The sequence below is a fragment of the Neovison vison genome, chromosome 13 (assembly GCF_020171115.1).
Source record: "Neovison vison isolate M4711 chromosome 13, ASM_NN_V1, whole genome shotgun sequence".
NCBI lineage: Eukaryota > Metazoa > Chordata > Mammalia > Carnivora > Mustelidae > Neogale > Neogale vison.
Genome location: NC_058103.1, coordinates 16113511 through 16174458, shown reverse-complemented (window position 1 = coordinate 16174458; position 60948 = coordinate 16113511). Strand labels below are relative to the sequence as shown.

Below are 60948 nucleotides of genomic sequence, written 5' to 3'. Positions count from 1 at the left end.
GGTCTTAGTATTCTTACCCTCCAGGTGTCCACAAACTTATGGTGAGACAGACTAGTGAGGAAGTCATTGTAGGGGGTGCAGTAAATTCTTGGTGAAGGTCAGTGCTGGCTCATGGATTGACAAAGCAGGAAGCTAGAGAGGGCTTCTCAGAGAGATGTTTGAACAGGACCTTGAGGGACAGGTAAGACCTATGGCCAGTGTTGGGGATCCTCTGGTGAGTAAAACAGGCATGGTTCTTTCCTGCCCTGATGGAGCTAATGGTTTAGTTTGGAGGACAATCACCAAGCAAACTCTCACACATGCATAAGTAAAATCGTTACAAGTGCTCTGAGGATTATTGGTAAGAATTTATCTAGGGCAGAGAAGTTAGCTCTTAAGAGTGAAGCCATGCATGGAGCACTGGGTGTGGTGAAAAAATAATGAATAATGTTTTTCTGAAAATAAATAAATTGGAAAAAAAAAGACAAAAAAAAAAAAAAGAGTGAAGCCAGCTCTTAAGAGTGAAAACTAACTAGGTGAAGGGGGGGAAGGGCATTCTAATCAAGCAAACAGTATGTGCAAAGGCCCTGAGGCAGGAAGGAGTTGAACATCAGTGTGGCTAGGGCAGAGTGAGGGTGAGGGCGACCAGAGAGGCAGCAACTAGATGGTGCAAGCATCATGAAGAGATTTTTACTTTGTCCTAAGAGCAAAGGGGAGCCATTGAGAGGTCTCAATCAGATGAAGGGACGTTATCAGAATCGTCTCTTGGAGAGTCCTGGCTGTTCTGGCTGCTTTGGGGAGAACCCAATGAGGTGGGGGGGTGAGCATGGGGGCAGAGGGACCTCTTGGGAGGTCCTTGCTCTCACCCAAGTGAGAAGGGAGTTTGGAAACTGAGAGTGGCGGCAGTGAGGGGGTGGGGGAGGAGCCGCAGGTGGCAGGATTGGATGGGGGAGTGGAGGGCAGAGGGAGGAATCAGGATAATTCTCTCTGGAGGGAGGGTAACAACTTCCCAGGAAAGCTTGTGGAGAGAGAAGCAAAATTGTATCATCACCCCCGCCTCTGGTTCCTCTGTCCTTCTTCCTTTGTTGGCCCCCCCAACCCCTTCCTTTCAGCCCCTGCAAGATCGAAAGGCCAGAGAAGCTGCTTTAAATGCTGAGTATAAATTCCCATGAAAATCCAACAATCAAATTTTATGGAAAGTAGGGAGTCCCGAATTCATCCTCTCGTCTTTCACTCTCTGGCACCACGCCCCCTCGGGACTGCAGGGTAGGACGCTTGGCTCAGGTTCACCTTGATTCTGTGAATAAATAGAAAAATTAGAAAGAAACAAGTCCAAATTGAAACCCACATTTTTATGGATTCTCTTTAAGTTTTCCGAAGTAATAGTCGCATGAAGTCCCTGCAGTGGTGCCGTCAGCTGCCCCGAGCTCTAAGTAGTCTTGAAAGTGTTTTCTTGTATCTCAAATGGGGCAACCGAGCATGCCGACTGGACCCCAATTTTTTCAATAACCTTTTCTTTTTACTGTTGCATTGATTGCTATATTGGTGCCCAATTTGAACTAGCTGAAGCTTAAAAAGCTCATGTTTCGAGAACACTGGGGATGCTCAAAGCCTTTACCTGAGAAAGAGTTGACCACTCAAATGGTAGAAAGGGCAGAGTGTGGCCGAAGCCTGGGGAGCTGCCAGAGCCAATGTGCTCAGGGCTCCTTCCTTCCTGATCTCTGCCTGCGTCTCAGTGCATTTGGGCGGCTGTCACAAAAAGCACCTTGTAAATGACAGAAATTTATTTCTCACAGTTTGAGAGGCTGACAGATCCCAGAGTCCAGGTGCCAACAGATGTGGTGTCTGGTGGGGCCCCTTCCTGGCTCACAGATGACATCTTGCTGACCTCATATGGGGGAAGGGGTGAGAAGCTCTCTGGGGTCTCATTTGGAAGGGCACGGAACCCATTCACGAGGACCCCACCCTTTTGAACTAACCACCTCATAAAGGCCCCACCTCCTAATGCCATCACACTGGGGGTTATGTTTCAAATATGTTTCAATTATGTTTCAAATACGAAACACACTGTTGGGAGGCACAAATAGTCTGTAGCATCCTGAATGTCAGCTTTCTTTTTTCCTCTTCCTGAAGACTAGTTTTTCTCCACACTGGAGTTTCACCTCTTAATAGCCTCAGCTGCCTGAGAGAGGCTGCCCTGATTTTTTGTCCTAAATACAAACCCCCAGATGCCCATTCCTAGACCCACCAACCTTGTCCATAGGGGCAGCTCCCAAGGGGGCTGTATTGGAATGGAGGAGGGACTGTTTCCAGAAAGAGAGCAGCAATTAACCAAACAGACCAAATGATCAGTGCCACACAGCCTACTGAATGGGAGAAGATATATATAAAAGACATAGCCATAGACATAAAACGGTAGTATCCAAAATAGACAAAGAACGTAAATAACAACACCAAAACCACAAATGATCCAATTTTAAAATGGGCAGAAGACATGAACAGACACTTTTTCCAAAGACGATATCTAGATGGCCAACAGACGCACGAAAAGATGCTCACCATCACTCACCGTCAGGGAAATGCAAATCAAAACCACAATGAAGTATCACTTCACACCTGTCAGAATGGCTAACGTCAAAAACACAAGAAACAACAGGTGTTGGCAAGGATGTGGAGATAAGGGAACCCTCGTGCACTGTTGATGAGAATGCAAACTGGTGCAGCCAGTCTGGAAAACAGTATGGAGGCTCCTCAAAAAATAAAAAATAAAATTATCATATGATCCACAAATTCCACTACTGCATATTTACTCAAAGACTATGAAAACACTATTTGGAAAAGATACACGCATGTCTGTGTTTACTGCAGCATTATTTACAATAGCCAAATTACGGGAGCAGCCCAAGTGTCCGTCAGTAGATGAACGAATAAAGAGATGATAGATATGTATGTGATGGAATATTACTCAGCCATGAAAAGGAATGAAGCCTTGCCATTTGCAGCAACATGGATGGACCTAGAGAGTATTAAGCTAAGTGAAATAAGTCGGTCAAAGAAAGGCAAATGCCATATGATTTCACTCACAGGTGGAATTGAAGAAACAAAACCTGACTTAGCTATAAAGAACAAACTGATAGTCACAAGAGGGCAGGTGGGTGGGAGGATGGGTGAAATAGGTGAAGGGGTGAGCACTGAGTAATGCAGAGAATTGTTGAATCACTATATTGTACACCTGAAACTAATATGACAGTAAGTTATACTGGAAAAAAAAAAGTCGGTGCCTTCCATGACCATTGACACAAACGTACTGAGAATCACATACCTTTAGAGGGGAGGTACCTATTCTCTACACCCTTGGTGCTTGGAAGGATCCCCATTTTCTTAATAAGGACCCCATCGTGTTTGCCAGATCAATGACCTGGGACATGATCCTGTTCAAGGACGGGCTGGGCCCACTTAATTTCTCATGCACAGTAGCCTGTGTGATTCCGTAGAGGAGTCTAGAATCCAAACTCAGCTTTGTATCTTTTTTAAAAAATTGTATTTATTTGACAGAGAGAGAGAGAGCACAGCAGGCAGAGAGAGAGAAAGAGGGAAGCAGACTCCCCGCTGAGCAGAGAGCCCAATGTGGAGCTCGATCCCAAGACCCTGAGATCATGACCGAGCCGAAGGCAGAGGCTTAACCCACTGAGCCACCCAGGCGCCCCAACAGCTTTGTATCTTTGAAGCTGGTAGTTCCTGCTGTTACCGATCTCTGTGCGACAAGTTTCCTTTTTGCTCTTCCCCATCTTTCTCGTTCTCCGACATTCTGCTTAGTCCCCTGTGCTTCCAAGAACTCTTTCGTCTGTCCAGCAGGAGAGCACGTTTCTGGCTTTCTGGTCCACAGAGTCCTGGGTACCACTTCTTTAGAATAGGGCTCCGTGTCCCCGTGGATGTGAGAGGATTCCAGACCGCAGGTGAGCCACACAAGGGCCACCACCCAGTAGAGCCAACACTGGTTGGTTTGTGGCGTCCCAGGAGGACAGCCCCACCTACTGGGAAAGGCAACGAGCTCTGCCCTTCCCTTCAAGCCCATTTTGCTCAGTCCCTCTCATCCCTCCTCACACCTTCTCCATCTCAGCTTTCCCCTCCGCACCCCCAGCCCCCCTCCCCTTCACTCTTTCTCGTCTACTCTCCGTGTGCTCCGTGCTGCAGCCCCCGCTTCTCCAAACCACACCCTGCTTTTGCCTCAACCTATGCCCTCTGCAGTCCCCTTCCCATGTGTCCTGCCCTCCAAGCTTTCCCCAACCCTGCACTGCCCCTCAGTGCTCTGCTCTGTTCCCATGACTCTCATCAAACCCCCACCGACAGCACCTCAGAATCCGTCCCCTCACAGCCACTCCAGACTCTCGGTCCCAGGCCACTGCGTCCTTTTTTTCTCTTTCTCTCTTGTCCATGAGACTCCCAGGGCCTGGCAGCCTCTCCTCCTCCTACCTTCTTCTCTCCTCTGCCTACCCCTCAAGACCTGACTGACTCCCACACCCAACCGCCTCCCACCTCTGGGGCAAGAGCCATTGCTTCTGTCGCAGGGCGACAGCTCTCCCTCTAGGGCTGGATCTGCCGGGCTGCTCACACCTTTCCTTTTGGTCTCCCTGATTTGCTAGTTTCCTTTTAAAAATACATATATTCAAGTAACAAGAGTGGGTTGACATAGAAAATGAGGTCATGAGCAGTGCAGATGGTTCCTGGGGGCAGCAGAAATGGTGGTGGTACATGAGTAACTCAAGTCTGAGAAATACTGAGTTAGAGGAACGGGTATAAACTCAGATGGAAAACAGCTACCAGACTCACGCAATGACAACAGCCATGTGTCACCTAATTTTATCTGTTGGCATGGCCTCGCTCTATCTGCAGATCAGGTAACCACAACACAAAACTACAGACACAACCTGTTTCCATTCCCCACAGCCTCTGTGGCACACGGGCCAGGACTCAGTCTCCCCTCTGTGCCTGGACCAGGTACCTTCAAGGAGCTTGTTACCCTCTATATCCCAGGCACTCACTCATTTTGGAAGCTAACCTATCCTTCCCCTGTCCATGGCTATCAAAAGAAGGTTTCTGGCCAGCGTGTTGAGAGTTTGGGACATCAGAAGGAATCTGTGGGGTCTTGACATCGAGAATTCCCTGTTTTCTCTTGCTAAAGCTAGTGAGAGGTTGGGAGGAAGCAGGGATGAAAGGTGGCTTGAGGGGTGGGGGTAGCCATTTGCTCATTTATTCATTCAACAAACGTGGTGGGGCCCTGACCACAAGTCCGGCACTGCCGTAAGCACAAGAGATACAGTGGTGAACACATTACAACTTTCTTTGAAAGTTTATAATCCCAAGGAGAAGATAGCAATGAATGAGCAAGTGACAATATCATGAAAGATAGCAAAATGGAGAGTGAGGTAGGTGGGGTTTAGGGAGGGCCTCTCTAAGGTGACATTTGAGGATCAGTGAGGAAATAAGCCATGTGGATGTCAAGACCCAAAGGGGCTCCAGGCACAGAAGTAGCAAGGAACACCCCTGCTGTGCTCAAGGCAGAACAGCTGCAGTGGGGAGTATGAGAAGAAGAGGCCAGATGGGGAGATGGGGCCCGGATTCAGTGGGGTCTGGTGGGCGCTGGCGAGGGCTTGAGCTCTAAGTGAGGTAAGAAGCTCCAAGAAGGTTTTAAGCAGGGGGTGGTGCGGTTGACTTGAGCTGTAATGGGCTCACTCTGACTGCAAAGTGGGGAGTGGACAGGGGAGTGAGGCTAGAATCAGGGGAACGACGAAGGAGAGGAATAGAAGTGTCTGCCCAGGGTGAGAAGCACGGATATATATATATATATATATATATATATATATATATATTTTTTTTTTTTAAGATTTTACTTATTTGACAGGCAGAGATCACAAGTAGGCAGAGAGGCAGGCAGAGAGAGAGAGAGAGAGGGAAGCAGGCTCCCTGCTGAGCAGAGAGCCCGATGCGGGACTCGATCCCAGGACCCTGAGATCATGACCTGAGCTGAAGGCAGCGGCTTAACCCACTGAGCCACCCAGGCGCCCCAAGAAGCATGGATGTATTAACAGTGGGACTGGACAGGCCAACTTCTTTCCTGTGAAAAATGGGGGGTCCCTCTGTGGAAGTGTCACCCAGCACCAGTACTTCTGGAGGCAGTGGAGTTAAGAGGAGGTTAAGTCATCTCTCCAGTATTTGGACACCTCAAGCCAAGAGATGGCCACTCAGTATCACACTGAGCAGCAATCTTCCTGCTCCCTAGAACACACTTCTTTACCCTCTTCATCTTCTCGACATTATTCACGGCTCAGCATTCAGGTGAAATCTCACTTCCTTCGGCAGACTTCCCAGGTCTCCTCTCCTCCAAGAAAGAGGTCAAGTCCTTGGTGTACACCCTCCTAGTTCTCTGTGCCTCATTTCCGTGGTCCTTCTCACCATTGTCATTCATTCATTAGTAGAGCTAGTTCTTTGGTCTCTATATCCCCCACCAGACAGTAGGCTCTGTGCAGGCAGGGACGGGTCTGCTTTCTTCACCTCTCCATCCTTAGTCCCTCGCTGTCTGCCTGACAGGGGTGCTCGATATATTTTCGTTGAATGAATGGATCAAGAAATGAATGGAGAGTAGAGCAAGAACCAGAAATACACAGGGAGGAGAGCTGGTTCTCAAAGGAGAGATGCAAATAGGAACAGGGCTTGTGTCAACTTAGCAATGAAAAACCCACAAGCACTTAGTGTGAAAAGAATTAGGACTCTCTCCCAGACTTGCAGACGGACCCACGCTTATAGACCTGCCTATGTGGACACACACACAAACACACACACACACCCCAGCAGTAACTCCTGTTAAGAGAGATAAGATAGGTCAATAGCATAAAATCTCTACTCAGGACACTTAGTGAAGCTGGAGCCCAAACCAGGACTAATACTCTGAAGGCCAGATTTGCTTTGGAGGCAAATGACATAACCAACACTATCGACTGAGTTTCAGTTGAAACCAGATCAATACTGATAGAACTCATGACATGATCACTTTGGATTCAATGCTTCTAGCTCCAAGCCTCCTTCCTTACCCCTTCTCCCAATCTCTAGCATTCTTATGCCCCCTCCACCCTTCTATGAGCCAAAGAAGACCTTCGGAGAAAGAATGGGCAAAAATTATGTCTACTGGGGAAATGGCTGATTTGACAAAGTATTCCTCTTACAAAGAGCATTTGCACTTTGGTTATAAGAAAAAGTTTGAGGTCCCAGTGCCCTTGTGATTTTACCCGTTGGATAGCCAGCTGTCTCACATATGTTCTAATCGTTCGTTACTGCCCTTGGAAGGCACTGTACATGGTGGTTTTAGCACAAGAGCATTTTGTCAAAGGGACATTTTTTTTTTAAGATTTTATTTATTTATTTGACAGAGAGAGATCACAAGTAGGCAGAGAGAGAGGAAGGGAAGCAGGCCCCCTGCTGAGCAGAGAGCCCGACACGGGACTCGATCCCAGGACTCTGAGATCATGACCTGAGCCGAAGGTAGCGGCTTAACCCACTGAGCCATCCAGGCGCCCCCAAAGGGACATTTTTTTATATCAAAAAGGTTCCAACTGTAGAAAAATCACCAAGTAACGTACCTAACATACTTCCTCATTCCATCCTCATCCCCGTCCTTCTTTCTTCCCACTGATGACACTTTGCATCAGAGCTGCCCAATCAGAATGGTCTTTGAGTCAAACATTCTGCTTCATGTCAAGTAGGTTTACTTCTTGCAAAGATGAAAACCTTCTGGCTCACTAAATTGTAGTGACTGATGAGAACTCCTGACTTCCCGTTCAGTGCTGTGTGCCATGGACCACACTCTCTCCTGGTGCCGTGATTCTTGAGTTTTGGGTGCATGGTGTGTTGACCGAAGAAAGGTTTTTACCTCGGGGTCTATCAGTGGATTTTAGGAGCCTATGAATCTCTGAAATCATATCACCCAAATTTGATGAGTATGTATATATTTCATAAAGGAAATGGTTTTCCTCAGATCTTCGAAGCAGTGCAATGACCACCAAATGTAAGAAATCATGGGCTTAGATGGGTAATCTAGATATTTCAGGTAAAAACATCTACTTTGGTGTATGTCACTTACTTAGTATCTGCCCTCATTTGATCCATGTGTTAGGGGCAGAGCTGACTGTTCTGTTCTGTTTATTTTGTCACTGGGTGACTGGTTTATGCAGCACGGAATCTCAGGTGGGTTTCTTGACATAAACGATGTACCTTGGAGACAACCTTTGAAGACTAAACAGAGAAGTTTCTGGGTTAACTTTGAGCAGAGTGAAAGACGTGTTTTGTGAGACCAGCCTGCCTTCCAGAAGGTGACCTTTTATTCTCTCTCCATTTGCAACAAGATTCCAAAAGCTGGATCTAAAAGAAAAATGTCTCTTCTGGTTTCTGCTCTGTAGGTGACCTTAGGTTGGGAACGAGACTCAGCAGGAGCTGCAAAGCACAGGGAGTGGGAACTGCTTCTGTTTATCTGTCTTGCTAGTGTGTCCTGTTATGAATTCTTCCTCTACCCTTCAAGGTCTTCCAGCTGGACTAAGAATTCAATTGACATGAGAGAGATGAACAGGACAAGAAAACAAAGCTTTATTATGTGCACCCAGAGATGATGACTTTGAAGAATGAAATTGAGACCCCAAGAAATGACTGAGGCAGCTGGCCTTTATATATTTTAGACAAAGAAATGATACATTTGTGAAGAGTTTACAGAATATGGAAAACGGGTGTTTGGAAACTTTGGTTAGGTAGGAATTCTAAGTGGAATTTGGGCTGAGGGAGTAGATTAGTAAAAAAAAAAAAAAAAAGTAACAAGGTTTATTTCTGCAGCTTTCTGGACTTGAAAGTCCCTATCTCAGGTGATAAGGATGTCTATGTCTTTGTACTTCTTAGTATAGGGAGGATAGTTTTCGTATGGGAGATTTTTTCCTGCTTTCAGGGGGAGAGAGGAAGGTCTGAGTGTCCTTGCATTGGGCTGTTTCCTAGGTAGCTTCGACTCAAAGTCATCGGTGTGCCACTGTGCACAGTGGGGCGGCCTGCCCTGGGCCCCTGCATATGGCTGAGACTAGAATCACTCCCCAGCCACACGTTTCAGATTGAGGTATCTCCTCGCTGCCTTAAAGGTCAGGAAAGCCGCTGTGCTGACACAGGTCCTTCTCCCCTGACAGTGTGCCCCACATTGACCCTTGAGTCATCACATCTGGATGACTAGGCTCACAAAAACAAGTTTTCTTGGGGTGAGTCGAATTGGGGGTGGGGGAGGGGGAGGAGGAGGAAGAACCTGGCCCTTGGAGTCTGAGGGTCTGGGTTCCAGTTCTATGAACTTGGGGATGTTGCTTCGATCCCTTTGGGTATCAGATAAAATTAGATAATGCAAATCAAACTGCTTAACATGATATGAGGGACCTAACGGGTGCTCCGTGAAGGGGACAGGGCAGGACCCATCCTGAGACAGAAGACCTGGCCCTACCCCAGGATGTGGTCAACAGTGATCTCCACAGTAGTGTCCTCTGAGGCTGTGCATGGGGACGAGGTTGATTGCCAGATCTGTCTTCCCACCAATGCACCTTCAGAGCCGTGCTCTGGGATACTGCGCAAGCACATAAAGGTTGACCAAAGTAGAACTCAAACTCCCTGGGTCTCTCTTAACTGGGAATTTGGGACAGAGCCAGGACTGGGGAAGGAAAGAGAGGGTTTGTCTCCACTGTCTTGTCACTAGGTGGCAGCACCAACATAGGGCTGCTGCCCCACAGCCCCCCCGCAGTAACCTGGGACTATAAAAATTCTCCTAAGTGCACCCAAGCTTGGTTTAACAGCTCCAGGTTCCTGGCATCAAGGGCGAGTCTGAGTCCCATTTCCACACTTGGCTGTGTGACCTTGGGAAAATCGTTTAACTTCTTTCTTTTTCTTTAATATTTGATTTTTTTTTTTTTTTTTTTTTAGATTTTATTTATTTATTTGACAGACAGAGACCACAAGTAGAAAGAGCAACAGCCGGGGGTCGTTGGGGGGTGGGGGGAAGCAGGCTTCCTGCTGAGCAGAGAGCTTGATCCCAGGACCCTGGGATCATGACCTGAGGCGAAGGCAGAGGCTTTAACCCACTGAGCCACCCAGGCGCCCCTAAGATACTCTGTACCCCAGGCGGGGCTCAAACTCACAACCGGGAGACCAAGAGTCATGGGCACCATATGCTGAGCCAGCGGCGTTCCCCTCCATTTAACCTCTTCTGAGTCTGTTTCTTTATCTGTTAAGTGGGGATAGTAAAAGTTACCCACAGGACAGAATGAATAGAAAATGAGGTAAATGTTGGGTAAGTGGCAGCTGGTATCACCTCCGCCCGGAAAGGAAGGTAAGTTGCACGGTCCTCTTACTCTTTCATGCATCACCCTTATTTTGTACCTTTTTTCCTCTTTGAAGAGTACCCCGGTGCTTATTTAAAATAAGCATGCCGATAAACATTATGGGGTGGGGGAGTGGGGAGGCAGGAGGAAGGTCCACAGCGTGCTTTTTCTAGAACAGACTCGACGTTTCCTCCTCTAGCTCTTCTCTTCCTCTTCATTTTCTTTCTCCTACCTTGGGATTTTTTACTCTTTAAAGTAAAAAGTAACTAGCTGCTCTGCGTAAAGCCCTGGGCGAGGCAGGGACAAGTTGGGGGCGAAGGTTGAGGACAGCAGAATTAGACACAGAGGAGAGGTCTACTCTCAGTATTTACACGTATAGGCGCTGAACTGATACCCAAGGGGCATGCACCCAGATGCAACTAAAATGAGCAGTAAAATATTACATTCCAGCCCCTGCCCTAGTGTCCCTGGATGTTGCCGGCGGGCCTGCCTTGCCCCTGCTCCACCTCCCCGCCAGCTCCAGCGTCCACGCTGATTGGCTGGCGCCTGGCCTGACTTTGAATACCGCCCAGAGCAGGTTGGCTGGGCTCCATACACCGTGCACCAATGGGGATGGGGAGTGCAGTCTGGAGGTTCAGTTAAAACTCCCAGGGATGGTTTTCAAATTACAGCTCGGGATGCTTGCCAGAAGCAGGAATGGGTCGTATCCAAGTCAGGCTTGCCAGAGGCTGGTGCAGTTCTGGCAGAGAGAAGCTGCAGCTTCTGACAGAGAGCAGGACATTCCAGAGAGCTCTGGGAAAGCAGTGTACCCCTGCTGGGCCCGACATTAAGACCCCTGCATCCTGGGAGACCTCGGTATGATTCTTCATTTTTGTGTTTTGGGTTTCTTAGCAGAAGCTGATTCTATCTGGGCTGGCTTCAGCAGGAAGTGAATTTGCTGGAAGGATATTGTGCGGCTCACAGAAGCCAAAGAAAGGCTGGAGAACAAGGCTCAGAAGAAGGCAAGAACTAGGACATTTTCCAGCACAGGAATTCTCTGGCCAGAGCTTCCCAGTTGGAGTGGAGCCCCCCCCCCCCCCATCTTTTGGGTCTTTTCTTTGCTCTGTTCAAGAGTCAGATTCCCAGGAAAGAGGCTGTTTGTCCTAGCCTGAGTCACATGATTCCACCTGGGTCAGATAAAGCAAGGCACCTGACTCTACACATTGAAACAGAAATTAGGGTACTTTACCAAAGGAGAAGGAGAAATGAGCCCTCTAATCACCTGTATCCTAGTTTCAGGTCACAGTTGAGTGGTAACCTGTCCCCAGCCTCCATGGGTTAGACCAGACAGAACTAAACCCCCATCCTAGTACCCTAACCTTCCTGGAGGCCACCAGGTTCTATGAGGGCAGGGATCAGGGACGTTTGGCTCGTGTTTCAATTCTCAGCCCCATGCACAGTAGCATAGACCCTGCCACACCATGGGAACTCAGTAAATATTTGTTAACTGAATGAAAGACTGGATGGGTGGGTGATGAGATGAATGAAGGACAAAGCCTACCTTCTAGAAATGTAGAGTCCAAGACAATTCTTATTCTGACAATGGAATATGAGTAACAAAGTAAACATTTGCTCCACGTATAAACAGTAAGCATCAATCAGATCTCGTAACAGCAGGAATCCAGTGAAAGGACTCATTCTTGTAGAGATGATAGAGCTTGGGGTAGGACTGGGTGGGACCAGAGGAGGCTAGGGTAGTGAGCTGTGTTTCTTCAGTCGCACTGTCTAGCCTCGTGTCCAGATGTCACCCATCAGAGGCAAGGACCAGCATCAATGTAAAAGCAAGATGGAGTCCTGAGCAAGACTCTGGAAGAGGAGACTTGCCTCTCTCCTCTCAGCCTCTGTCCTATTCCTCCAACTCTGTTCACTTGATAATGTACAATAGAAGTTGGCCTGCCAGCTGGCTCTCTATTCCCTCCCCACCTACACACACACACACACACACACACACACACACACACTCTCCATGAACCAATCCTCTGACTCAGAGAAGAAAAGGACACATTCCCATGCAGCCTCTTCAATTAGAGCCTCACATATGACAGCCATGTTGGTTTCTCCTGAGACCACTGAGAGACAGTGATAAAGAGAGGACATCCACCCATATCAGGGACAAAGCTACCAGTGGTGACCAAGGGTAGCCAGTCAAAAGTCCATCTGCATAAGTCATTCACTAACCCATGAGCAAAGGTAAAGATCATCTCTGTCTTGATTATATCCTTAGTGCCCAGCACAAGAGACTCTTAATATTTCTTGGTTTGATAAAGGAAGGAAAGAAGGCCTGAATGAAGTATCTCTGATATTCTCAAGGCTTATCTACTTCAGATTAAAGTTACCTTTGGCTCCCTCAGAGCTTAGTGTCCCATGTTTATTCCAAATAAATAAAACTAGAATAAATAAATAAACCAAATAAATCTGGAATTTCAGTCTGTTAATGTCTATGAAAGAAGGGGACGTAAAACTCTGAAACCATGTGATAGTGGCAATCTGAGGTGATCTGGGGATCCGACAAAACTGCCCTACACTGACATTGGAAGAAGAGGTAGGAGTTGACTAGATGGGGGCGGGGGAAATACGGGATAAAGAGCAGATCAAAGGGCAGGATTCTGCCCTCTGAGGGAGTGCAGAGAACCAGGGAAAGGGCCAGAGGCCAGCACGGAGGAAATGAGAGTGGTTTGAGGTGAGCTGTGGGGCAGAGGGTGTAAGGTCTCCGGGGTCCCAGCCAGGATTTACATCTTCTCCTTAGGAGTCACCTTAAGTAACTCCTAAACCCCTGCCGTGCCATGTGCCAGCATTTGGGTGAATAATGGCTGTCTTCACTTACAGAAGATGTGCTAAGGGGGAAGGTGTGGGGCCCGGTAGGGAGGTGACTGACTTTCAGCCTGACTTCACTGCTCCTGTGACACAGCTATGAAGAACCGATCTCCAGGAATGGGGACCTTTGTCTCTGCACGCTGAAAGATGCTTTGGAAAGTTCAGTGTCAGTTTCTTCAAATGCCGCAAGATAGGGAAATGAGATATGATGCTTTTCACTTTTCAAAACTGGATGTTCTCTAGAGAAAACAAGAGGGGGAAATTTCAGGGAAGCTTCTGGGCTTCCAAACTGTAGCGTTTATACCCTATGTTTGCTAGACGTTAAAAATCTCAATATACGTATTTTTAGACAGAAGAAGACTGTAACTGATCTCAATTTTGGACAACATGGAGGTTTTATTCATATTGCTTAAAAGGAGTAAACCCCTTCTTCCTTGTCTTCTAGGCACCAGCAACAAGGTAGAAAACAAAGCACTTATTTACACACTGTGTCCATTACAAAAGTGATATTTTCTTACATGAAGCAGTTTTTAGCATGTTTATTATTTATTTATTTTTGGGAGAGAAAGAGAGCTGGTGTGTGAGTCAGGGGGAGAGGAAGAGGGAGAGGGAGCAAGGTTCTGTGCCCAGCGCAGAGCCCAACACGGCACTGAGATCCTGAGATCATGAGCCGAAATCAAGTCGGGGGCTGAACTGACCAAGCCACCCAGGCGCCCCAAACATATTTTTCTTTAAATAAGTTCGGTTTTTCACAGGAGTAAATTTATCTGTAGAGGAACATATATCTCATTATAATAAATAGAAAACCACTAAATTTATTAGGATAAATATGTATTGATTAAAAAAATATGCTTTAACCAAGTGTCACCTAAAATCACCAAGAAGGCTCTGTGGCGATGAAAGTGGATTCTAAAAAGGGGGCAGAATTTTGAAAAACAAATGTGGCTTCATAAAGTCATCAATCTCATGCCACTTAGATGAGAATCAACAAGGAATCTTATTAAAAATGAAAATTCCTGGGCCTCACCTCGAGAACCACTGAAAAGATGACAGGGCGATTCTAGACAGTGGGAACAGCACAGAGGAAGAGCAAAGGCTTATTTCAAGTGCAAAATATGGCCTCGAACATGAATCTTTTGGCCTGTTCACTGGATTTGTTTCCAAGAGAGGAAGGATGGGTACCAGGACAGGTTAGCAGGCTAAGGTCCAGGGGCCTGGAAGCAACGAGGACTAACTGCTGGGTTCCTCCGGGTTCCTCAGCCCTGCTAACACGTGGGACTGGAGAATTCTCACATGCTGTGTGGTTAGTTGCCTCCCTGGCCTCCGGTCGTCACCTGTCTCCCAAACCATAACAACCACACATGTCTCCAGACGTGGCCAAATGTCCCCCTGAGAGACCAAATCACCCCCATTTGAGAACGGCTGAGTTGGGGGAATGGCTTAAATTCTCTGTTTGGTTGTTTGTTTTCTTGGCTCCCACATCAGGCCAAATTAGGTTAGTGGCCCTTAGTAGCGCTGCTTATCATGCCTTCACCAAGTAAGTTCGTTTATGGTTGCACTTAGAAACAAAACAAAACAAAAAACTCAGACGTGGGCCTTCTAGAGCTTGTATCATCACATTTCTGCACTATGACCAGGACCCCCAGACTCTCTTCTTCCTTTGCACACAACTGCCTCATAGTCCTGAAATGGTTGCCTTACTTCGTATATTGCATCTGTCTTCCAGACAGAAAGGAGAGAGGCATGTGCCAACTGAAATGGCCCCACCTGTTTGGTTTTTTTTTTTAAGATTTATTTATTTTTATTGGGGGGGGAAGTGGGGAGAGAGGGATAAGTGGAGAGAGGGAGACAGAACCCTCAAGCAGACTCCCTGTTGAGCACACAACATGATGAGAGACTCGATCTCACCACTCTGAGATCATGACCTGAGCCAAAATCAAGAGTTGGACGCTTAACATATTGAGCCATCCAAGGGACCCTTAATATGGCCCCACCTTTATTTTAAAGAGCTTTCCCATAAGCCCAAACAGCAATTTCTCCTTGTATCTCAGTGGTCTGTGTCACATGGTCATCCCTAGCTGCAACGGAGTCTGGGAAATGTAATCTTTTTAGCTGGGTACATTGCTATCCTAGACAAAATTGAGAATTCTGTAATTAGAAAAAAGGGGAGAATGGCTTTGAGAGATCAATTTTCAGTTCCTGCCTCTGCTCCTAGCCTTTGTTTCTAGGTATAGGGGCAAGATCTCTTACCAGTACTCTTCCAGAAGGAATCAGACTCTCTCCCAGGCAGCAATGGAGTTTGTCTGTGAAAATGTCCCTAATAAATTCCTTCTTGTCTCTGACTGCTGGTAGAGTCTTTAAACAAAGATCAAGTTTTTATTCTATTTTTCTGGAAGGAGATGAACTCAATGATCTTTGGAGCAGTTGAAAAACAAGATTTTTAGGAGGGATGTTCTCTTTGTACCCTCATTTCCTGTTTCCCCGAGACCCACGTGAGGCCGGTGTTATAAGTGGTCATTCACGTGGCAACAATTCCATTAAATATCTGCTCTACACACTTGCTCCAAATGCCGCCATTTTGGGTCAGGCATCACTCTTTCCGGGTGTTTCTTAGAAATGCCCGTCCTCTCAGGCAGACATAAAAGATGATTTAATCCACACCCTTAGCATTGGTCTTAAGTCCATGAGCCCTTTCTCTCCCTTGGAATCCTGAGCAGTGGGGATTTGGGACACTGAAATGCAAGAGAGGAAGGAGGCGAGGGGACCAAAGAGAGAGAGAGACAGCATGTCTGTCCTGAGAAGAAGTGGGGGACCCCTGTCCGGCTCACCTCCTTTACTGTAAAGCTACAGCCACATTGGGACTTTGGTTGGAGGTATTAATAAACCCTGCTGGTAAGTTTGGGTCCAGCAGATGGCAACCCCATGAACTTTCAGTTGACTTTGCCTCCCTTTCTCTCCCCACCCACACTTCTCAATCTGAAGACTAAAAATCTGGCTTTCCTGTAATTTGCTTTGACACTAACTCAGGGAATAACAACTGCTGGTAAGAGACAGACACAGAGGGTGGCAGGTGGGGAAATAAACATTCCCCAGGAACCCTCACATCGAAGTCACAGATAGTGACAACGCTGTCATATGCCCGTTTCTTGTTGCACGGAGCTTTGCCTGAGCCTGGGCTTTCTGGGGCAACCTCACTGCCCGAGATCAGTTACAACTCGAAAACCTCTGCAGGGCCACCTAAGCCCTGGGCGGAAGAGGTCCTTATGCTCTTCTCACCACGTGACGGGAACAGGCACTGACCCTTCTGTTAGTCCCTTTCCCATGGGGCAAGGAGTCCTTAGACCCAAGGGGTCATGCCTATCCAGGGCTCTCTGTCCCCTTTTATTTTTTAAAGATTTTTATTTGTTGGGACATCTGGGTGGCTCAGTCTGTTAAGCGTCTGCCTTCAGCTCAGGTCATGATCCCAGGGTCCTAGGATCGAGTCCCACATCTGCCTCCTTGCTTAGTGGGAAGCCTGCTTCTCCTGCCTGCCCCTCCTGTCTGCCCCTCTCCCTGCTCTCTGACAAATAAATAAATAATCTGGGGGGAAAGGATTTTTTATTTATTTATTTTAGAGAGAGAGAGAGAAAGAGAGAGAGGGAGAGAGGGAGGGAAGGAAGAGGGGCAGAGGGAGAGAGAGCATCTCAAGCAGAATCTGCACTGAGCATGGAGCCAGACATGGGGCTCAATTCCATGACCCTGAGATCATGACCTAAACTGAAATCAAGAGTCAGACGCTCAATTGACTGAGCCACCCAAGTGCCCTCCTCTGTCCCCTTTTAAAGCATGCTCCGTATACCCAGGAGGTTCCAGAGTCCCCTGCCTGGGTGACCTGAAGCTGGCTTCCAGAAGTTGTAGCCCTTTTCCCTGGATATTGCTTATTCAAGGTAGACCAGACCACTGGTATATGCACCCCTGGACCCCAGGGGTGGCCAAGGAAAGGCTGTCTGTGGGGGAGGGGTGTAGATGGAACCAAGTCTGGCGGGCCGGGATGCGCACCAGCAGGGACATGAGGCTGCTGAGGAAGAACCAGGGGAGGGATCGGAAGAGGACAGCCTGCAGTCTTGGGGCCGTTTGTCCCTGTGCTTCCTCGTACTGACACAACATTCTGAAGCGTCGAAGAAGTCTAATTCAGGGGCACCTGGGTGGCTCAGTCAATTAAACTTCTGCCTTTGGCTCAGGTCATGATCTCAGGGTCCTGGGATTGAGCCCCACATCAGGCTCCTTGCTCCACGGGGAACATGTTTCTCCCTTTCCCTCTGCCTGCCGCTCCTCCTGTTTGCGCTCTCTCTCTGTCTCTCTCTCTCTCTCTGTGTCAAATAAATAAATAAGTAAAATCTTTAAAAAAAACTAAATTCAAACCCCACCTTCCAGGTAGTTGTGCAGATATATTTGCTGGAGAAAGAGCATGTTTTATTTAATGTATTAAGTCTGTTTTATAAGCTTGATTTTTAATGTGTAAGTATTTAGACACACGGTACGTGGCTTCTGTACTTTTGCCCCAGCCCCTGCATATGTTAGGGGCCGACCTCCTCCACAAACCTATTTTGTTTGGTCTGCAGAGTGTTTTGAAAATTGGAAGATTTTGCATAAATTCTGATTCAGACTTTTCTTTTTTCTTTTTTTAAGATTTTATTTATTTGTTTGACAGACAGAGATCACAAGTAGGCAAAGAGGCAAGCAGAGAGAGAAAGGAGGGGAAGCAGGTTCCCCGCTGAGCAGAGAGCCCTAAGCGGGGCTCAATCCCAGGACCCTGGGATCACTACCTGAGCCAAAGGCAGAGGCCCAACACACTGAGCCACCCAGGTGCCCCTGATTCAGACTTTTCTTGACACATTGGCAAATATGGCAATCCTGGGGCCACAATCCCACATGGCAGTGCAGGAGAGAACTGAGGGGCAACTGCCTACTTTAGGCAGATAAGCATTCACTCCTCAGTTTGCCAAACTCCCCACCACTCCCAACTGCCCTACCTCTGGTGAGCTTCATGTATTTACAGAGGCTGCCTGAGCCATGGAGGCATTTGAGTATGGGTCCATGGCCCACTGACCCGCGGGAGTGATCCCTCCCTGTCAGGGGCAGGAGGCTGGGATGGAGCTGGTGGTGGGGACATCCGTGGTCAGAGCTTTGGAAGTTCGAATGGATTCAGAGCTGCCCCTCCAACGTTCCTGTGTGGAGATGAAGCCAGCACTAGCACTCACCCTAGGCTCAGCTTGATGCTTTCTCTACCAGACTAACCAGAAAGGAGAAGTAGAACTGCCCAGGGTCATTAGAAAGTAGAGAATGAAAGAGGAAGAGCAGGTCATGTCAAGAGATGGGAACCGCGCACGTGAGCCCTGCTTTTCTAGTTCGGCCCCGAGGGTCATTCAGTAAATGCCCAGCACAGGTCATGTGCCTTCTGCGGGGGTTTCTGGGGGAAAATCACAGTGCTGGAGAGGGGTGGGGAGGAAAACCTCTGATTGGAAGGAAGCTTGCCCCAACCTCCCATGAGAGGCCGGGCCTTCGTGGAGCTGACTGCAAAGATAGCAAAGACTTCAGTTCTGCTTCCTGAGAATGTGAAAGACAAATGAATTCTATACAATGCCCGTAAGCAAAGGCTTCTTTGCTCTGCCCAGCCCCTGAGGAAACTGGTGAGAGGGGGTCCTCCTTGCCGCAGCCCCTCATCACCCACCCTAATCCACACTGAGCCCGTACAGGGAGAGGAAGCCCCATTTACCAAGTATTTTAGGAGACCGGAGATTAAAATTTCAGATTCTGCCTCCGAAGCAATGCTGATATCTGGGGAAGGTCTTCCGAGCTGTCTCCAGCAGGTTCTGCGTGCAGTGCTCGCACTCTGAGCATCCACAGGCATCGGCTTCAGGGTTGAGCGGACCGTGGGTGCCAGTGTGCCCTCAGAGGCCCTTGGGGTGGACTCCTCCCATAGACGGGCTACAAGGAGGTCCAGTGGTCCCACACGCTGGGACATGGCTCTTATAGAGCTCTGCAGAGGTCCGTAGTCACACTAGCCCAACACGGGTGAGATCCCAGCAGGGTAGGAGAGACTCGGGCGGGGGAGCCCCGGGGTTGAGACCTTGGATCAAAGCAACCCCAGCTATCGGCCCGGCAGGTTGAGGAGGAGCTGGCCCAGGGAAACAGAGCTGCTCCACTCCTTCCCTGTGGTTACCATCCCAACCACCCGAAGACAGGTGCCCACGGGGAGACCGTGGACAGGGGCTCTCCCTCTGAAGAACCAAGGGATGAGTATGAGGTGGCCGCTGAAGGGGCTGAACCAGACGCCTCCCTGTCACGTTTGTCCCCAGATGAGTCAGTGGAGGCTGTGGGTGTGGACAGAGCCCGCCATTGGGTGAGGCTGTGTGTGCTGTGCAGGCCAGTATGCACTCGGCCCAGGCATCTGTGAGGAACAGGTGGACTTTGGAGCAGGGGAACCAGAACATACTGGGTTCAGGCTCTGCCAAAACTAGTCAATCTGAAGACCGGAAGACAAGCCTGTGTCGACGAGGCCCTGCTGCCCTCAAACTGTGCTCAAAATGGCAGCCCGTGGAGCCCAATGTAGGCCCATTAGCAGGAACGTCCCCATGGACCCAAGCCACACACTGCCTCGTGAGAGCATGAGGCAGTGTCTTCCTGGGGTTGCCATTGTGTTACTGGAACACCTTGCCTGGGGCCCAGCAAGCAGCAGTTTCCAGGGCTGGCTGTCTGGGCCGAGCTGAGGGAGCGTAGCTGACCCTTCCTCTGAAGAACATCTCACACTGGTCCTTCCCCACATCCGGAGCATGGCCCGCTGACAGTCTGGGAAGGAATGGAAAGTGGAGGTCGTCGTGAGGTGACTGGGGGAGGAAACCAAGAAGATGCCTCCAGGGAGGACTGGAGATGCTTTGAAAAGCCCCAGCTTCCCAAGTAGGCTCACAAACCATGGGAAGAAGAGATATTAGCCATCTATGGAGCTTTAATGAGTCTCCAGACTAAGGACAAAAGAAGGTGCCAACCCCACAGAACTTAGGGTTTCAAGGAAGTGTGTAAAAGAAGACAATTGTTTGCCAAGCTGGTTTCTTTTAAGAAATTTATTTAGAAAAATAATCCCCACCCTCTCCTACCCTCCTCCCTCAATGCCATGGGTCTCGGGCATCATGTCTGGTCGAACTCTGGATTGGGCCTCCCATCCGCATGGGGACTCAGCACACACGGACAGGCGGCGACACCACTGGGTGGCCTACCACACTCCTAGATGCTCCAGTCTTGTGCTCAACCCTTGTCCGGGCCTCTGCCTCCAGGTCTCCAGATGGAGAGAGGGCCCTGGGGGTGAGGGCAGCCTGGCCACAGTCCATGTGCCCCTCCTGAGGCCTGCCAGGGCAGCTGGGGGCTGGGGGGCTCCGTCCCCCACCACCCCATGTCTGGAAAGTCAGGGCTGGAAGCGAGGCGAGCCGACGTGAGGCTGGTGGAAGGCGTGGGCGCTGTACACCACGTCGGGGGGCGAGGGCGTGCTGGCGGCCAGCACCGAACACAGGGGCTCATGGCTGCTCAGCACCGACGTGAAATACTTCATCTCCTCTGTGAGCTGCTTGATCTCCTTCCGCAGAGCCGCGTTCTGTTTCTCTAGGTCTTCGCTCTCCTGTGTGGAGAAAAGTCAGCATCAGAGATCAGTCTCTAGGAAGGCACAGGATGGGAGGAAGGGGGAGCGCGAGGAGACAGGTTCACTTCTCACCAGCACAGCCGCAGGGAGGGCTATCAGTGATTTTTTTCTGCACGTGTGTGTGCATGTATTTGCGTGTGTCATATGAGAAGCATGGGTGCATTTATAAACGCATGTGTGTGCCCAGATACAAGCTTGAACCCATAAAATTGCTGGGTTTTGTCCGTTTGCCCTATAAGGGTGGCAGCTTCGTAGGATCTCACCTGATAGAGGAGTACGTGGGAATGGGTGGGGAGGTGCGCCTTCGTGTGTGTGTGTGTGTGTGTATGTGGGTCTCTGCAAGTGTGTATGTGGGTTGAGAGCGGCAAGTGTATATTATGGGAAACAGGCTGACAGGTGAGAGCCTGAAAAAATGGAAAAGAGTTTGAGAGAACAGCTTATACTAATTTCACGCTTTTCCACCCAATGTTATACCGCAAGCTCTCCGAATGTTTCCAGGGTGGGCTTTTAGCCTAACGAAGTCCACGGTTAACTGTCTACTTAACCAGATTCTAGAACACTAGGGTCTTTATAAACATCGAGTGGTCAAAACACATCACAAGGTTCAGTTCCAGTCCATTCTGCTGGCTGGTTTCATTCTGCTGGCCAGTCCATTCGAGAGCCTGGTTTAAAGCACCCTGTGTGTGTTCTGCCCAGGCATATGTGTTTTTTTTTCCAGAAACACCTTTCCCCGTTGCTACATCAGATAAACGCTAATCAGGCAAACTCTGGGTCCAAGAGTGCTGATTCCTGATCACATCATTAATTAATCAACAATCCCACTCTGGTAATTAGTGTATACTAGAAAACAAAGCTACCTAAGGGAATTACATTTCCAATGTGATTTGAAGGTTCACATTCCTTGAGTCAATCAAACAGATTGACTCATCTAATCCCTGGTGCCACACAGAGGAAGGGAAAAGGGCATTGGAGAGGTAAGTAAGTTACACTTCAGTTCAAAAATCAACCTGAGCTGGCAACCAGGCCTAAATATTTCTAGTTTTGTTTGACTTAGGTCAGCCTGGCCATAGTATTAGAATTATTTGAAGGCCTTATTAGAGTTTCAGGCTGTTCCTGAAATCTAGAGATTTGAACTCAGTGGGTTTGGGATTTGGGGTGAAATCTGGGAATTCACTGAGTTTTTAACAAGTGCCCCAGGTCATCCTAACTAAGGATCAGGCAAGTTTAAAAACACAAGTTAAACACACTATTACATTGGTTTTAATCAGTCAAGCACTTACCAAGTGCCTATTTGTTAGGTGCCTGGCACACAGTATGAACTCAAATGTCTGTTGATTGACTGGTTAATGACACCGATGGCTGGAACAGTTGACTCGAAACCATGATGGGCAGTGAGCAGGTGTAAGATAACTTGCCGATTAATGGTGCCTTACATAACCCACCAGGAGAAGGAGCTGTGGTCCAATGAGAGAGCTAGGTAGGCTGGCAACTGCCCTAATCCGTGAACCCCAGAGTCCCTTTTTAAGTGGTAGAGGAGCTTATGCCTGTGGCCTTACCCATCAGGCTGGCTTCCATCCACTTGTGAAGGACGGATACAAGCAGGCTCAGCCCTAGCCTGGCATTTCCTGTATGTGGCTTTGAGCTAGAAAATGGTGCCGAGGTCAGTACAAAGGAAACCCCCATCTCTGAAATGGGATGGGGTTGGGCAGGACACTCAGACCCACGATGGTGGAGTCAGAGGCACCGGCTTCTTCTGCGAGGTATGGCAGCTCCCTTATCTTACCATTTCCTTGTTTCCAGGCACATCCCAGACTCAGGGCATCCCCTCTTTACCGAAAGGTAAAAGAAAGCAACCCATGAGATTGGGTGGGGGGGGGGTGGTTTTAAGACGGGAACTGGGGGCCGGGAGTCCTCGCCCATTCCTCTAGCCCTTTTCTTCGCCCCCTCTGAGAGTTTCCACTGGTGACAACGTTTACTGTAAATTCTGTGCTCTGAAGAGCCTGGGCAAACCCCGAGGCAGAAGGGAGGGGTGGGGTAGGCGGGCCACAGGGACCAACCGCTCTGACCTTCTCCCCGCCTAGAGGCAGGCCCAGCTTTCGGGAAGTGACAGCAGGTTCTTCCTCCTCCCCAAGCGAGCTCTGTTGAAGCTCTCTCTAGCTTTCGCTCCCCACCGCCACCACCCCCTCCTGGCTTGCAGATTCCAGAGCTCTGCGAGGGGGTTCACAACCACCGCTGCCTCTGACCAGAAAACAACCACCTGTGACAAGAAGCTTGTCTTTACCTTGGGAAGCAAGACGGTTTCCTGCTAGGGCCCCAGAGAAACCAGACCAGGCAGCCCAGGGGCCATGCCGCCAGCCAGCACTGGCAAGACCAAGAGTTCGACTTCCCTTGCAGGAGGAAGTGGCTGGGGGGCCTAAGGGGAGAGCCTCCTCCCAACATGTCCCCGGCTCAGTCCGCTCGGACCCTTCCTGGGGCAGTCATGCCCTGGAAAGCACTCACACGGGGACAAACTAGCCAAGGCGGCCAATGGGAGCAGGTGTTTACTCACAGGTACAATGACCACATCCCCCCATTTCCCTTCCCTTCCTAGTGGCAGCTGGAAACCTAGGACTCAGCGGGGAGGGGAGAGGAATGTTTGGGAAGGAAATTTTGGCCTCTCACACGCATGTCCTCTGTCAGTCAGGGAGCAGTAAGCCGGCATCTGGGCTTCTGCGTGACCTGCTTTCCACTTTTCAGAATTCCTTTCTGTCCTTCAGGCACCTCACAGGAACCCCCTGAGATGGACACGGGAGGCCAGCCCTTGCCATGATCCCCACTTCTCAGATGAGGCCAACTGAGACCCTGAGACCCCAACTGAGACAAAGCTACCCAAAATACCCCTTCCGAATGATCACAGGCTGGTGGAGGCAGCTGCTGGGAGAGAAGGCTTTGGAATTTGCCTCAAGACACTGATTTTATCAGAGGTCCAGACACTTTAGCGACTGACCCAAAGCCCCATAACCACATAGGGGCAAAAGAGGGTTTGGCTTGAGGCTTTCCCATCTTTAGCCCCCATTCTTACTCTGGCATACCCAATGCTTCCCCTGAGAGACTGGTGTCTTAAGTGACCGAAGGTCTTCAGAAATCACTAAGAAGTCCTCGGCTGCCCTACAGTGTCCCGAAAGAGCACTGGGTCTCGATTTTGGTTATCTTTAAATACCACACTGGAACCCCGAGTTGGTCACACTCTTCCGGTGGAGGAGCTGATCGTCTGCATTCCTGCCCAGAGATGGGAGGGAATCCTCTGTCCAGCTTTTCTTTTAGAGAGCTCACTCATGCAGAGTGAGGTCCAGAGCACACGGTGACAGCGGTTTCCATCAGCAGTAACTGGAAACTGGGGTCCTGGTTAGGTGAGCCTCTGTGACTCGCTTTCCCTCTCTGAGGCCCTGTTCCGGTTAGAACAGGAAGACTGGACTACAACAATGGTTCTCAACCTCGGCCACACCCTGGGATCCATGGGACCCCCTGGGGAGATTTACCAGTCCTGGTGGCCGATTCTGATTTAAGCAGTCTGGGGTGCAGTCTGGCATTGGGTTGCTAGAGGCTCCCAGTGCAGTGAATATTGAAAAACATTAGAAGGAACCATTAGCTTAGAAAATCTCCAGGTCCTCTTTGACTCTCGAATATTTCAGATTCCAAACTAAACACCTGAGTGTATGAGCCTTTAACGCGGTCCACTTGTTAGGAAGGAGTGTGTGTGAAGGCCAAGGAGAAGGTCGCAGCGGGCAAAGGGACATAGACTCAATTTATACAAGAAAAATTAGTGGGAACCAATTTTTTAAAAGAATAGTCTAGCTTGACTTCATAACTCACATTTATTGAATGCTACCATGTACCAATCACTCTTTTAAATATGTGACATGTATTATTATCTTTAATCTTTGTGGTAGATAACATGATTATCTACATTTTGCAGAAGAGGACAACCTAAAAGTACAGGGAAGTTAAGTAACCTGGTCAAGGTCACACAGCTTGTGAAGAGGCAGCACCACGACTTGAATGAGGCAGCCTGGCTTCGGAGTCTGTGCCCACCCTCTTCTCCTTGTCTTTGACGTTTGTTTAAATCTTACGATGTTTGGTAATTATCTCCTGGGAGGCTTCAGCCCTGATGGCTTTCCAATTTCATCTTCCCTCTCTCCCACCTCTTACAAATCTAGACAATAATGCTCATAATTCACCCCCAGCTCTGAAGCTTGAAGGTTGATGCCAACCCTGAACTACAGGCAGCTTGGGGGTGGTTAAGGAAGAGGCTTCATGGGGGTGTGGGAACATTCTGGGAAATTCCCTACTGGAGGGGCTGAAAGGGGGTCACTCAAAGAGCTCATGAATGATGGGGAATCCCCAGACACTTCCCTTACCCACAAGGAAGCCAGTTAGGAGCAAGGCCAAGGACAGGCTCTGGCCCCAGGCTCTGGTAGGGACTCTCCGGGCATTGTGAGCAAGTCTTTGGTCCTCCTCCCTGCCGGCTTTGGTTTAGTGCCTTGACCTTCTCCTTGAAGGCTCTAATCATGATTTCCAGAAGAGTGAAAATAGTCCCTGCGTGTTCCTCTTCAACAGAACACGTAGTCATTTATCGATTGGGTGACCTTTTAGCTCTCACCTACACTTAAACATGAGAATGGTAAGTGAAGCCTATCTCTCACACCTAAATATGTTCACTCTCCAGCAGTCACCAATCCACCAGACACAGATACAGCGCGGAGCCCACCATTTCTGGACAAGTCTGCGAACCGGCGTAGGACATCTCCCAAGCCCTGGGAGGATCTATGCCTACCCCTCCCACCAGTCCCGGGGAAACTGGCCCCAACTCCACTTCCTCACCCAATGAGGAGAAAAGAAGAATCATCAAGCCACGGGTCTTCGCACTGAATAGCAAACAAGTCTGATTCTGAAGAAATCTCTACTGTCCTAACCTCCTCCTCCTTGCTTTCCTCCAGAGAGCTGGAAAGAGAATTTATCAAATGCTCAGCTTCGCTTGTAGCTGGGCAAGACCATGTGACAGATTCTGACCAATAAGATCTAAGTCGAAGTACCTGTGGGTGGAGCTACCCTTTCCAATTGAAAAGGTAAAGCCTCACCAGGACAAAAGCCACCCTCCCTCAACCCAGACTGGTGCCCGGAGGTCCAGAAGCCATACTGCAGCCTTGAGGATGAAAGTATGCTGCACACAGACAGAAGTAGCCCGGTTCTTTGATGATGTTCTTGCACTTGGCCCTGGCCTGTCCATTCTGAATTCCTTGTTATCCGAGAGTTAGTGATGCCTGTTTGATAGTCTTCCTATTACTTGTAGCTGAATGGAATCCTGACTGATATCTCAACCTAGGAAGGTTATCACTAGCAAGCCCAATTCCAAAAAGCAAACAACTAGTAATTGCCATGAACACAAAGGTTTAAATTAAGTTATTTTTTTCTTCAATCCTGCCAGTCCTCTGGGGACAGTGTCTGGGCATGTATATGCCCCCCAGTTGTCCCAGACTCACTCCGCACATTCTACAACATGCACCTGGCTGCACACTGAAGTCACCTGAAGAGCTTCAAAAAGATTTTCACTCCTGAACTTCACCCCTGTGAGAGGTTCCAATTTGACTGTCGTCGAGCAGGTCTTAGGCATCAAGACTTGAAAACACTTTGCAGGTGAGCTTAATGAATCATGTTCATAGCTGGTTCCTCTGAAAAATGTATATGTCCATTGACAGAGGAATGGGTAAAGGAGATGTAGTGTTTATATATACCATAGAATATTACTCAGCCATCAAAAAGAATGAAATCTTGCCATTTGCAATGGCGTGAATGAAGCTAGAGGGTATTAGGCTAAGTGAAATAAGTCAGTCAGAGAAAGATAAAATCATATGATTTCACTCATATGTAGAATTTAAGAAACAAAACAGATGACCATAGGGGAAAGGAAGGAAAAATAAAATAAGACGAAAACAGAGAAGGAGACAAACCATAAAAGACTCTTAACTATAGGTAACAAACTGAGGGTTGCTGGAGGGGAGATGGGTGGGGAGTTGGGGTAACTGGGTGATGGGCATTAAGGAAGGCATTTGACATAGTGAGCACTGAGTATTATACGCAACTGATGAATCACTAAATTCTACCCCAAAACTAATAATACAGTATATGTTAACTTAATTGAATTTAAAAAAATTAATATATATGTAAGGATATAAATATTGGGCAATGTATACTTTTATTAAATTTATATATTTATATTTTATTTTAATATATAGGATAAATAATGTAAGTATAATATAAATAACTTTAGAAAAGTGGGAGAATGTTTCTAAGTCAGAAAAATCTTTTGAAAGTAAATATTTGTTTAAGGGAAAGTGCCTCTCTATCGCACTGCTGTTATATTTCGTGAAAACTATTTCAAGTAGCCCAGAACAGATCGTTGTGATAATGGAAAGCAGGAGGTAGGGTATCTCTTGGAATCTCATTAATGATAACTATCTAACTAGTTTCCCTTTAAATTGTTGAGCTCTGTGAGGGTCTATTGCTGTCTTCACTGTTTTGTCATCATTGACTAGGACAGTGCTTGGCACATAGTAAGTGTCTGATAAAATCATGTTGATTGACTACCAAATTAGACTCTAATAATTTACCAAACCCTGCATATGGACAGTCTTTTAATGATGTCCATGAAACTTCCAATGGAGTGTTTGTGTTTTTTTTTTAAAGATTTTATTTATTTATTTGGCAGAGAGAGATCACAAGTAGGCAGAGAGACAGGTAGAGAGAGAGGAAGGGAAGCAGGCTCCCTGCTGAGCAGAGAGCCTGATGCGGGACTTGATCCCAGGACCCTGAGATCATGACCTGAGCCGAAGGCAGCAGCTTAACCCACTGAGCCACCCAGGCGCCCCTCCAATGGAGTGTTTAACCAAGACTTTAATATCTTTTATAGCTTCTACCTTATATGGTTACAAATGAGTTTAAGAGCTCCCCTGTTTAAAAAAGGCCCAGGTCAGGTCCCTACTTAACAACACTTTTGTTCCCCAAAATAAAGCTATGGGTGGGAGTAGCAGAATTAACAGCATTTTAAGAACTCTGCGTATAGTTTCCTTAACTGGAACTTGATTTTCCCCATCCATACCAAATGAAGGGGACTTGCCCAGCGGTGGCGGCAAAAAGCCAGGCCAGTGAAACCGTTAGTGCTCTTAAGGATTTTATAAACAACTAGAAGGAAGGGCACATGTTTTCATCTATAGTAATACATCTGATATCTTCATCTGACTGATTTATAGGAAAATGCCAAGTGCTGGGTGCCTGGGTGGCTCAGTATTTAAGTTGCTGCCTTCGGCTGGGGTCATGATCCCAGGGTCCTGTGATCAAGGCCCACATCAGGCTTCCTACTCTGCAAGAAATCTGCTTCTCCCTCTCCCAGTCCCCCTGCTTGTGTTTCCTCTTTCTCTGTGTCTCTCTCTGTCAAATACGTAAATAAAATCTTTTTTTAAAAAAAATGCCAAGTGCTTTGCATTCAAATGAATGAATAAATATAACTTTCACCTCAATGCAAAACAAAACAAAACAAATACACTATTGCTGTGTTTTTGTCTTTGCCCTGTCATTGAACTCCTGAACAGCCCAGTGAGGTGTTACTGCTTTCCAGTCTGTAGATCAGAGTTTAGGTTCAGATATATGCCCCAGGCAGATCTGAATTAGTTTTGTTGACCCACCCGCCTCCCATCGGTTCCTGCTACCTGCGGCTCCATCACCCCTGTTCCTGAGCATCTCACGTTCTCAAAGGCCTGGTCCTACAAGGCATCTTTCTGACCTTGACTGGCCACACCAAGTTTGGCTTCAAGGCTCTGCCGAGCACACCCTTCCCCCAGATCTTCCCAGTCTCTTTCTGTTACCACATTTGATCTCAGATATCAGGGTCTCAGACCTTCCTTGATCACGGTCCCCACCCACCCCTTAACCACATTCAACATTGCACTATTTGATTTTATTTGAAGTTCTCTTCACTTGGTTTGATTAGCCTGTCCATTTATTTGCTTGTTTTCCAGTGTGACTTTCAGTTGAATGTAAGGTCCATGAATTCGGGGTCTCTGTCTTGTCCCTGATGTATTCTCAGTGCCTGGGAAAAAACCATACCTGGCACGTAGGACACTTATATATACTTGTTGAGTGGATCGATCATCTCTTCTAACACTGGATCCAGTACTGGGAAATTGGCCTTTGTTTATAGAATTTTCTGGACTGTCCTACCTCTAACCAAAATGTTTTCTGGGTACCTGTACCAGCTGAGCACCCAGAGAACATTTTGGTTAGAGGATCCTCAGTTGTAAGAAAGTGTACTTTGGCCCTAGGAATCTAGTCTTCTCTGCTTGGCTCTGAACTTTATCCTGCTTTTGAATAAATATCTTGCTTTAGAAGAGCTCCAGGTCACCCTCCTTAGTTTCCCTAAACTGAGAGTGATGAGATATGTACTGGTACAGTCCCAGTCCATACCCGCTGTCCTGGGGTCATTCTTATGTGAGCTCTTTTCACTTCCAAAAGTGTTCCCGTTTGGAGGCTAAATGGTAGGATTTACTAAAACTTGATCGTCAAATTCTAGCTCAATGATATCATTGCTGCCCTTGTCCTCAGTGTCCTCCTGAATTCACACAGATCTCTAACCATTTTCTTGTTTTTAAATAAAAAAATACAGTATAACTACATGTAAGATATTTTTTAAAACTCATACCCACCCACGATCCTTTTTTTTTTTTTTAAGATTTTATTTATTTATTTGACGGAGAGAGAGATCACAGGTAGGCAGAGCAGCAGGCAGAGAGAGAAGGGGAAGCAGGCTGCCCGTTGAGCAGAGAGCCCCATGGATCCCAGGACCCTGAGATCACGACCTGAGCCGAAGGCAGAGGCTTAACCCACTGAGCCACCCAGGCGCCCCCCCCACCCACACTCCTAGTACTTTCAACACAACTGTTTTCATTTGCACATATTGCCATCTTTTTGAGATACACATACTTATTTTTATGAAATGTCAATCATTGTAAAGATGATTTGTATTTTGCTTTGTCATGACTTTGTCACATCTACATCATCACCATAATTATCATTTTTAATGGCTATGTCATCACATGGAAGAGCCACAATTTACCTAAAATGGTTTTTTTTTAATGTTGGACATTTTGGTTGCTATCAAAATGTTGCTATTATAAATAATGCTGCGATGAACATCTTGACCCATAATGGGTTTTGTTCAATCATTTCCTAGGATAAATTTGTAGGAGTGAGATTAGGGGGGCAAAGGGCATGGCCAGTCTTCCAGTTCATGGTTGTAATGCTGTAAAAGGTTACATAACATATACAGTGTCATCAGCAGTGAACATACAAGTCAATGTTACTACAACCCCTTTGGCGTTTAAGCACTATAATTTTAAATAATATATTTTGCCAATTAGGCTTCTGAAGTTTTCTTAATTTCTTTTTTTTTTAAAGAGTTTTAAAATTTACTTGAGAGAGAGAATGCACAAGAGGGGGTGGGCAGAGGGATGAGGAGAAGCAGACTCTCCGCCAAGGAGGGAGCCCAATGTGGGGCTCCATCCCAGGCTCCTGGGATCATGACCTGAGCCGAAGGCAGATGCTTAACCGACTGAGCCACCCAGGCGCCCCAGGCTTCTTAATTTCATTGTAATTTTTTAAATTATTGATTACCAAGGAGGAAGGATTTTCTATGTGTCTGTCCCTAGTACAGCATTCTCAACTGGGGGCAATTTTTCCCCCCAAGGGGATGTTTGACAAGGTCTGGAAATAGTTTTCATCATCACCACTGGGGGGTGAGCTGCTGCTACTGGCATCTAGGAGGTAGATTTTCTATTTTACATGCACAGGACAACCCTCTCCCCCAATAAAGTATGATACAACTCAATAGTGCCAAGGTTGAGAAACTCTTAGTGTATATCATTTTCACAATCAGAATAGCAAATTGGGTTATTTTCATTTTGGTAGGAAAAACGTTACACAAGCTTTCTGTTCATAGCTTCTGCCCACTTACCTATTGGAGTCTTGAAGTTTTTCTTAAAAAGGATGTCTTTCTATGGTATAAATATGAAATCTGCATTTATTTAATTTGATGCAAATATTTTCCCCAATGTAGTATTATGCTTTTAACTTTGGATTGCAACTTTAAGATCTTTTTAACATAAAGGAATACTTAAACTTCAGTCCCTCTCAACCTTGCACTCTCTTTCTCATCTCATGCTGTATATACTTGTGTTCTGTTACTAGGATTGTCTAGGTCATTCAGACCTTCTGGTTAATGGCTCACTTCTTGGCTTACCCTTTGCAAAAGGACATGTAAGAGCAACACCATCTGCATAGCAAAGTCCTGTTCAACAAAGCGGTACAAAACAAAAGCAAATGGTGGGCAGGCAAGAAGTTTGGGCTCTTGGGTGTCCTGAGAAAGACCTCGGTGTCCCCATTGGTTACGTGGCAGGTTAGTCTACAGCATCTCTGAGTTATCTTTTAATTCTGTGATCTTATAAACAAGAGAATATAACCAAAATTATTGTTAGTCCCCCTCCCCCAAGCTACCATGTGGACCCAAAATGAGACTCTACAGATATCCCACCATCTGAAGGGGACTTTGTCCTCTGGAACCAATCTATGCCCCCTAGGAAGCAAGGTGTCAGACTGAGTCCCGCAGAGGAAACTAAGAAAATCCCTGAGCAGCTTAGAAAAGAACTTTTTGATGAGACTCCCATTCTTTTCAGGAGAGAGACCTTTGGGTGCTGCTAACGGCAGCTTTGTGAAGACTCCTGCTTGAATGGGCACCATCAATTTATGACCTGGGACCTGTAATCTCATTTGAACAGAAATTCTTTATAAATGTCAGGACTGGCATGGACTTGGCCTCCTCTCAAATATGCCTCCCTAACTTAGCCATACTGACTCATCATCAGTGGTACAAGCTTTTAAGGGTGGTGGATTGCCTTGACATGTTTTTTTTTTTCCCAAATGAAAATAGTCTACTATTTTGTTGTTCTTACGTTTAAAATGGTACACATTCATCACAATAAAAAATATATAGAAAAATACCAGAGTAAGGTAAACTACTCAAAACTCACCACTCAGAAAGAACCACTATTAGCATTTTGGAGAATATCTTTCCAGATATTTCTTTATGCATGCAAACGTGCCCCAAACCCACAAATTTTACATGAACAGCATTAGACTCTGCATACTCTTCGTAAGTTGCTATTTCTTCCCTCAGTGCTATGTCATTGATATCTTTCGGGGCTACAGATCTACATAGTCATTTTCAGTGGCAGTATAAAATTCTAGTGTCTGAATGTATCATAATATAGCTTAATCACTTCTTGTTGGGCATCTGTCCAACTTTATAGTATTGATAAAATATTTATCAGTTCATGGTGTTTATGCTGAATTAGGTATCTTTGTGTATCATTTTCCTTTCAAACTCTTATAAGTAGAATTTTTGTGCCAAGGAGTGTTCTCTTATGAGATGTCAATATTTACTGCCACACAGCTTTCTTTAAAAAGGGTTTCAGGGGTACCTGGGTGGCTCAGTGGGTTAAGCCTCTGCCTTCGGCTTGGGTCATGGTCTCAGGGTCCTGGGATCGAGCCGCACATCAGGCTCTCTGCTCGGCAGGAGGCCTGCTTCTCTCCTGCTCTGCCTACCTCTCTGCCTACTTGTGATCTCTGTCTGTCAAATAAATAAATGAAATCTTAAAAAAAAAAAAAGGGGGGGGGGTTTCAATGGCTATATTGATATATTTCATAGAGACTTTAATTTTTTGACTAGGCCTAATGTGGAGAAGGAACGAGTATGAATTTTGGAAGATGTTCCTCAAAGAACAAAAAAGTAAAGTCAGGAAGAGACTCAAGGAGGATATCAGAGAAGGTGAATACATCTTCATAAGAGTCTGAAGGCAGAGGCAGTGTAGTGCAATGGTTAGGGAGATGGACTCTCCCTAAGTCAGTCAGACCTAGCTACAATCTGTGTGACCTTGGACAAGTTACTTAACCTAATACAAAAATGATATTACAATAATAATACAAAAAAAACAGGTTTTTGTGCAGATTAAATGAGATACTATAGATAGAGCACTTAACACACAGTGCCCGGTACATAGTCATGTATTTAATTAATATGTTTTTAATAAAAAGAAATTCATAGCAACAGAGGCCCAAGACAAATGCTTCTTTTCTACAGGTGGTTGGCTGGTTTTCACTGAATTTTTTAAGGGTGGAACAGCCAGAATATTCCTTCTGTGTTTTTTTGTTTTTGACCTATGCTTTCTCTATGCCAATAAATCTTACGGCAGGGTCTCCCAGAGAGAAAGCAAAGAACTCCAGGAGTGAAAAAGGACCACAAACAGTTTTCTCTTCCAGTATTCCCCAGAAGACCAAGAACAATAGTGCCATTCTAAGGCGGCCTGGGGGTTGACATCTTCATTGAGCTGCTTTTTCTTCCATTACTCAATTTTCCTCTGATTGTAAATACCTTTTTTTCTCACAGCAATAGCTTTAAACTTCATTTCATGCATAATTTATGCTCATAACATTTACTATAGATGGCATTAAAATATGTCCTGGAACCTATAAATGTTTCTTTTTTAGACTAGTCCGAGACTCCTTCAGGAGCCAGCCCCAGGAAAGCAACTTTCCCACCCCCAGCTAAGGGAGTACCCAAGTTCCAGCTTTCAGATTTGGCCCTGTTACTCCACGTTGCTTCCAGTTCCACTCTTGAGGCCAGATCTGACTTGTCAAAGGTATAGCTCTGGGCTAATATTACTCTCTGCCTACCATCTCTTCTACCTTTAGCCTTTTCATGAACAAAGCAGCTCAGTTGATCTCAACTCTCTTTCCCACTGACTTAGGACACTGACTCAAAATCCTTCAAGCCACTGCACTCAACCAGGACCGTCACACAAGTGACACTGATCTGCCATCCCTGCTAGAGTCTTTTCAGTACTGTTGACTTTAGGGTCACTCCTGACAAGCCCCAATGGACAGTTGGTTCTCCCAAAGGACTGAGGTATTTATGTAGGATGTTCAAGGGATAAAATGTCACAGAAGAAGACAATTCAATGTTTGAAATCAAATTAGAAATTATCCTAATGCATATGTAGTAATGATTGATGTTGAGAATGTAAATATCTGCATTATAAAAATAAAAGCACGTGATAAGGGACGCCTGGGTGGCTCAGTTGGTTGGACGACTGCCTTCGGCTCAGGTCATGATCCCGGAATCCCGGGATCGAGTCCCGCATCAGGCTCCCAGCTCCATGGGGAGTCTGCTTCGCTCTCTGACCTTCTCCTCGCTCATGCTCTCTCTCACTGTCTCTCTCTCAAATAAATAAATAAAATCTTTAAAAAAAAAAAAAAAGCACGTGATAAAAACAGCCAAACTCTATAAAAAAGGGAAAAAATGCACAGTTATCTCTCCCCTGCATTAGACCTGCCATCCTATTTTTTAGAAATAAGGGTTAACCTTGGGGAAAAATCTTTTTGAAAAATCTTAAGTTCATACACACATGCACATATATGTTTTTCTATTAAAAACGTACATGGGAGCAAATTATGTACCATATTTGCATCTTTTTCACTTAAGAGTATAGAAGCTAGGGGTGCCTGGGTGGCTCAATGGCTTAGGCCTCTGCCTTTGTCTCCAGTCATGATCTCAGGGTCCTGGGATCAAGCCCCATGTCAGGCTCTCTGCTCAGTGGGGAGCCTGCTTCCCTTCCTCTCTCTCTCTGCCGCCTCTCTGCCTAAGTGTGATCTCTGTCTGTCAAATAAATAAATAAAGTCTTAAAAGAAAAAAAGAGTACAGAAGCTGGATAATCTTCTCAGATTAACACATTCAGATGTAATTTATTTTAACAACTCCATTGTATTCCTCCGAATGGACTGCTGTAGTTCATTTAATTAGTTCCTTATCCATGGATATTTATCTTGTTTCCAGTCTTTACTATAAGAAACAATGCAGCAATGATTATCTTCACATGTACATAACTGTGTAATCTGTAGGTACATTGGTAAATAGACTTCTAGATGTAAAACGGCCAGGTTACAGTATTTTTGATGGGCATGGTTAAATTCCCTTCTAATGGAGTAGTACCAACTCCTACTAGAAGTATGTTGTGGTGCCTGCTTCTCCATTGTCTGGACAACATCCCATATTAGCAACATTTTTTGTCTTTGCCCGTCCGGCAGGGAATCTCACTGTTGCTTTAATTGTCATTTCCCTAAGTGAGGTCTAGAATCTTCCATATTTATTTGCTATTTATTTCCTTCTGTAAATTGCCCATTTCTTTAAAGATTTTATTTATTTATTTGACAGAGAAAGGCAAAGTGAGAGAGGGAACACAAGCAGGAAGAGTGAGAGAGGGAGGAAGCAGGCTTCCCACCGAGCAGGGAGCCCAATACAGGGCTCCATCCCAGGACCCTGGGATCATGACCTGAGCTGAAAGCAGAGGCTTAACCCACTGAGCTATTCAGGCTCCCTGTAAATTTCCCATTTATAATCATTGCTCGTTTTTCTTTTGGATTGTTAATCATCATTTTCTTATTCATAAGAGCTTTCATATATGAAGTAAATATGCCCTTTTTTGGTCATATGTGTTACAGATATTTCCCCAATCCATCATTTGCCTTTGACTTTGCACATTGTATTTTGAACTACATAGAAATTTTCACTTTTTATGTATAAAGGTAATATATATCAGTTTTTTCCTTTATGGTTTCAGGGTTTTAGACTTTATCTGGGAAAGTCCACTCCAAAATAATTTTTCAGTGCTCTTTCCCCCCAAATTTCTTTATTTTTCTTTTATTAATATTTAATCTGTGTGCATGTTGTATGAGAAATGAAGATTCTAGTTTCTTCTTCCCAAAATGGCTAGCCAGTTGTCCCAATTCTATTTATTGAATGATTTGGCTGCCTTAGCTGGTTTGAAATGCCATCATCATCATTTTGCATTTGTTCTTGTGTCTTGTGCCTTGTTCTTAGGAATTGATATAGGTACTTGGGTCTTAAATTTCAGTTTGCTTTGGGATCTCTTTCTGTATTCTCTTCTGCCCAGTGCTCTGTCTTTTCCACATTGTTTTGATTTCTATACTTAAATTCACTTTAATATCTTGGTCAGCTAATCTTCTTTAATTAACCCCCTCTAAAATTTTCCTGGAAATTGTCACATGTTTTTTCTCACTAAGAACTTAGAATAGCTAATCTAAGTCTCCTCCTTACTTCCAGAAAGTTACATTGGGTTTTTATTGGGATTACATTAAGTTAAATTTCTAGATTATGGAAAATTGCTCTTTTTACATAAGGCAGATCTTTCCACTTATTTGAGTGTTTTTAAAATCACTTAGAATAATTTTAAAGTTTTTAAAAATTAAGCCCTGCATTTTTTTTTTTTTTTTGTAAAATGTATTCCTTCCTTCCACTTGCCAGTGTTGGTATTATAAATGGAATCTTTTCTCCCATGAAATTTTCTAGTTGGTTATGGTTTACATATAGGAAAGTCATTACATTTTGTGTTAACTTTAAAAGCTGACAGGGTTCCCTTATTAATTTTAATAATCTTTCAGCTGATCATCCTGGATCCACTTACTAGCTACTGATGTCTTTTGGAGATGAACTGGTCTAGTATGTTTGCAAACTGGAATTTAAGTGAAAACTTAAAAAAAATAAAATTTTCATAAAAAATGATATGCCTTTCTCCTTTTTAATCAATGCATTTACTGCACCTAACAGATTTTATAGTTGTCCGTGGGAGGAAAGGAATAAGTGTAGCAGGGGCTTGTGTGAAACACCCAACGAGAGAGAATTAAAACAGAATGTGGACTCTGTTGATATCACAGTTATGAAAAGAAGCACCTGAGCCAGTTTATGTGAAGGGTAGTGAATGCCAAGGATGTTCTAAAGTTGGCATAAGATTAAACAATTGTAGAAAGAGGCTCCTCCCTACTCTGCTTTTTTTTAAGATTTTTTTTTTACTTATTTGACAGATCACAAGTAGGCAGAGAGACAGGCAGAGAGAAGGGGAAGCAGGCTCCCTGCTGAGCAGGGAGCCCGATGCAATGCGGGGCGGGGCTCAATGCGGGGCTCAATCCCAGCACCCTGGGATCATGCTGAGCTGAAAACAGAGGCTTTAACCCACTGAGCCACCCAGGCACCCCCTTACTCTGCTTTTTAAAAGCAATCAGTTTTTGGTGTTTTGTTGTAAACCATTTATAGGATAGATACTGAAAATGTTAAATAGTAAGTATCCCATACTCTCACTGGAGAAATGAAGTAATGCTTTTGGTATTTTAAGAGAGATAATAGTGACAAAGCTGAAACTGAGAAAACAACATTACCCCAGCCTATGAAGCTAGCACAGCAATACAGACATGGTCTTTATTTGTTACAGTGCTCTCAGTAGCTAGTCTTTAAAATAATGGCAGATGGGTCCTCTGGCTATGTCATAGAGCCGGAAAGAGCCAGAAAACTGTTCCAGAACCTCAACATGTGGAGCCAAGCATGGAGTCAAGGGTAAACCCAGCTCTCAACCCTAAGAATGCTAGTGGTAAACCAGAAGATTTTCAACCTGAATCACAAACATAATTAAGAGGATAATGGACGGGGAAGATGGGTGATTGCGTCTGAGAGGAAATTAACATTTCACACCACAGCCAACCCCTATGTTTGATGGTTACAGACTTGAATGTTGCTGCCAAAAGCTTTTACCTGAAGTCAAGAAACAAGCTGCATTGGCTGCAGCCCCCAGGCTAGCTTCCCAAAAAGTGAAGATGAATGCTAGGGTGCTCCAAAGAAAAGGCTGGGGAAGAGCTGGTGTCCAGGTGTGGGGACAATGGGAACATTCTAGAGGCTGAGGCTGGAGGTATGGATGTGACTGTGGGGACGGCATGACTGGGGGCTCTAATGCACCCCAAGCCCCAGAGATCTTCTCAATCTAGTCATGGCTGGTATAATCAAGATGGGCCAAGTCTTCTGGTTCTAACTCTTGTCTTAGAGAGAGAGAGAGAGCAAGAGAGATGAGTCCGTTGAAAACCTTGCCACAGCAAAGAACTATACGTGTCCCCCTCATTGATACGTCCCCCAGGCTTGGACAAAGATTGGGGGTGATGCAGCGCATGATAGGGAGGACTCCTTGGCTCATATCAGGAGGAAAGGAGCTCTCTGTCATTAGAAGTGAGCAGGCATACACTGGGGACCATTTTGGTCGTAGGGGCTGGGGGAAGAGTGTGTAGAGGACTCTCAAGCATCAAAAATGTGTCTGAACTTTCCAGCCTTTAAGAAATCTCTCAACCCTGAGATTTTGAGATAGGTAGATAGATACATATAGATAGATATCTAATTTTAGTTGTGGTTTTTTAAAAGATTTATTTATTTATTTATTTATTTATTGTGTGTGTGAGAGAGAGAGAGTACACACACAGGCAGAGGAAGGGGCAGAGGGAGAGGGAGAAGGAGAGAAGCAGAATCCCCACAGAGTATAGAGCCCAGCGAGGGGCTCCATCTTACAACCCTGAGATCATGACTTGACCTAAAATCAAGAGTCCACCACTTCCGGGCTTAACAGACTGAGCCCCCAAGGTGCCCCAGTTATGATTATTTATCTTGCTTCTATAATAATAACTATTATTAAAATTACTCTTATTATATTTAAATTTTTTGAGTATTGTACAGCAGGCACTGCATTGAACTTTTTATATGTGTTGTCTCTATGAGGTAGTCACTGTCATTTCCCAATGTAGAGATAGGGAAACTGAGTCTAGGAGAGGTTGAAAGTCTCTAAGATCTGTCACACAGATAGCAAGTGGGGGAGTTAGGATTCAAGCCCTGTACTTCTTTTTTTTTCCCCCAAACCCTGTACTTCTGACTGCAGAGCTGCTGAGCTACCCTTAATTTTTACTTTTTTTTTTTTTTTAATACTCCAAACTTATAAAGCTCACAGTAGTTTTACAGTCTCAGGATATTGCCCGCTTATACAAAAAGGCAGGTTTTATCCTTCCCAATTTTAATATATTTGCTTGCTTTTTGGCTGTAAAGAATATTGAATTAGAATCAGACTCTGATAGAGACAAGTGAGTGATCATAGATTTTCAAGCTTCAAATAGTAAACGGGAGTGTGTTAGGACCCTCAGCTATGATGAAATCACAGAGAACCCATAAGTAGCAGCATTACTGACAACTTCCCATTTAGGCAGCTGATCATAATTATCACAAAGAAGGGAGAATTTGGTGTCCATTCCTTCTTTTTTTTTCCATTCCACAAATATTATGAACTTAAAACTACATTGGAACGCAATGGAAGATATGCTGAATACGTTTCTCATAAAACACAAGCATCCCGTCAGAGATGTTGGTGCTGACTTTTCTCTGCTTTTTACAACGCTAAAAGAAGCATCTCTTTCCTCCCCCAAAACTGCGTTTTACTTTTTCTTGATACAATTAAAACAACTATTCTAACTGATTGATTGCCACGGTAATCTTTCAAATAAATACAAACGCAGTTGGTACCAAATTGGTATTTTGGGTACCAATTGCCCTTGACCATTGAAGTGAAGGTCTAGGATGCTAGAGCTTCAGGAATGGTTCAGGAGGAAGGACAGGAAGGTGGGGTTGCTAGAGATGGGGCGGGAGGATGGAAGGGGATGGAGCCAGTGAAGTAAGAGCTGGTTGACCGAGGACCAAATGAAGGGGCAGAATGAAGAGAGCTAAGGTATGGGAGGTAAGGAGGAAGCACCACTCTGGGAAGCACGCAGCCAGAATTCAGCAACATGACCAGAGCCTTGGTCCTCTGGTGGACTTGCAGTTCACCATTACCCAAGGCTCTTGCTCAAGCCAGGGCTCAAAGCCTTCTCTAGAAAGTTTGAGACCAGAGGAAACTCAACTCAGTATGGGGACCATCTCAGATAAGTGCACTTGAAACCACATCTTTCACAGACCCCTTGGGACAGCATAAAAGATACTTCAAAATAAAATCATAATGATGTTCTGGAAAGAGGAGTAGGGTATAGCACCCTACGGACCTCTTTGTCCCAAAGGCAGGGACCAGGATGGCTACCACTGGCCTCCTAGAGGACGGGACGATAGGCGATCCCAACACTGGGATCAGGGCTCCCCCAAAGTGTTTGACACCTTCTAAATTCTTCCCAAAGACAGTCCTGCCTTCTGCTCTCTAGGCTCGAGAGGGATAGAGCTCTCTCTGGCTACCCCATCTCTGAGCCAGTGGTCTGCTTCCACCCAGCCTGCCTCCTTCATACGATCAACTCATTGACACCTCATGCCCTCTTGGGGGTCAGGAAGAAGGGCTCATTTCTTTTTCAGCACCTCAGCTCATTCCATGCTAACTAAATCTCAAAACACCCAGAGGAGAGCCTCTCCTCTGCACTGCACCCCGCAGGCCTACCCCTCCACTTACCCCCATGCTCCCCCCCCATGCTCACACAGGAAACCTCAAAGCTGTGGTCCAAGCATCCATGGGTGGTGGGAAGCAAAGCCTATAGGCTCCAGAGGCTGAAAAAGGTTCTGAGCACTCACCAAGTGCAGGGTGTCGGCTTTCTGTGTCTGCCTCTGCCGGCTCTTCTGGGCAGCGATGCGATTTTTCTCCCTTCTCTGAACTTTCCTGACATCATCGGATGAGTCCTGGGAAGCACAGATGACGGGAATTAGGTGGACGTGCCCCTCTCTTCAGAGTCAAAGCAGGTTCCCGGGCTGCTTGGTATCTGTCCATCCATCCTTCTATTTCTTCATCTTTTCATTTGCCCACTCAAAAGCTGAGCCCTAAAGAGAACTCTTCCTCACACTGTTACGCTCCCTTAGGTCCCTATAGCTATTTTGGCCAAAAGCTACAGGAAGAGGAAAAAGACCCTGGGGCCTCGATAGCGCTGTATTTGAAAAAAAAAATGGCAAAGGTGATGAAGTGTGTTTTATCACCTCTCCTCTCTCTGGGGCTGCTTCACCCTTACTCTCCCACTTCTGGGCCTAGAATTTTCTTGCTATTTTTGCCCCCAAAACTTTGCTGAGCACCTACTATATGCCAACTTCTGTGCAAGTGCTTTTTCAGAGGTGCTCTTGTTTAATTCCTGTTTAATTAACTGTGTTTAATTAACTCCTCGTCTGTAATTAATTAACTCCTTGTTTAATTAACTGTGCAGTTAATATTATTGTTTCGATCTTATATGCAAGGAAGCTGAGGCTCAAAGGGCTTGCCCAGGGGGCTACTGTAATCCAGGCCCTTCCATCTTCTGATGCTAAGTCTGACACCTTTCCAAGGACTTCCCACCCCTCACTGGTTTGTATTCATGTGTCTTCTGCCACATCCCTAGGCTGAGGTCCCCATCCCAGATCTGCCTCTTTTTCTTGCACATTCCCTTCATTATGCTCCGTGACCTTGACATTTCCCGTGGCCCTGAGCACAAGGCCTAATACAAACTAGAAGCCAAGAAGAGCTTTAAAAGGTGGTGATTACCTGGCTGTGGCAGGTAGTGGATGGCTGCTTAGGACAAGAGGACCTCTGGGTATCCTCTAAGTTTATCCCACAGATGGACATGTCTTCTACTTGGACAAAGAGGTTTGCTCCAGTTCCCCGCCCCCCTCCAGATATTGCAGGATGAGTATAGGAGTATACTCAGCGCCTGCCCTGTTCCCTCTCACGCCCACAGGAGCCAGAGACACTGTTCCCGGGGCAAGCCTGCGCTCACCAAGCAGATGTCTCACCAACGTGCCCAACACTTCCAGGCCATTGCAGTAGGAGGGCATCGGGTTAGATGGGAAGGAAGTGCTTCTCTAGAAGGGGCATGGGGAACTAGGTTACCATGGAAGCCATGAGTAATTTCCTTCCTAAGAAGAGTACAGACTTCCAGGCAGCCTGAGCTGCCGTGATACCATCTGGAGCAGAGGACTGGACTCTTTCCCTCTAGAGGTCTCCACCAGGACTCCCCCCAGCCTGCTGCTCTTCTGCGAGACATTGATGACAGATGCTGGATTATCTGTTTTTACACTTTTACTTCAGATACAGCACCTTCCCAGCCCTCTTGGGTATCTGTGCTAAGGAAAGAATGTGGTTTTTAAACCACAAACTTGGAGCAGATATGTTAATCCCTTGACGTATCAGGTGAGAATGAAGCAGCCTTTGTCTGGAGAGGGATGTCAAGGAAAGTGGTGAAGAGAAAGCTCCAGAAGCTTTGGGGGCAGGCAGAGTGCCCCCCCTTTTTTTAGGCAAGACTCAAGCTGAAAACTTTGGACTTGGAAGTCACAATCTCAATTCCAAACGCTCCCAGACTCTCTACCTCAATGGCTCTGGCTTCCAACGCCCTCTCCTGATTCCTTTCCCAGTCCAGAAGCCACAGAGGGGAGAGGCTTAGGTGGCAGCTCCCGCATCCCTCTCTGCTGGCCTTTCTAGCAGCCGGGACCGTGCCCCAGTAGATAACATGGATTCTCCTGGGCTTGCCTGGCTTCCTCCTCCAGCTTGCCCTTTTCCTTTTCTTTGCTTTTCCCTGCCCCTTCCTTCTCTTACCCTGATGGCTGCCTCCCACGAAACCACACGCCTGGGCTGGGCTTGCCAGCCGCCTCCTTAACGCGGTGCCTCTCGCGGGGACCCTTTCCTTGAGACTAGGGTTCCTTGATGCGCATTCTCCTCCTGGCTTCCTAGAAAGCTCCACGGGGTGGGGGCACAGGGGAGAGGAAGGGGGGCAGGCCCCGCTAGGAGTGGAGGGGGAAAGGGGCTTGGGTGGGATGGGTGCAGGAGAAGGGTCTTGGCCAACAGATGTGGCTTAGCTGCAAACACCTCGTCCTGTGACAGGGCGCTCCTGCCCCCAGCCACTTCCTCGCTCCTCCTGGGGCTCCCTGGACGGGGACCTGTAGCCCGAGCTCCGAGGGCCCCCCCTCCTGAGAATGAGAAGGTGGGCTGCAGGGGAAGGGGGTACTCTACCTGTTTGCCAGGGGGAGGGGAGCGGCTGAAGCTCGAGTCGCTGCTGTCGGAGCTGTGAGGCATGGCTGCAATCTTCCGGGCTCTGCACACACCCCGGGGGCCACCGGGCTCTCGGGTCACCAGCCGGCCTCCCTTCCTGATGGCTCCGGGGCCACCAGCTCACCCCCCTGCGCAGCTCCCTCCTCTGCCTGCCCTGCAGCCGCCTCTGCCCCCTGCGTCCTCCTCGCTCTGGGGTGCCGAGGCTCTGCTCCCCACAGGGACATGTCGCTCGCTTTGGGGCTCGCTTTGGGGCTCGTGCGCGCGCTCTCTCTCTCTTGTGGTTTCTGGTAACTCACACTGGAAGTCACATGGGCGGAAACTTAAACAAGTTCGAAGTTAATTTGAGAGAAAATACATATCTGGGAAAAGACCCACAGAATTATATGAAAGGAAGAAAAAAAAAATACACAAAACCCCAGATACCTTCCGTCTGTTTGAAAGGAAGAACAGCTCTCTTCAATTGATGAAGATAAAAGAGAAAAACAGCCCAGGCAGGGAAAATCCCCAGCCCGAATTAGCAAGCCTGGCTCCTGTCAACACGGGCAGAGAGGAGAGGGCAGTAGGGAAAGAGTTTCCATTGTCAGCCGACTTGATTTTTAAAACCAAAATAAAGCGGTGAGACTGGGATTTCTTTCTGGTTTTTACCCGAAAGCAGCTGCCCATCTGGCCTGGGGCCTTAGGCCTTCCTCGCCAGCCCTGTGCAGCCTGGTCTTCGCCTGACTACCCGCCCAGAAGAGGCCCCGGGGACCTGAAAGCCACCGGCAAGCTCTGGGGTGGATGTTTCAAGTGTCTGTTCATCACTAGGCCTCTTCTGGAGGGAAGAGGAGCCTTTCACATGCAGGGTCTTCAGGAGCTCAAGGCTGGCTTTGAATCTTCATGATTCAAGAAGGTCACTGGGTCAAAGCCCAGAATGCCAGAACAGTGACAAACAGTGAAATGAGCACTGTACTCGGAGTCACACCAACTGGGATCTGCTTTCTGACTTTATCAGAGTGCCTGTGGCCTTGGCTAGCTCACCTGAGCTCGATGCCCCTCTAGCTCTGTAAACAGAAGAGTGATAAAACCCCGCCCTGCCCGCCTCTCGGGCCTGTTTCCAGAAGCAAATGATGGCATGGATTAGAATGCCCCCAGCAGACAGTGCAATGCGTTCTTGAAGACAGGTGTTTCTTGTGGGGTTTGGTCCGACTGAGAGCACACTTGGAGCATTCTCAGTCAGCAATGCAACACTCACCTGGGCATTCTGGCTTTTGAAAAAGCCCCTGCTTTATTCCCAGTAGGGCTGAAAGCCAAATGCTTGCCTTGCGAGTCTTGGGATTGATAGGAAGCATGGCCCTCATAGGATTTTGTATCCACTGGCTGGATTTCTGTCCTAAGGCAATGTTGTACTAAGGGTATGTTGAGCAAAACAAAATTCCTTCCCTCCTGGAAGTCATACTCGAGTGCAGGAGACAGACAGTAAATGGAAGTTAATACAGACAAGGTTGTGACATCAGCTGGTGACAAGTGCTGTGGAGAAGAAGAAAAAAGTCGAGGGGAGGTTAGGGGATTCTGAGGGTCAGTGGGGTGTTATTTCTACACAGTGGTCAGGAAGACCTTACTGAAAGGAGGGCATCTGAGCAGTGACTTGAAGGAAGGGAGGGAACATTCTGGCAAAGACCTGAGGTGTAAGCGTTTGGTGTATTAGAGGAACAGCAGGAGATGAAGGTGGCAGGTATCAGGCCCAGGTGGTGTAGGGCCCTGGAGGCCATGATGAAAACTTTGGCTTTTATCCTGAAAGACTTGGGGAGCCTCAGAAATACCACCTTCCCACTTTTGATCTGTGGTTCTCTCTACCCTAGCCACTATTCGTGTCCTTCATAGCCCTTATCAAACTTTGTCATTATTTTACTAATTTAATTACTTAGTTTGTTGTCCCTGTTTCCCTCATTTGACTGTTAGGCCATTTATGAATTTAATTTGACAAATGTTTATTGAGCACCTACATGCAGTGTCCTCATGCAGGAGACACCGTTATGCTTTGACTTTTTCCCTGAACCTGATGGTGAATCAGTTTGCTTCTGCTGCCCAGCAAACCACACAGCAAAAAAATTCACGGGCTTGAAACAACCATTTATTTCCTCGTGAGTCTGTGGGTCATCTGGAAGGTTCTTCTAGGAAAGCCTGGCCAAGCCGGGGCTCTGTCTGTGTCCTCAGACAGCCAGGAGGTTGGCTGATAATTTGATGGCCTTGCCTGGGTCAGCTCTGCTCCACGTGGCCTCTCACCGTCCCCAACAGGCTTGTCTGCCTAGCAGTTGCCGGATTCCAAGAGTCAGCACAGAGGTGTTCAAAACCTCCTGAGGCTTGGGCTCAGAACTGGCACATTCTTTTAGACAAAGAAAATCCCAAGGCCAGCCCAGACTCAGAGGATTGAGAAATAGACTTCACCTCTTGATAAAAGATTTAAGGACTCGGGGCCATTTCTGCAAACCCCCCACAGGTGAGGAGCCCTGGAAGGTTTTAGAGCAGAGGAGTGACGAGCTCTAACTTGGGTTTTAATGAGATCTTTCTGGAAGCCATTGAGATTTTACTGTAGAGGAACACAGTGGAATCGGGAGACTAGTCAGGATTATGGCATTGGGTTATTATTATTGTTGTAATAAACCAAGTAAAAGATGTTGGGGACGTAGACCAGCGAGGTAGTGATAAAGGTGGTAAGAAGTGAGTGTTGTGAAAACCCATGACTGTGCCTCTCTTGTTAACGATCGCATGCCAATGCCTGGTAGGTGCCTGGTGAGAAGTTGTCAAGGGAATCAATGTATGAATGAATTCCCACAGAACTCTGCTCAGACTTGGGGCCCTTGTCATGACCTGCATTATCCTAGATCTTTCCTCACCCTTACTGTATGGAAAGCTCTATAAAGATAAAAATGGTCATGTTTATGTTTTAATTTAATTAATTTAATTTAACATTTATTAATACCTATTATAGAGCAGAAATCATACATAGGACTAAGACAGAGCCCGTGCCTTCATAGAAAGAAGGGGAAGTAGTTAAATAACCAGGTTCTTACCAGTGTTACTACATTCAGATGTTCTTTGCTCTTTGAGCATATAGTAAATACAAGCAAATACTTGTTGAATGAATGACTGCTTCATTCTTGTTTCCAAATCAATATTTAGATTTAATATTTAACAGAGATTAAAGAAGATAAAAATGAAAAACTATCTCTCACACAGAGAGATGGTCTCTTTCAATAGTACTGATTCATTGATTGTGAATTATTTTTACATATTTAAGATTAAGGAATAGACACTTGTGTATCCACCATTAAGCTTAAGAAATAACTTATGAACAGAACTGAAGACCCCTGTACCATACATCCCTTCCCTCCCCACCCCAAGGATAGTCATTTTTCAGATTATGGTCTTAATAGTCCTGCACATCTCTCTATGGTGGGACCATATCTATACATACGCTTGAACCAATACATGGTGTTGCCATGCATGATTTTAGGCTTTTTACATTGTCAATGTTTTTTACATTTAATTTTTAATTTTTCTCTGTATCTGAAAGGCCATAGCAAGGCTTGGGATACTGGCATCGTTCTGAGGTTATTTGGGAGATCTCCACAAAGCCACCAAAGAATGGTTGTGTTATAACCAGTATCCGCTTGGTAGACATCAGCCCGAAGCCTCAGGATAATGCTAAGGTAGCATTTACAAGACACTCAGATCCCTTATGCTGCCAAGGAACACCTGTCAGGAAGTTGTTAGCTCCTACTTGGCCCTGGTACAATTTAGAAAACAGTGCCCCCTCTTGGTAGATAATCCCAGGCCAAAGGGCTCAGACTAGTGAGCCGGTATTTGACTTCTAAGATTGGGCTCTTGAACAGTGAACAGTTTGTACAACTGTGCCCAGCATCCTTGCTATAGATCACTTACTATGTGCCAGACACATACATTGATTCATTCAATTCTCACAATAGTCCTAGGAGGTAGTATTTCCCCCCATTTTACGGATGTGAAATCCTGAGGCACGGAGAAGTTAAGGAACTTTTTCAAGGTCGCACGTGGCAGCTGACTTCCCCAGAACAACCAAGCTGACTTCCCCAGAACAACCGAGAGAGAGAAAGAGAGGGAGAGAGAGAGGAGGGTGAGGCAGTGCCTTTTATGACCTAATCTCCCAACGTTTCTCCTTTATTATATTCGGTAGAAGCAAGACTCTAAGTCCAGCCCACACATGAGGGGAGGCAAAGAACTTTCCATCTTTCGAAGGGAGGACTATCCAAAAACTTGTGGACGTTTCTTATAACCACCACACTTTCCAAACAGATTTCTGCGGGGACATTTAGCTGGACTCAAGCAATCTGTTGTGAGACCAGGAGGGAGTCAAGGGACAACGTTTTGCTCCTAGCTCTGCATCCAATCACTCTGGGACCTCAGGAAGATCCCTTTCCCTCTCCCCAGGTATCAACTTGATGGAAGGGAATGCAAGAGAGGAAGACGTGCCAGAGTCTACTTCGTGAATCCGAGTCTGGCAAAGGGATAAGCCCCAACACATTAGCTCACGACTGTCTTTTCTTGGGTTGAAAGCGGCAGACCTGTGGCCAGATTGACCTACAAGCCCAACTCTCCACTTATTAGCTGGTGACCTTGAGGCCCAGTTACTTAATCTGTCTGTGCCTTGATTTCCAGATCTATAAAATGGGAGAATATACCATTACCAATCTCACAGGGTTGTTACAAGGATGGAATAAATTCACATTTGTAAAGTTCTTAAGAGAGCGTCACAAGAGGCATTTTTGTTAAATTAAACAAACAAACAAACAAACTTGTATTGCTCTAAGGAAATACAGCAAGCAGAGAGCCTTGGAGCAAGCTGCTTTCGCGAGTAGATCGAGATGATTTATAATCAAGGCTGACACACTTGTATAACAAGGGCACCCCCCCCCATCAGAATAGACCCAGGCCACCTCTGTATTGAGCAAATACCCTTTGAGGAGCTGAATCATGGTAGGTAGGAGAGGGGGTGGTCCTGAAGGAGGGGAAAGGAGAGGGGGAAGGGGGAACTCTAAGAATTCAGGGCAGCCTCTGTTTGCCAATCTGTATTTCAGTGTTTTAATTACTGATGTCATAATACTGGTGCCTATTAGATCAGCCTTGTTTCAGAGGAGAAGGATGTGTTGCAGGGAAACAGCCTCCTTAAGGTAACTGAAAATAGATGGTGTTGATTGCCACAAACTTGCCAGCTTCCCACCAATTCATCTCTCCGATTCCTTATAGCTCCCAAGGCCAGGACAGATGTATACAGTTAACCCTTGAAAAAGGATTTGAACTACATAGGTCCCTTATACCCTGATTTGGGAGGGATATGGTATAGCACCGTAAATGTATTTTCTCTTCCTTAAGTCTTTTTAACAACATTTTCTTTTCTTTAGCTTACTTTTTTTTAAGAATACAGGATATAGGGACGCCTGGGTGGCTCAGTTGGTTAAGCAGCTGCCTTCGGCTCAGGTCATGATCCCAGCATCCTGGGATTGAGTCCCACATCGGGCTCCTTGCTCGGCAGGGAGCCTGCTTCTCCCTCTGCCTCTGCCTGCCATTCTGTCTGCCTGTGCTCACTCGCTCTCCCTCTCTCTCCCTGACAAATAAATAAATAAAATCTTAAAAAAAAAAAAAAAGAATACAGGGTATAATATACGCTACGTACAAAATGGGTATTGAGAGACTGTTCATCTGTAAGGCAACTGGTCAACCACAGGCTATTAGTAGTTAAGTTTTGAGGGATTCAGAAGTAATATGTGGATTTTCAACTGGGCAGGGGTCACACCCCTAACCCCAAAGTTATTCAAGGGTCAACTCAACTCTATTCAGTCCAACGCTTGCTGAAACTCAGCTCATTTCCAAGACTTTGGGATCTAACTGACTTGTGTCTTACAAGAGCAAGGATGCTGTGACCAAGTCATGAAGGAAACAGGCTGAACCAACAGCAGAACCAAGGAGGTTTCTGGGAGCTGTCAGCACAGCCACACCCAGAGGCTCCGAGGAGATCTGTGAGGAAGCCTTGAGAACCAGATGGACCGAGAAAATGTTGCTGTCGGGTGCTTATTCTTTACCTCAGTGTTCTCACCTGGGCCATGCTGGCACCTTCCCCAGAGGGCATCTGACTACGTCTGGAAACATTTTGACTTAAGTTAAAACACTTTTGAGAGCAAAAACCTCCTGAGTGTCCATGGTGTGCTTCTAGCCCCGGTGGGGGCTGCCTATAGAGCTCGGTACTTTTCCTTCAGGAGAATCATTTCAGAAATCAGGCTTCCCTCCCTGGAAGGAGGTGCAAAATCTCCCAAGGCCATAAAGAAGGAAGGAAATACTCGCTTGGGACCTACCCTTAGCTAACCCGATCTAACTGGTCTGGGCAAGGGTATTTTTAAGAAGCTCCCCAAGGTGGTTCTAACAGGCAGTCTTTTGAGTAGGGGAAATCTCAAAAAGGCCATTTCTCCGGGAGGGCGCACTTTGTGGCCTCCCGGTCCAGGTAGGCTTCCTGGCCTAGGAGGGAGAGACGCCACCCACCCACCCGGCTCTCCCGCCTCTCGGTTCACTCCCTCAGCTGCCCACACAGACAAGAAGATTCCAGCACCCTGAAGTTAGCTGGCTCCAAATCTGTTCTCATCCTCTGCTTTGAGCTGGTGCTTGACCCGTTTAAGTTCCCCCAGAATCTAGGCCTCGACGGCATGCCACGCAAGACTGCCCCTGAGGGGGCCTGAGGGCCAGGAAGTGTTGGCGGCCCTCCCCTGCCCTGCCAGGTGCTTGGTGTCGTCAGCCCTTGGGCCGCCAGGGGCATTTCAGTCCCTGTGCCTCTGCCACTGAGAAACAATTCGCTTGGGAACTCAACTTCAACCCAAGGCATTCATTCCCTAAGAGCCCACACTCTAGTTAGGAAAGATCAGACTTTCCCCAAGGGCCCCACACTGAGGTGGTTGGTGGCTGGGGGAGGGGTGGGCGGCCTTTCCCGTCAGCTGTAGCTCACGCCCCTCAGGCTGCCTCCTCTCAGGTCCCAGTTCCCAGCTCCCAGGCGAGAACATGAGTTCATGACTAGTAAACTCACTCGGCCTGCCCCCAGTTCCATCTGACTGCCATTTCGAGGGCCAGCTGGTGGATGAGCCACCTTTGAAATCTGAAGGGTCAACCGCTGCTTTTATTTATTTAACTTAAATAATAAAAATCCCCTAGCTGTCTTAATTTTTTTTTTTTTCACTATACGGTACCTCTTCACTGCTTACAAGAGGGCTAAAGGGGATTTTTCTTGAAGTTTCCCAAACATGTAGGGAAAACATTTACCTGAGAGCAGAGCTCTCCACCAAAGGGCCCAGAGGGTGTGGCCAGGTGAAGGCAGGGAAATTCCCTGAGGGCATGGCCTGTAGTCCAAACCTCTGGGGCTTCAAGCCCAGATGAGAGCTTGTAGAAGCTTCTTAGAAGGGCATGGCAGCCCTGCTCCCAGCGGGTCCCGAAGGGTGAAAGCAGGGTTTCTCAACTGGTGGCACTTTGGTATTTTAGGTAGACGACTCCTTGTTGTGGGGGCTGTCCTGTGTATTGTAGGATGTTGAGGAACATATCTGGTCTGTACCCACTAGATGCCAGTCACCCCCACCCCATGTAGTGAAACTCAAAAATGTTTCCAGACTTAGCCAGATGCCCTCTGGGGAGGGCGCCAACATGACCCAGGTGAGAACATGGAGTTAAAGAACAAGCACCCAACAGAAACATTTTCTCAGCCTACCTGGACCTCATCGTTTCCTCACAGATCTCCTCAGAGCCTCTGTGTGTGGCCATGCTGACAGCTCCCAGAGTGGGCATCAGCATGGCTGCCTCTGGCACGTCCCCCTATTCCTTTCTTCCTTCAGAGCAAGGCCTCTTGGAGATAAAAAAAAAAGCCACTCCATTTTTTAGTTTTCCAAGATCTATGAAAACGAGGTAACATAATAATAATACAGTAATATACAATAGTAAATATAGGTAATATTGCATACAATATATTTTATACAATAATAATACAATTATTAATATAATAATACAGTTATTAATTCATGACTCACTGGAGGTGGTCCTTCAGTCAGCCCTTCCCTCAGGCCTGACTGAGAGTCTCTGACAGGATATATGGCCTCATTCGGAGATAAGGTACGTTGGGAATGTGAGGCCCGAATCAAATCACTTTGGGGCCCCCCTCCCTTAGCCCCTCACCCACCCAACCCTGAGAGGGTACGGATGGAGGGAGCTGTGGCCAAGGCAGGTCAGAAAAAGGGAAATGGCTTATCAGCTTTAGGTTTGAATATGAAATTGAATGTTCTGGCTCTGCCACTTAGTGACATGATCTTGGGCAGAGCACTTAAAACTCTGTGCCTCAGTTTATGCAACGGAAATGACGGTGCCCACCTCAGGGCATGGGACATTCTTAAAGTGCTTGGTACTTGGGCCTCGTGAGCTCCCAGGGCTCATTGCTGCGGTCACACTCATTTCAGGGCTGAAGCCAGTCCTGTGTCTCAACCAAAAGAAACACCGAGAAGAGGGAATGGTATCCCATACAAACGTTCTAAAAATTCTCTTTACAGCCTTTTTCCCCAAAGTCCCCCTCCTCATGGTTACTGTGCCAGCCTAGCCTTTCTCTGTTGCTGCTTCCCGGGCCTCACAGCCCTGTCTGTAACCTTCACTCCTCTCCTGCTGGACAACCCTCGTCTTGACCTCCCGACCAGGTGTTCCCTGCTCCTCAGCTAGACATCTCCGGGCCAGGTTAGAACTGCTTCCCTTTCGCTTCCGTGGGCTGCCTCTCTACCCTCTCCAGCGAAGGTTCCTTGGCCACGGGGCCGGAACTAAGAGGCCTCCTGGGAGGGCAACATGTTAGCTATTCGCCTGCTGGTGGACATTTGAGTTGTCTTCAGGTTTTGAATATTATCAATTAAGTGGCTATGCATACTCATGTGTAAGTCCTTTTGGGGTCATTTGCTTTCATTTCTCTTGGGCGAGTACCCAGAGGGAAATATCTGCAAGCTTACTAAAGTCATGCATGAATGTGACACTGTCTACCAGGGAAGATGGCTTTACTCTTCCCTTCCAACACCCCTGACTTTTCTCCTTGAGTTTTTGCATTTCTCTTTTGTGTAGCGCAATGTGGAATAAAGGGGTTGAGAGTAAACATCCTCACCTTTTTTTTTTTTAAGATTTTATTTATTTATTATTTATTTGACAGAGAGAGACACAGTGAGACAGGGAACACAGGCAGAGGGAGTGGGAGAGGGAGAACAGGCTTCCTGTGGGGCAAGGAGACTGATGCAGGGCTCGATCCCAGGACCCTGCGACCATGAATGGAGCTGAAGGCAGATTCCCAACAACTGAGCCACCCAGGTGTCCCACATCCTCGCCTTCTGATCTTAAGAGATAGGCACTGGAGCACCTGGGTGGCTCAGTGGGTTAAAGCCTCTGCCTTCAGCTCAGGTCATGATCCCAGGGTTCTGGGATCGAGCCCCACGTCAGGCTCTCTGCTCAGCAGGGAGCCTGCTTCCTCCTCTCTCTCTGCCTGCCTCTCTGCCTACTTGTGATCTCTGTCTGTCAAATATATAATTAAAATCTTAAAAAATAATAATAAAAAGCAAAAAAAAAAAAGAGATAAGCACTCAGTCTTCTATCACTAAGTCTAATGTGAGATACAGGTTTATTTTTACAGGTTCTGATTCATCAGATTGAGGAAATTCCCTTCTATTTCTAAACTGCTGATAGCCTTCATCTTGAATGTGTGTTCAATTTTATCAAATGCCTTTTATGAATCTACTGATACAGTTTCATGGTTTCCCTGCTTTATTCCATTAGTGGTATGAATTACACTGATTAATTCTCTCTCTCTCTTATTTTGCTTTTATTTATTTATGTGAGAGAGATGGTGTGTGTATGTGAGTGAGTGATGGGAGGGGCAGAGGGAGAGGGACAGAGATCTTCAAGCAGACCCCCCGCTGAGCTCTGAGCCCCAAGCTGGGGCTCCACCTTAAGACCCTGAGATCATGACCTGAACTGAAATCAAGAGCTGAACATGTAGCTGACTGCACCACCCAGGCATCCCTACTTTCTTTTTAAATTTTATTTATTTGAGAGAGCGGGAGTGAGAAAGCACAAGTAGAGAGGAAGGAGAGAAGGAAAAGCAGACTCCCCCCTGAGCAGGTTGCCCCACACGGGGCTTGGTCCCAGGACCCCAAGATCAAGTCCTGAGCTGAAGGCAGACGCTTAACCAACTGAGCCACACAGATGCCCTGACCTACTTTCCTCTAAAAGAAAGAAAGAAAGAAAAAAAAAAAAAAAATATATATATATATATATATGCTATATTATGTTACAAATTTGGGGCATAGAGGATTTTACCTGATTGATATATTATTTTCTACACTGGCTTTTTAGTGAGGTTCTAGGGATTATTGAAAATGGTATAATCATTTTATGGTAGTTGGGACAAGATTTTGGAATAATTTGGGATGAGATTTTAATCACAAATGTGTAGGGAGATGAATTGAACTCTTCTTCCAGGTTTAATTATAATACTGTTATGCTCTTGGTGAAATTATTTAAACCTGAGTTTGATGACTTACATTTTTTTGAAATAATGTCTTTCACTTTCTTGATAGTATTCTTTTAAACACAAACATTTGAAATTATAATGAAGACCATGTTATGTATGTTTTTTTCTTTGGTTCTTTGTGCTTTTGGTATAATAGCTAAGAAACTATGGCTAAACCCAAAGTCACAAAGATTTACATCTACATTTTCTTCTCAGAGTTTTCTAGTCTTAAATCTTATATTTAGGTTTTTGATCCATTTTTTAAAGATTTTATTTATTTATTCATGAGAAACAGAGAGAGAGAGAGGCAGAGGCAGAGGGAGAAACTGGCTCCCAGCTGATCAGGGAACCGGATGTGGGACTTGATCCCAAGATCCTGGGATCATGACCTGGGCTGAAGGTAGATGCTTAACTGATTGAGTCACCCAGACGCCCTGTTTTTTATCCATTTTGAGTTAATTTTGGTATGATATGTGCTAGGGATCCAAACATTCTTTTGCATGTGAATATTGTTCTAGCACCATTTTTGGAAAGACTATTCTTTCTTCATTGAGTGGTTTTGGCACCTTTGTCAAAAATCAATTAACTAATTATATGGGCTTGTTATTGGACTCTAAAATCTCTTCCATTGATTTATATGTCTGTCTTTATCCCAGTACCAACCAGCCTTGTATTAAGTTTTGAAACTGAGAAATGTGAGTCTCCAATTTTATTCTTTTTTTTTTCAAGATTTTTAAGGCTATTATAGAATCCATGTAATACCATATAAATTTTAGGACTAGCTTGTCAATTTCTGCAAAAAGCACAGCTGGAATATGTTATGGGTTGCATCTGATCTGCAGATCAGTTTGGAAAATATTGTCCTCTTAACAATACTAAGTCTTGGGGCACCTGGGTGGCTCAGTCAATTAGGTGGCTGCCTTCAGCTCAGGTCATGATCTCCAGGTCCTGGGATCAAGCCCCACGTCGGGATCCTAGCTCAGTGGGGAGTCTGCTTCTCTCTCTGCCTCTGTCTCTTCCTCTGCTCATGTTTTCTTTCTCAAATGAATAAATAAATCTTTAAAAAAACATTAAGTCTTCCAATCCATATACTATGCCACATAGAGAACAAGAAAAGTCTTCTTTCTTGTGATTCTTTTTGTGATGTTTTATAGTTTTTAATGTACATAAGGTTTACACTTTTTTGGTGAACTTTAGCACTAAGTATTTTATTCTTTTTGATGTTGTTATAAATAGAATTGTTTTCTCCATTTCATTTTTGGAACACTCATTGCTAGCATTTAGCAATATAATTGATTTTTGTGTATTGATCTTATATTCTGCAACTTTGTTGAACTTCTTTATTCGCTCTAACAATTGTGTGTGTATGTGTGTATTCCTTATTCCTTAGGATTTTTTCTATAAAAGGGCATGTCATCTGTAGATAGAGATACTTTTACTTTTTTCTTTCCAATCTGGGAAGAAGATTATTACTTTTTCTTGCTTAATTTCCCTGCTGAAAAATTCCAGCACAATGTTGACTAGAAGCACTGAGAGAGTATATCCTTTTTTTGTTCCTGATCTTAGTGGGAAAACTTTCAGTGAGACTTTCACTATTAAGCAAAGTGCTGGCTATGGGTTTTTCATGAACATTTTTTATTATGTCAGGGAAGTTCTCTTTTACCTCAGGTTTGTTGAAGTTATAATAAAGATTTGTCAAAGACTTTTTCTCCATCTACTGAGATGATTGTGTGGGCTTTGTCCTTTATTTTATGAATATGGTGTATTTTATTGATTACTTTTTACATGTTTTTTTAAAGTGATTTTATTTATTTATTTGACACAAAGAGAGAAAGCACAAGCAGGAGGAGAGGTAGGCAGAGGGAGAGAGAGAAGCAGGTTTCCTGCTAAACAGGGAGCCGGATGCGGGTCTCGATCCCAGGACACTGGGATAATGACCTGAGCCAAAGGCAGACGCTTAACAACTGAGCCACCCAGGTGCCCCTACTTTTTATATGTTGAACCAATTTTGCATTTCTGAGATAAATTCCACCTGGTCATACTGTAAAATCCTGTTTATATGTTGTCACATTCAAATTTGCTAGTATTTTGTTGAGGATTTTTGCATCAGTATTCCTATGGGATAGTTGTCTCTAATATTCTTTTCTTAGGATTTATTTCTCTATCTTAGGTATCAGGATAATACTAGCCTCACAGAATGAGTTGAGGAGTATTATCTCCTCTTCTAATTTTCTCCTTTTTCCAATTTTGGTTAATTATTCTTTAAACATTTGGTAGAATTCACCAGTGAAGCCATTTGGTCCTAGGCTTTTCTTTGTGGCAAGTGCTTGACTACTAGTTGAGTTCCTTTATTTATTTTCAGTCTGTTTAGATTTTGTAATTTCTTCTTGACTAAGTTTTGGTGGTTTGTATCTTTCTAGGAATTTTTCCATTTTATCTAGTTTATCCAATTTGTTTGCATACAGTTGTGCATAGTATTTTCTTATAATCCTAATCCTTTTTATTTTTGTAAGAGCAAAAGTATATCCCTTTTTCATTCCTGATTTTAGTAATTTGAGTCTTCTATTTCTCTTTTTTTTTCCTCAGTCAAGCTAAAGGTTTTTTTTTTTTTTAACTATTTTGATCTTTTCAAAGGACCTTTTTCAGTTTCATTAAGTGTTTCTTTTTTTTTTTTTTCTATTCTCTACTTCATTTACATCGGCTTTAATTATTTCTATTCCTTTCCTTCTGCTTCCTTCAGGTAAGTTTGCCCTTCTTTTTCTAGATTTTAAGGTTGAGATTTGGGTTGCTGATTTGAGATCTTTCTTCTTTTCTTTCTTTTCTTTTTTTTTAAGATTTTATTTATTTATTTGACAGAGATCACACGTAGGCAGAGAGGCAGGCAGAGAGAGACAGAAGAGGAAGCAAGCTCCCTGCTGAGCAGAGAGCCCGATGTGGGGCTCGATCCCAGGATCCTGGGATCATGACCTGAGCCGAAGGCAGAGGCTTAACCCACTGAGCCACCCAGGCACCCCTCTATCTTCTTTTCTAATACAGGCATGTATAGCTATAAATTTCCCTATAAATTTCCTATGGCTTTAACTTCATCTTATAAGTTTTGGGTTTTTATGTTTTGTTTTCATTCATCTGGAAGTATTTTCTAATTTCCCTTGTGATCTCTTCTTTGATATATTGGTAATTCAGGAGTATGGTATTTAGTATCAACATGTTTGTGAATTTCCCTATTTTTTTTCCTTGTTACTGACTTCTAATTTCATTCCATTGTGGTTGGAAAACATACTTTGTGTGATTTCTATCTTTATAACTTTACTGAGTCTTGTTTTATAGCTCAACAAATAGTCTGTTTTGGGCCACCTCGGCAACTCAGTTGGTTAAGCATCCAACTCTTGATTTCAGCTCAGATCATGATCTCAGAGTCATGAGATCAAGCCCTGCTGTGTGGGGAGTCTGCTTCAGATTCTCTCTCTCCGTCTCTCTTTGCCCCTCCCCATTCTCTCTCTCAAAAATAAATAAATAAATCTTTAAAAAAAAAAAAAAAAAAGCCAAAACAACCCAAATGGTCTATTCTGGAAATATCCTATGGTACCCTAGAGAAGAATGTGTGTTCTGCTAAATTTTGTTAGGTGGAATGTTTTATTGATATCTGGTTTAATTGGCCAAAAATATTGTTTGAGTTTTCTATTTTTTTTTTCTTAATGTTATGTCAAGTTGTTCTATTAATGAAAGTAGATTACTGGAGTCTTCAATTATTATTATTATTATTTTTTAAATATATTTGACAGACAGAGATCACAAGCAGGCAGAGAGAGAGAGAGGAGGAAGCAGGCTCCCCGCAGAGCAGAGAGCCTGATGTGGGGCTCGATCCCAGGACCCTGGGATCATGACCTGAGCTGAAGGCAGAGGCCTTAACCCACTGAGCCACCCAGGCGCCCCTTCAATTATTATTTTTGAATTGCCTATTTCTCCTTTTAAATTTGTCAGTTTTTGCTTCCTGTATTATATTTTATGTATTTATTTTTTTTAAGTAGGCTGCACACCCACCATGGAGCCCAATACGGGGCTTGAACTCATGGCCCTGAGACCAAGACCCAAGCTGAGATCAAGAGTCAGACACTCAACCCACTGACTAAGCCACCCAGACACCCCTGCTTCCTGTATTTTAAGGACTTTATTTTAGATGCATATATGTTTATAATTATGTCTTCTTGATGGTGTGGCTTGTTTATTATCATTAAATGTCCTTCACCACAGTAATGATAGTTATTTTCAAGTCTATTTTGTGCGATATTAGTGTAGCCCTCCATCTTTCTTTTGGCAATTGTTCCTATAGTATATGTTTTCTGATTCCTTCCCCCCCCAGGTGGAATTTTATTTATTTATTTGCTTATTTTTATTAACATATAATGTGTTATTAGCCCCAGGGGTACAGGTCTGTGAATCGTCAGCCTTACATACTTCACAACACTCACCATAGCATATACCCTACCCAATGTCCATAACCTCACCACCCTCTCCCTCCCCCCCTCCCCCAGGCAACCCTCAGTTTGTTTTGAAGATTAAGAGTCTCTTATGGTTTGTCTCCCTCCCGATCCCATCTTGTTTCATTTTTTCCTTCCCTACCCCCCAAGCCCCCCACATTGCTTCTCCAATTCAACATATCAGGGAGATCATGTGATCATTGTCTTTCTCTGATTGACTTATTTCACTCTTCTAGTTCCATCCATGTCATTGCAAATGGCAAGATTTCATTTCTTTTGATGGCTGCATAGTATTCCATTGTATTATATATCCCACATCTTCTTTTTTTTTTTTTTTAAGATTTTATTTTATTTATTTGAGAGAGAGAGACAGTGAGAGAGAGAATGAGTGAGGAGAAGGTCAGAGAGCGAAGCAGACTCCCCATGGAGCTGGGAGCCTGATGTGGGACTCGATCCCGGGACTCCAGGATCACGCCCTGAGCCGGAGGCAGTCGTCCAACCAACTGCGCCACCCAGGCGTCCCTATCCCACATCTTCTTTATCCATTCATCTGTTGATGGACATCTAGGATCTTTCCATAGTTTGGCTACTGTGGACATTGCTGCTATAAACATGTGGGTACATGTGTCCCTTTGGATCACTACATTTGTATCTTTAGGGTAATATTTTCTGATTCTATTATATTCACCTTATTTTTGTCTCTGAATTTAGTCTGTTTCTTATAGATAGCATGTGGTTGATTATATATGTTTCAAATCCATTTTGCTAATCACTGCCTTTGGATTAGAGTGTTTAATGCATTCAAATTTCATGGAATTGCCAATAAGGTAGGATTTATGTCTGCCATTTTGCTACATGTTTTCTAAGTGCCTTATGTCTTTTTTGTGTGTGTGTGCCTCTATCTTCATTACTTCCTGCTTTTGTGTTAGTATACAATTTTAATTTATTTATTTTCTTTTTACAATACCTTTTGAGTTATTTTTTTAGTGGCTGCCCTGGGGATTACAATTAATGTCTTATAGCAATGTAGTTGAGGTTAATACTAGCTTAATTGTCATAATATACAAGCAAAATTTCTCCTATAAACTCCATTCCTCCCTACTTTGTGCTAATATTGTCATACAAATTACTACTTTATACATTCTATGCCCATCAACACAGGTTTATAATTATGGCTTTATGCAGTTATCCTTTAAATAAGATTGGAAGCAAAAGTGCTATAAACAAAATACACATTTATTTTGCATTTTAATTGCTATAGTTATCATTGCCAGTGCTCTTTATTTCTTCATACAGATTCAAGTTGCTGTCTAGCATTCTTTTATTTCAACTGGAAGAACTACCTTTAGTATTTCTTGTAGGGCAGGTCTGCTAGTCATAAATTTTCTCAGTTTTTGTTTATCTGGGTACGTATAACATTCTCTTTTATTTTTAAACAGCTTTTTAAGAAAAAAAGGCAATGTCACTTGTAGGGATGTAGTATGTAATAGTTGGGGTTCTCCAGAGAAATGGAAGCACTAGATGTGTGTGTGTGTGTGTGTGTGTATGTGTGTGTGTGGTGGGAGAGGGAGAAAGAGGGGGAAATTTACTCTAAGGAACTGGCTAAACAAGTCCCAAGATCTGCCGTCAGCAAGCTGGAGACCCAGGAAAGCTGATGTGTAGATCCAATCCAAGTTGGAAGGTTTGAGAAACAGGAGAGCCAATAGTGTTGTTCCAGCCCAAAGGCCAGTAGGCTTGACACCCAGGAGGAACTGATATTTCAATTTGAGTCCGAAGGCAGGAAAAAGCAAAGTCCTAGCTTGCAGGCAGGAGGAATTCCCTCATATCTGGGAGAGTGCTGGCCTTTTTGTTTTATTCAGGCCTCCAACTGATTAGATGAGGCCCACCACATTAAGGCGGTGTTAGGACTTTTAAAAATTAACATTTGTTAACTGAAATTCAGGGTATGGAATGGTGATCCCAGGCTCAACAAAGGCCACAGGAGAAATTGAGATGGAAAAGTTTATTATTCACAGGTCCTGGAAGAAATACGCAGTATACTTCAAGGAGTCGCACTGGGAGTTCAAGGCAGGGCATAAGCAGAGAGAGAGATAGGACCTGACCCACAGGCCTTTGTTACAGTCTGTGGGTAAAGGGCTTTGGAGTTCCCAGGAGGAGCCCCTATTGGTTAATTTAAACCAAGAAGGGGAGGGTTTTGGTAAGATCCTTGGGGGTCTTAGCTAAGAGGTGCAGAAGGGGAGGACTCTGGAAGGTAAGGGGGACTGTTGATCACAGCACTGTTGGGGGAGTCACATCAGGATCTTGCATTTGCTTGTGACCCTGTGGGCTGTCGTCTAGGGCATGCGCTTGCATGAGGGGTTAGTGTTGGCTTTACGCCCCTACAGGCCACTTGGTCAAACCAAGCGAACGCCAAAGCAGCAATACCACGAAGTAATTTAACTAAACTCTCGACAGGAGATCAACCTGTTTTAGTAAGTTTATCAACTATAAATGTAAATGTAATGTAAATGTTAAACTCATTCAGAAACACTCTCACAAAAACACTCAGAATAGTGTTTGACCAGATATCTGGGCCCCTCATGACCCATAATCAAGTCGATACACAAAATTGACCATCAGAGCAACACGGAATAGAAAAGTAAATAATTGAATGAAAAGACTGTACAAAGAGGCCAGCCCACTGAGACTGAACGGCTGCCTGGCTGGGAGAACCACTGAGTAGTCCCTTCTTCCCTAGCCCCTACTTTTTTTTAAGATTTTTTTTTTTTTTTTAATTTGACAGACAGAGATCACAAGGAGGCAGAGAGGCAGGCGGTGGGGGGAGGGGATGCAGAAAGAGAGGGGGAGGCAGGCTCCCTGCTGAGCAGAGGACCCGATGCAGGGCTCGATGCCAGGCGGGGCTCAATCCCAGGACCCTGGGATCATGACCTGAGCCAAAGGCAGAGGCTTTAACACACTGAGCCACCCAGGCAACCTTTCCCTAATCCTATTGAAATGACTGAAAAGAAGGGCAATAAGG

General features: G+C 45.5%; 1 protein-coding gene across 1 annotated transcript; it reads right to left on the bottom strand.

Annotated features, from left to right (window-relative positions):
• Positions 1-20299: 20299 nt before the first annotated feature.
• On the bottom strand, positions 20300-43015 carry BATF (basic leucine zipper ATF-like transcription factor). Its single transcript, XM_044230214.1, has 3 exons — positions 42840-43015; positions 40448-40552; positions 20300-20865 (listed from the first exon to the last, which is right to left on the bottom strand). The coding sequence occupies exons 1-3, from the start codon at positions 42900-42902 to the stop codon at positions 20656-20658; spliced, it is 378 nt and encodes a 125-aa protein (XP_044086149.1). The 5' UTR covers positions 42903-43015; the 3' UTR covers positions 20300-20655.
• Positions 43016-60948: the final 17933 nt, after the last annotated feature.

Excerpts from the sequence above, each read along its gene's own strand:
- BATF (XM_044230214.1), bottom strand. The coding sequence starts at position 42,902 with ATGCCTCACAGCTCCGACAGCAGCGACTCGAGCTTCAGCCGCTCCCCT. Across the intron at positions 40,553-42,839 it reads CCCCTCCCCCTGGCAAACAG|GACTCATCCGATGATGTCAG; the intron begins GTAGAGTACCCC and ends TGTGCTTCCCAG. Across the intron at positions 20,866-40,447 it reads AAGCCGACACCCTGCACTTG|GAGAGCGAAGACCTAGAGAA; the intron begins GTGAGTGCTCAG and ends TTCTCCACACAG.